We start from the raw sequence: 72,089 nt of genomic DNA on the forward strand, positions 1-72,089 counted from the left end.
TCGATCCTGAAAAGTCAAGATCGGCTCAACCCTAGTGTTAACCCTTTAAGTGCTTCACAGGAATTAAAACAAAATAAAGGTGAAAAATATACATTTTCAATACTATATTCATGTGACCCTAAAATTTGCACATTCACAAGTGTTTAAAACTTTTCTATGGGAGATTTTGTACATTACTATTGAAGCTGGTCATTGACCAGCCGCAAGAGTAATATTACTATGACAGGCCTGGGAGCCTTCAGTAGGCTCCCAGCTGTCATAGGAACAGGTTGGTTCCTGCCGTGCAACTTCAGAAGTATGGAGCCGGGGGATAATTGGTTACTTTGGGAGTCTTTGAAACAATGCCCACGATCAGAGTGGACTAAGATTGCAGGCATTAGCTCTGCGCCTCCGCTGTACATTACAGCGGAGACCCAGTTGCTATGGGAGGCTGCCATCGTCGTTACATACCTGGCATCCGCCAAAATAGCACAGCGGATGCTGAGGAGAGATAGCGCTGCCGGGACTAGTACTGGAGCCTGCAGCATCGCTGAAACGCTGAGGGACCTGTCACATAGTCACATACTCATCTACCTGGTGATCGCTTATGGGGCTTGCTGTGCCTAACTCTTGATCAGATCAGAGTATCCGCTGTTTTATACAGCTACTCTGATCTGACCAGGAGTTATAATTAGAGATGAGCGAGTAGGTATTCGATCGAATATTACGGTATTTGAAATACTCGTACTCGATCGAGTACCACTGGCTATTCGAATGGAAAAGTTCGATGCAGAACCAGCATTGATTGGCTGAATGCTATACAGTTGGCCAATCAACGCTGGTTCTTCTCCTACCTTTAGAAGTCTCCTCCCTGCGCAGCTTCCCCGCGGTGTCTTCCGGCTCTTCATTCACTCTGTCAAGCATCGGGCCTGGGCAAAGCCAACTGCGCATGCCTGCACTACATTTTCTTGTAGTGCGGGCATGCGCAGTCGGCTCTGCCCAGGCCCGATGCCTGGCAGAGTGAATGAAGAGCCAGAAGATGCCACGGGGACGCTGCACAGAGAAGACTACTCGGAGGATCCAGCCCGACCCTCACTCGTGGACTTGGTAAGTGTAATTTGATCGAATGTTGCCTACCCCTGAAACGAGCATTTTCCCCCCATAGACTATAATAGGATTTGATATTCAATTCGAGTAGTCGAATATTGAGGGGCTACTCGAAACGAATATCGAATATCTCATCTCTAGTTATAATAACAAGTATATGATCATATTATATTATTTATCATATATTATTTTTTCAGTGTAGAGCTGTGAAGTGAGACATTACATGTGCCATGGTCAATGGATGGCAATAATTTCACACTACGACTTAAGGAATATTTTAGAGTCATGTAAGGACAGCACTAAATTGATGAGAACAGAATGTAACATTGTTCTGGGTAATTGGCCTCCATAGTATCCTGTGATTCCATTAATAGCTGTGGGACTAATAAAGGAATGCCGGTAAAATCTCAGAAGAACACAGCCACTGTGAACAGGGCGACGGAGAGGATGTTATTAAAAGTCTTCATTATTACCATGTTTACCAATCGTCCCCTCGGGATTAATTAGATGAAGCAATCGATGCGGGATCTGAATAATATTACGCTATACTATAACGATGAGATGGATTCTCTGAATGTAATTCCTACAGGAAAAGAATAGAAATTCATGATCTGTGGATGTAAAAAGGATCAAAGCTAATAAAGTCTATTCTTTCTATTGTATCCATTATGCTACTTTTCAGTTTTTGTGTACTGTAAGAGGATGAAAACTGCCCTGGCCATGCCATGGACACACAAGCACATGGCTCAATGTATTATTTTAGCTATTATACCACGTGTCCACCACATGACAAGGACAGATAAGGATGAACGATCCTATTCCATTGATATTCAGATGTTAACGTGACTCAACAAAACTTAACAGGGTTATCCATTTTTTTTTTATATTACTGGTCTATCCTTAGGATTGGTCATCAATAATAGATCTAGGAGAGTCCGACATCCTGAAAGCCTGTAGATCAGCTGGTCCAGGACCGCATGGCTCTCGCTAATGTTTACATACCAGAAGCCAACTTGCTCACTCTCCATACAATGTGTAGCCCCATACAGTGGAGCCCAATTGAAATGTGTGGTACAGAGCTGCAGTACCTAAAACTGCCACTAAACTTTGCACACGATTACCGGTAATTGTAGAGTTCCGGTCTTCGTCGTTCAGGTCCACACAGTGATATGAAAAACAGAGACCCTGCCCGCTTAAAAAGCAGCTACCCGGTGACCCCTAAGACTATAATGGGGTCTGCCAGTTTAATACTGAAACCGGCGAAAAGTCCTCTTTGGAAGACTTTTATCTCCGCCGAATTTAGGCAAAATCTGCGGTGGAGTCTCCAACCTGATGTGAATCCAGCCTTAGCCGCTCATAGTTGTGTCCCCCCAACAGATCTAATATTGATGACCTATTCTAAGGATAGGCCATCAATATTAGAAAGTGGATCATCCCTTTTAACTTCACATTTAACATTCCATGACATTGAATTAAATGGTATGTAAAGTGTTAATGAGGTTCTCCAGACTTGGAGCAGCCAATGAGGCAACCAGGGGAGGTGTAATAAAAAATGGAGCCTTGATGCCAAAAGTTTTGTTCCTCATGGACCAATGAGGTCAATCAGTGGGCTCAACTGTCTCTGAAGAGACTGGAGAAGTTTTCATTGAGTTTTTGTTGCATATGCCTGATTTTTTTTTTCTTCTTATACCAGCCAAAATGAACATGCTGAGTTATGTAGAGACTATAATAAAATAGTTGTCCAGGAAAAACTGTTTCTTTTCCTGGAGACTGGGGAAGGCAATAAAAAAAGAAAAAAAAAAAAAAAAACACTCCAGGGTCTTAGGTCAATGTCCATTCCTGTTGTGCCCCATGGCTTGTTCTGGCTGAAGGGCTCACCGATCATGTATGGTGATGACTTAGGCCAATGTCCATTCCAAGGGTTGCCAAGGGTCTTAGGCCAATGTCTGTTCCTGTCGTGCCCCAGGCATTGTTCAGGCGGAAGTCCTCATCGCACATGATCGCTGAGGCCAACCAGTGACCTAAGGAAAGAATCCGGCATGTCACACATGATGTATGTTAGTGACGTTCCGGGTCCTTTCCTTAGGCCACTTATAGACTTCAGAGATCACCTGCAGTGAGAACGTTCGCCAGAACAAGCCTAGGGGTGCCACGAAACAGGACGCCTTGGGACACTGGAGCACCAAGGATGGGTGAGTATTTTTTTCCCTGGCCTCCAGGGAAAAAACTGTTTTTCCTGGACAACCCCTTTAAAGTTCCTGCATTCATGGTCATATTTACCGCCAGCTGATCAAGATAGATGGTCACCATTGTGATGATTAGAGAAACATTTTTAATTACTTAAATTTTCAAAAATAAAAAATTTCAAAAAATTTAATTTTTAACCCTTTCCCAACATCTTCCATACTAGTATGGCGGATGTTAGGTATGTAAATCTACAGCAGGGACCCAACGCTAATGACCGTGATCAGTTCCCGCATTGATCACAGGAATTAAAGAGGTTGTCCAAGATTAAATTAAATCCCTACTCTAACCTAAACACCCCACCCCTTGCCTACTTTCTAAATAACATAATTTATCAAAAATGTACAGTATATTTAACCACATTTTATGATATTGAGGCGAATACGGCCTCAAAATCCTGACCAAAAATCTCTGTGTGAACTTACCCTCACAGAAAGGGAAATTACGCTAGGTTCACACCTGTGTATCTGTTTCTGCCCAGGGATCTACTCATGGATCTCCTGAATGGAAACCTAATCCACTTAAGAAAGCGGTTACTCTTGGAAACCCACAGATCACATAAACTATAAAGGGGCCCTCTGAGTTTCCGCCCAGTTTCCACCCAAAAAGGGAGACTTTTCTGTCCGCATTTTTAAAGCGGAATGGAGAACGGAATTCCCGAGCGGAGACCCAGCACTAGCGTGAACCTATCCTTAAGCTTTACATACTTATTTCTGAAATCAATGAACGTATGGACCTTCTGTGTTCTGCAGAGATACACAAGTTTGTAGTCACTGACAGCTCTGGCTTATAGATGTGTCTACTTAGTGTGAGCCCCACTTTCCCCCTTTGAAGTAAGTCCATAAATAAGTCTTCTTGAGCAAAGACAATAATTTATTTAGATATGCAACAGAGCTGTTCCAGAGAAGGTGAGAGGTACAAGTGGTGCGAACTTCAGACGGAACAGAGATGGATGCAGCCCCGAACTGAGCTTGCACTTGGTTTATATACTATTGTTAAACAAAGAAACACCAATAGACATCAGTATTACACCATTAGCAAGTGTTACATATTTACTAGAGATGAGCGAGTAGGAACGGAAAATGGAAAAGTTTGATGCAGAACCAGCATTGATTGGCCGAATGCTATACAGTCGGCCAATCAACGCTGGTACTTTTCTTACCTTTAGAAGTCTTCTCCGTGCAGCTTCGCCGCGGCGTCTTCCAGCTCTTCATTCACTCTGCCAGGCATCGGCCCGCTTGTAGTGCGGGCATGCGCAGTCGGCTCTGCCCAGGCCCGATGCCTGGCAGAGTGAATGAAGAGCCGGAAGACGCCACGGGGACGCTGCACAGAGAAGACTGCTCGGAGGATCCAGCCCGACCCTAACTCGTGGACTTGGTAAGTATAATTTGATCGAATGTTGCCTACCCCTGAAACGAGCATTTTCCCCCCATAGACCATAATAGGGTTCGATATTCGATTCGAGTAGTCGAATATTGAGGGGCTACTCAAAACGAATATCGAACCTTGAACATTTTACTGTTCGCTCATCTCTAAGATTTACATATCTCCCAAGGACATAGTGGAGATTATATAACCAATGGTTTGTAGCTGGTATGCAATATAGAGGACATAATGGGCCTCACTACTGGTCATAGATGTGCTTATAGTTGACATATATTTTCCCCAAGGATTAGTTAGACTTATATTAACCCTTAAGTACAATCATGATGTTTATCATACACCACTATTATACACATATCATGATGATAGACACCATCATAGTACTTTAGGGTTAAATACCTAAATCTCAATGCCTGAGCAATACCGATTACCCCTTGGCCCATTTTATTACTTGAACTTAATCAATACTGATAGTTATCTATTGGCACTCCACACTCTACACTGACACATTTCATGGTTTACTACTTAATATTTCTCAAAGGAATGCGTTAACTCTTTGAGCAACCTTAACTTTTATTGAGGTAGAAGGATAAAATGGCTGACTAGTAACAATATGACAGATTATAATATGGTAGATTATAATAAGGCCTTACGTTCTTACAATGTCACCCAAAATAATGACTTAGGGCAAATGCAACACTTAAAATGTACACTTATTCAGCACACATAATTTACTATGACCTCTTGTCCATGGACAAGGTCCTGATGACATGAAGTTCTGTAATGTTTGACTAGCCCAGTAGGGGTTATAGCCATTCAAGGTTGATTTTTGTGTTCTAACTTTTCTTGGTTATATAGAGTTAGGTCTTTTTTTCAGCTTCAGTTTCTACATCTGATCATTGTCTCCCCTTCTAGTAAGCCAGTACAAAAGTGGTTCTGCTGGTCTCTTACCCCCCAAGTCCTCCATTTGGGTGATGCGCTGACCATTCTCTCTGGCTGGCTCCAGTACTTTGTTGGTGTGCAGAGATTTAGTTGATCACTGTGGTCAACTACTGGCCTTAGCATTCATATGTTGGGTACTGGAGATTAGAGATGAGCGAGTAGTTAAATACTCGATATTCGATATACATTTCGAGTAGCCCCTCAATATTCAACTACTCGAATCGAATATCGAATCCTATTATACTCATAATAATGCTCATTTCAGGGATAGGCAACATTCGATTAAACTGAACTTACCAAGTCCACGAGTGAGGGTCGGGCTGGATTCTCCAAGAAGTCTTCTCTGCGCAGCGTCCCCGCGTTGTCATCCAGCAATGAATTCACTCTACTAGGCATTGGGCCTGGGCAGAGACGACTGCGCCCGCCCGCACTACAAGAAAATGGACGCTTACAGGCAAAGCGGCCATTTTCTTGTAGCGCAGCCATGCGCAGTCAGCTCTGCCCAGGCCCGATGCCTAGCAGAGTGAATTCAGAGCCGGAAGACGCTGCAGGGACACTGCGAGGAGAAGACTTCTAAAGGTAGGAGAAGAACCAGCATTGATTAGCCAACTGTATAGCATTCGGCCAATCAATGCTGGTTCTGCATCAAATTTTTACATTCAAATAACGAGCGGTACTCGATCGAGTACGAGTATTTTGAATATCGTAGTATTTGATCAAATACCTACTCGATCGAATACTACTTGCTCATCTCTACTGGAGATGTATCATCAGTGATGTTACTGGTACCCAACGTGTAAATCGCTGAGGCCTAAAATATCTAATAAAAAATAATTTGCCATTTTAAAATAGAAAAAAAATAAAATTTTACATTTGTATTCATTTTACGTCGTCAATGTAACCTCTCTAAAATAGTTCACTAAACTTCTTCTTCAAAGTTTCTTTAATCTCCCGATTCCTAAGGCTATAAATGATTGGATTACACATTGGGGTTAGGACGGAGTAGATGACAGCCATCACACGATCATAGTTCACCGATCTAGTGTTCGTCAGTCTAACATACATAAAACCTACACTGCCGAAGAACAACAGGACAACAGTAAGGTGGGCACCGCATGTAGAAAAGGCCTTTTTCCTGCCTTCTGCTGTCTTTATCTTTAGAACAGTAGACATGATTTTGAAGTAGGACATGATAATGCATGCAAAGGCCAAGAAGAGAAGGAACGAGTTGATGGCAAAGTCAACCGTGACGTTGAGTGATGTGTCGGAACATGCCAAGTTTATTAGTGGAGTAAAGTCACAGAAGATATGTTCTACCTCATTGGAATGACAAAAGGAAAGGCGAGACAACAATATGATTTGAGTCAAGGGTCCAAAGAAGCCTATGATCCAACAACATGCTGCTAACTGAAAACAGCAACCAACAGTCATTATGGAAGGATATCTTAAAGGGTTACAAATGGCAATGTAGCGGTCATAAGCCATGGCTGTAAGAAGATACGTTTCTGTGATACCCAAACAATGAAGAAAGTAGATTTGGAGAAGACATCCAACGTATGAAATCATCTTCTCATTCAGTAGGTTTGTCAACATCTTCGGAATAGTGACTCCGGTGTACCAAATTTCCAGGAAGGAAAGTATTGCAACAAAGATGTAGAGGGGAACATGGAGGTGATGCTGAGAGCAGATTAGGGTGATAACTAGAACATTACCACTAAGGGTGAAGATGTAGATAATGCTCAGAACGGCGAATAGCAATGTCTGAGCTCCATTGAGGTCAGGGAAGCCTATGATAATGAATTGCGTGACGAGAGACTGATTAAGAAAGGTCGACATTCTGCTATTTCAATAGGAAAGTCTCTCACTTGCAACGTTTGTTCTGGAAATATAAATTGTAATGCCTAAGACACTTACTGTTTAAACAAATGGAATGGATTATAATTTTATGTACAGTGATGTGCAAAAGTTTTAGACATGCATAGAAAATAATGCTGCAAAGTAAGAATGCTTGCAATAATAGAAGTGACTGAGGCTAGGTTCACACTTGTGCCGGGCTCTCCGTCATTTGGGTCCGCTCGGGAACCGAGCCCCTTCGCTAAAAAAGCAGTTACATAGACTCTACTGGGGTCTGCTGGTTGTCCGTCAGGTTTCCACCATTTATTTATACTGAAACCGGTGGAGAGAAAAGTCCTCCGTGCAGGATTTTTCTCTCTGCCGATTTTCGGGAAAATCTGTGACGATCTCCTATGGACATTCCGACGCAAATGTAAACCTAGCCTTAAAAAAGGAGAGCTCTAAATCACATCAATATTTTGTAGATTTCCATTGGAAGAGGAGTCCGGGAAGTGATGATCTGGCTCCCACAGAGCCCTGATCTTAACATCCAGTCTGTCTGGGATTACATAAAGAGAGAGAAGGATTGGAGTAAGCCTACAGCTAGAGAAGATCTGTGCTTGGTTCTCCAAGATGGTGGGAACAACTTCCGCATTCCCTCAAAAACTGTTTGCAAGTGTATCTAGAACAATAGATGAAAGGCAAGGGGCATAGGTCACACCAAATTTTTATTTCATTTAGATTTCTCTTCTATTCATTAACATATTAATTGTGTTAATTAACAAAAACAATTAACACTTTTTTAAAACTTTTTTTTAAATTTACTTTGCAGAATTTTTTCATGCCTGCTTAAATCTTTTGCTTGCACAGTACTGTATACGTATCACTACAAATACAGAGAAAATAAAGAACCTAAAATATAATAACAAATAAATTGTGGGGAAGGTAGCTCGGTAAAATCAGTGGTGCGGACCCAACCAGTCACAGACAGGGACACAAATCTTGCAGCAAAGTGGTCTATTTAAAAAAAAAACCATCAAAGTAAATAAACCTTTACGTCAGGCACAAAAATAAAGTACAGCCTTAACTTCAGGAAAAACAAAATCCTGCTCGTCTGAGTGCTAACTAAACAGAAAATACTAACTGTACGTGTGGCTTACTACCAGCCACACGAATCAACCCAAAAAAAACACTGTACCGTATGAGTAGGTTCTTAGGACAGACCCAGGCACTCCCTCTCACTCCAAGGATCTGCCCTGAAGTGCAGACTCTGCAGCTTTTATGACCCAGTAATGAGCCTAGTACCCACAGCTGAATTTGTAACTAGTAGAGATGAGGAAACACTATTCGAAACAGCCGTTTCGAATAGCACGCTCCCATAGGAATGAATGGAAGAGGCCGGCACGCAGACTTTGCCGGCGGCCGGCTACGTCTATTCATTTCTATGGGAGTGTGCTATTCAAAACGGCTGTTTCGAATAGTGTTTCCTCATCTCTAGTGACTAGTGTTTTGACACTTTAACTGGTCCAGGCAGACAAATATCATACATGGATGTCACCCTTATATGTATAGATGCCCTATAGCACTAGCAGAGAAAATAAAAAATAAAGCAGCTTTTTTTTGTTTTTTTATTTTTATTGTTCAGAAAACTGAACATACAAGAACCCTCATGCTTGATCACTAGCATGGGGCAGAGGGCAGCACCATGAGAATTTGTCAGCCCTGGGGCCTGTTAGCTTTATGTGGATCCCAGTTGGACACTACTGCCATTCAAGGTTGTGCAAGGACAGGTTTCACAGGACATAGAGCTCCATCACCTGACAGAGACCTTATGTCCCCTTGACTTCTGTTGAAATAGTATACAGGGGCATATTGTACACTAAGAAATCCTACCGAAGAACACATAACACATTTGCACTTGAATTTTAAATAGGTTCAGCCAAGCATATTGCACAAAAAAAAAAAATTCCATCGAACAAAGGGAAGGAGAAAAAAAATAATTTCAATGAGGAAAAGAAAAACTTACCTTTAAGATAACAATTTTTTAAGGATAAGATGGTGTTGAGGATATACATAAGCTCATATAGGCAGTAACCTATAACATCCTTGAAACTGGAGTTTTATTTTATACAATAAAAATAAAAAATAATTGTAAATAAAGATGAATATAGGGAGGATTTTTTCACTTTTCCGTAGAAGTAATTATGTAAGAAGTTACAGTATATACTAAGACGCAAAAATAATGAGGAACAGAACTGGGCGATGCTTATATATTACTAGAACAATCATTACCAGGAATGAGCCATTTGGGATTTACATTGTGTTGGTGTCATTTAATGATCATACAGGAGACATTGGCCACATGGGTACGAGGATCCCATGGCGAGGCCTAGAACTTAATTAAGAAGGAGTCATGTAAATAATCTTATTGTATATGCATTTGAATACCTACTCAATAGAGATGAGCGAACAGTAAAATGTTTGAGGTTCGATATTCGTTTCGAGTAGCCCCTTAATATTCGACTACTCGAATCGAATATCGAATCCTAATATAGTCTATGGGGGGAAAATGCTCGTTTCAGGGGTAGGCAACGTTCGATCAAATTATACATACCAAGTCCACGAGTGAGGGTCGGGCTGGATCCTCCGAGAAGTCTTCTCCGTGCAGTGTCCCCGTGGCATCTTCCGGTTCTGAATTCACTCTGCCAGGCATCGGGCCTGGGCAGAGCCGACTGTGCAGTCGGCTCTGCCCAGGCCCGATGCCTGGCAGAGTGAATTCAGAGCCGGAAGACGCTGCGGGGAAGCTGCACGGAGAAGACTTCTAAAGGTAGGAGAAGAACCAGCGTTAATTGGCCAACTGTATAGCATTCGGCCAATCAATGCTGATTCTGCATCAAACTTTTCCATTCGAATAGCGAGTGGTACTCGATCGAGTACGAGTATTTCGAATACCGTAGTATTCGATCGAATACTACTCGCTCATCTCTACTACTTACCAATACTGATTATATACTGTATAAGATACAGTATAGTGCTTGTGTTTCATCAACCTTTGCCTAGTTCCAGACTTTATTTTTTTTAAATTTTTTTTATAAAGGAGGAGGGGTACAAATTAAAAGGCCGAGTTGTCAAAACTGTTATTAAAATAAAAACACACTCACCTTAACAATCTACTTCCCGATCCCCTCACTAGTCTCTATTTCCTATTCCGTCTTGATATACAGAAAGTAACTGCTCAGCCAATCACCGATTGTGGCCAATAAATGGATACTTCCTGTGTGTCGAGAGGAAACAGGAAGTAGAGAACCTCGAGGATCCCAGAAAGCATTGGAAAATTAAATGTGAGAAGAGTATCATTTCTTTTACATTTTATAAAGGTTCTCATTCATTTTTAATGTTTATACAAAGATGATATCCCATTTTCCGCAAATATATCTTATATTTTGCAAAACAAAAAGTTCAACAATTTTCCGATAAAATTTTTGTTCAACTTTATGACAGTTTTCAAGATCTTTTATAGCCGTCATGCAAAACAGTATAGGATACCTGTGAATTTGGAGACTTCTGCCGAGCCAAGTAGTTAAAAATACTGCTGGATAGTACAATCAGGGGGAAGAGGAACCCTGACCTGATTCTGATATTAGCAGCTATTTTTGGTCCATGTTGGTGTGTCTCGGTTGAATGCTGAGGCCCAGTCACAGGCCTCAGAAGTGGCTCTAGCAGCTGATGTAAAGAAAATGTCAGAAGAGCCCACAGGGAGAAGAGCCAATGCCATGGAAGAAGACTGGAAACCCAGGAAAGGTGAGTATCTGTATTTTTTATTTTCTCTGCATCTTCCCCGAGCCTCATGGATAGCAAACCCAAAAGTTTTATTTGACTATAACCCCGAAATTTGGGTCATGTTCAGTTCGGTTCAAACTGGTTTTCTCATCTCTACTTATGAATACCATTTAAAGTACATTCCTATATTGCCCAACCCATGTTCTTCATTCACTCAATGACCTAAGACTAACATCCTCTATTATCAGAACCTCCCATACTCATATACAAGACTTCTCTCAAGTTGCACCACTTCTCTGGAATGCTCTACCCTGGATAATCAGATTAAATCCCAATTTCTACATCTTTAAGTGCAATCTAAAGACACAACCATAATTCTTAATCTAAACCACAATTACAATCCCCTCTGTTCACTCTCCCACATTACCCTACAGGATATGATGTTGTATTTGACAGCCACCATTTGCACATTAAAGGACACGACTGGTGACGGTTATACAGTTTTATGTTTGTGTAATGACAGTCACCTCTATTACAGGATTGTCTGACCCCCTGTATAACCAATGCCGCCCCTGCTACCTCTTGTGTCACCCCCTCTACCTCATAGATTGTAAGTTTTTGCAAGCAGGGCCCTCAGTCCCATTGTATGAATTGACTATTACTCTGTAATGTCTCTTTTTTGTCTGTACTTGAGCCCTACAATTTGTAAAGTGCTGTGGAATATGTTGGCGCTATATAAATACAACTTAATTAATATTGTTATTATTATTACTATTATTAATAGGTAACATAAAAAATCATTGGGCTAGGTGAAGGAGAGGATTTGCTGAGCTCTTCCACCACTCCTGATCTCCTGACCACTCCTCCTGAAAATATATGGCCGGATGATAAGCATTACCGTTACCTCTTGTCACTAGGGTTGTGCTATTATCCACTTTCTTGCTTTCCATTCCATATTGACAAAATTAGAAAGAAATATCTATAGATGGGCACTGCATGGGCACTCCCGTTCATATTATACATCATATGGGCAGCCTATGTGCCGGTCACATTACATAAAGGGGCATGATCAACATATTTCTTGCCCAAGATGTAAAGGAGGCATCATGTTAAGATTTTTTTCTACACACTCAAAGGGATGTGTCTCCTAGAAGATTACCTAAATGGGTAGTCAAGTATGATCATACAGATATGAGACAACGGTAGAGCCATGTAGAGACATGTCTAGGGTTAACACTATATAAAGACACCTCCGCCATCTCTTGAAAAATTACTTTTAATCCCTATGAAAATACACAAGGAATATGCACTATTAAGCTCCTCTTGGCCACATACCGCCCATCACTGCCTTGTTCTTTCCCTAATACTGCACAAGAAGATAATCGTATGTTGGAGGACCAGAAGAGAGACCAGAATATCTGGTATGTGACAAATGCTCATTTACTGGAATTCAGCTTAATGTTAAAGGCCACCTTAGGGGAACAGAGATGACGTTAGAGAACAAGCCAACAGACAACCTCTCTGACAGATCCACCTCTAAAACGAACAGAGCAGTCTACTGCGGTTGAGCTGAGCTTGAAATTTCAGGATCGTTTTTAAAATCCGATTTCCGATCATTTTTCCATCTGATCCCGATCCAAATTCCGATCCTAATGTAAGTCAATGGGATTTTTTAATGATTGAAAATCGGATTTTAAAAAACCATCCTATTCACTACACAGTGTGGAGTTCAAAAATTGAAGGCTTCAATTTTTGGACTCCACGCTGCATAGTGATTAAAAAAATCCACCCCAGTTGTCCGGTTACCTGCACAGAACCGCTGCCGCCTCCCGTCCCGATGTGTACGCCGCTCCCCGGAGCTCCGGGCCATTGTTCTCTGTCCACTTCTCTCCTTACGCATTCAGACGCTGGCAGAGCGCCGTACACGCCCCCGCCTCACTAGTGAATTACTCACGTCTCCCCGCCCTGTACCCACCCACACTCTCCTAAGCTGGAGCAAGCCCCGCCTACTCCCATCATCAGTAACACTAGCCTAAGGAGGTGGGGGCACGCACGGTGCTCTTCCAGCGTATGAATGAGAGAGGAGAGGACAGAGAACAACGGCCCGGAGCTCCAGGGAGTGGCAGCTGTTCTGTGCAGGTGACTAGGGTTGAGCGATCGGGTTGGAATTCTGTTCCCGATCTTTTTTAGGCAGGATCGAAATTTACTCGATCGCCGATTGGGATCCGATCTTTTCTGATCCCTCAACCCTACAGTCTACAGAGTAACAGCAGTTGAGCATTAAAAAAATAAATTTTAAAAAAAATAGGATCATATGTTTTGTTCTTCATAGATACAATTCAATGAAAAATTAGCCATAGTTTTAACTTTCACAATGAACTAGTTCCTGGTCCAAGGAGGGAAACGTTCAAAAGTTTGCTACAAGGCCAGTGGCGTAACTACCGTGGTAGCAGCAGTAGCAGCTGCCACAGGGCCTGGGGCATTAGGGGCCCGGTGGCAGCCGCTACTGCTGCGTTTTTTTTTTTTTAATAGGCCGTTACCGGCTGGAGTTACTCCAGCCGCTAACGGGCCCTATATACTTACCGATCCTGGCAGGGGCCGGGATCGGTAAGTGACACTGCGGGCCCCACAAGCACTATTATACTCGGGGGGTCTTTTCGGACCCCCAAGTATAATGATCGGAAGTGCAGGAGAGGTAACTGAACATAAGAAACTGTGTTACTTACCTCTCCAGGCTCTGCGCAGGCTTCGGCCTACTTGTGTGACGTCTCAGACGTCACATGATCGGGGCCTGCGTCCTCATGCGTTGCGACGCAGGCTCCCGGTCACATGACGTCCCTGACGTCATTGTAGATGGCCGCCAGCGGGGAGTCGGGAGACAGGTAAGTTACAGTGTTTTTTTTTTAATGTTGTTCTTCCCCTGGGTCTCCGATTATTATACTCTGGGGTCTGAAAAGACCCCCGAGTATAATAATTGTTAATGGGTGTCCACAACGGGGCATAATAGTGTGTGTAGGGGCCACAATGGGGGATAATACTGTGTGCAGGGGCCACTATGGGGTATAATAATGTGTGCAGGGGCCACTATGGGGTATAATACTGTGTGCAGGGGCCACTATGAGGCATAATACTGTGTGCAGGGGCCACTATGGGACATAATACTGTGTACAGGGGCCACTATGGGGCATAATACTGTGTGCAGGGGCCACTATGGGGTATAATAATGTGTGCAGGGGCCACTATGGGGTATAATACTGTGTGCAGGGGCCACTATGGGGTATAATAATGTGTGCAGGGGCCACTATGGGGTATAATAATGTGTGCAGGGGCCACTATGGGGTATAATAATGTGTGCAGGGGCCACTATGGGGTATAATAATGTGTGCAGGGGCCACTATGGAGTGTAATAGTGTGCGTAGGAATGCGGGAGGTGGGGTCGTGCGGGGTTTTCGGCATTGGTCGGGGTTTTCGATGTCAGCCGGGGGGGGCCCATGTCAAAGGTTCGCCACAGGGCCCCGCCATTCCTAGTTACGCTACTGTACAAGGCCTAGCCTTTCACACCACTGACCCTAATTCTACTAAGTTATATTCATGCTACCAGTATGAATCTTCGAGATCTCAAATCTAACATATCACATTTCCCTAGGTTTTCATTAAAGAACAGTATTTGACACATACCTGTAAGATCTCACTGTCCCCCTTGATCACATTTGGTCGGTGCTATAACTTATACAACGTCTCCAGAACTTTAGCCAGTTTAAATAAATATAACTTAAGAAATACAATTATTACAGAACAGAACGTTCCAAACAGGTGTATGAGAGATATTACTAGTAAATAATCAGTGAAAATGCATATTTTATGGCATCGAGCTACAGAAAAGTTCAGAATTTCTCAATGTCATAGTGTTTCTCCCATGTTAACTGTCCACATTATTATTATTATTTATTTATATAGCACCATTAATTCCTTGGTGCTTTACATTTGGGGGTTACATACAATACACAGAATATACAGGTAGATATAATACTAACAATGACCGACTGGCACAGTGGGGTAGAGGGCCCTGCCCGCGAGGGCTTACAATCTATGGGTCCACATTAAGTATATTGTCAGTTATGTATTTAGGGAATGGTCTACTGTACATTCCCAGAGCACAAGATTCTCAAAAATATTAATTAGGAGCAATGATATAGAATAATATTATTGTCCAGATTAATGAATAGACCATGGAGAACTTTGGTCTTCTTAAAGCAACTAATAGTGCCCGTAAACGTAAGAGAACAGTTGACCAAACCAGTCAATTTTGGAAGGAGAGGCCTACTAATCTATCTTATTTGTAAGGCAGTGCCTTAAATGCATTATCTGTTTGAGACTCCTTCAAAAACAAACAAAAAACCCCCCCAAAAAACATTCATGTATTATACAAGCTGAAGTTCTTTGGAGTTTCTTCTTTCCCAACACAAAGTTGACAGCTCTGGAACATGTTCTGCTCACCTGCCACTTTGTAGATGCAGCTTGAATGAAGGAAATGTTCTAATCATATGGGCGATTATTCTGGATACTCAACTGCAAAGTCCATTGTATTTCTTTCTCCGGAACCTCTCTTTTCTAGATATTTCTTATTCGTCCGTCATCCAATCTCAAATACTCTACATTTCCTTGACTGGAAGCGATATAATAACACATGGAGGCTGTATAACCCAACTCTACTATTTCATGTTTCGGCCATGCATAGAGTTCATATTGCTGACTGCTAGAGAGGAGCGAATAGTGAAATATTCGATTCGAATCGACCCTCAATATTCGACTATTCGAATGAATATGGAATCCCATTATAGTCTATAGGGAAAAAAGGTTCGTTTAAGGGGAAACCAATATTCAACTAAGGACGGTCACCAAGTCCACGATCACACCTCAGGAAATGATGCCAACACCTCTGCAATGCAACTGGGAGAGCAGGGGAAGCATGTCTGGGGGGCATCTAACACACCAAAGACCCTCTATTACCCCAACATCACAGCCTAACAACTACACACTTTCCAGACTCAATACAACCTCTATGAAAAGTGGAAAAATACCTGGAAAGCTTCTTTCCTCCCCAATTGTATGGACAGAAACCCAAATTTTATGCTAATGAAACCTTACCAAGCACCCCTTTCAATCACGTGGCCCATGACAACCACAGAAGGCAAGGGGGAAATCAAACAGCCCCCACCCTTAACTGTCATTGTGGATGTGATGTGGTGAGACATCAAAAAAATTACTTTTCTGGCCCTTCACGTGGGCCCTTCCAAATTAAGTTAGAGGGCCTTAAGCTGAGCCATACAAAAATTTATTTTCAGGCTCTTGGGATGAGCCCTCCCAAACTTAGCTTCAGGCACTTGGGGTGAGGTTAGCCTTGTACCAGCAGAGTATTAGGCCCTTAAATTGAGTTGAGCCTTGTAGCAGCAGAGTTTTAGGCCCTTTGGGTGACCCCTAAAAATTAGATTTCAGGCCCTTGGGGGGAGCCCTAAAACATTAATGGGGTTTTTTAAGTATTAAATTACGGTGAAGGTGGTGGTGTTGGAGGAGGATGAGTAAATTGTGTGCTGGCAGCACTAAAACCTGCACCCCACTTAAAGGTGTATTCCCACGTCGCATACTCACCAGTCTTCACTGCTGTAAAATCTTCTTTCTTCCTGGTTTCTTGCATCATTTGGTGGGCGGAGTGTCACATGCAACCTGCCATTTAGCTCCACCCCCAAATTAGTATGTAGCTCCGCCCACCCATATTAGACTACGAAGTACAAAAAAAACCTGTTTCGCCACGGAGACCAGAAGACGCTCACGGGCGGACACTGACTGCCCAATTTCCATCTCCTGTCAGGGTTTCTCGGGCAGAAGACAGAAATCCACAAAGCGGAGACCGGATGCAGGTGTGAACCGCCCTAACGTACGAGACCAACTTCGCAATATTCAATGTCTCTAGGGAAATCTTTTTGTGTGTTGTACACGGTCCTCATTCCAATGCTAAATCCTATTATTTACACTCTGAGAAACCAAGATGTAAGAAAAGCTGAAAAAAACGTAGAAACTTTCGTACTTTAACCCCTTAAGGACCAATCCTCGTTTTTCAAAACCGATGTGTCACTTGATATGGCAAGAACTTGGAGCCTTCAACTGACACAAGTGATAGAGATTGTTTTTTTGTTTTTTTTGGTGAAACATTGCACTTCAGGTTAGTGCTAAACACTAGAAATGAGCGAGTACTATTCAAAACGCAGTTTCAAATAGCACGCTCCCGTAGGAATAAATGGAAGCGGCCGGCACACAGACATCTATTCATTCCTATTGGTGCGTGCTATTCGAAACTGGAGTTTGCAATAGTACTCGCTCATCTCTACTAAACACTAATCAATATTTTGTATTAAAAAAAAAAAAAAAAAAAAAAAAATTGATGGAAATTTGGGTGGGAAAAAAAACACGCAATTTTCAAAATGTAAACTGCTCTGCTTTTCAAACATAGTTATACCACTCAAATACATTAATAAATATTACCCACCATATCTCTGCATCATCTTTTAATCATCCTTTAATTTATTTTGGACGTTAGAAGGCTTACAAGTGTAACAGCGATTTTTCCAGATTTACAAGAAAATTTTCCAAATGAATTTTTTAAGGACTTCAATTCTGAAGAGGATTATAAAAGGTATATATACTGTATATATATATCTAAGAACCCCCCCCCATAAATCACCGCATTTTCCAAACTGCACCTCACGAATTATTCAAAATTACATTTGGGATGTTTATTAACCTTTTAAGCATTTCACAGTAATGAAAACAATATGGATGTGAAATTTAGACATTTAATTTTTTTTTCACTAATACATTCATTTAGCCCTAAAATTAAAACATTTACAAAGGTTTAAAGGGTTATGCAATTTCTGGAGAGTACAGATATACCCTACAGTTGGTATTTGGGTGATCGGCAGGGAAGGAGTGACACTGGATGTTTGAAAAGCAGATTTTGCTGGAATAGTTTTCAGGTGCCAGGTCTCATTTGCAGAACCCCTAGAGTACCAATACAATGGAAACCACCAAAAAGTGACTTATTTTGGAACCTACACCCATCACAGAATTCATCAAGGGGTATAGTGAACATTTTGACCCCACAGCCGTTTCACAAATTTTACTAACATTGGGATGTGCAAATAAAACAAAAAAAATAAAAATCCTAAAACGTCACTTTATCCCCAAAGTTTTTATTTTCACAAAGGGTTAAAAGGAGAAAAAGCCCCCCACAGTTTGTTAAAAAATTCCCAATGAACACTGCAATACCCCATATGTGGCTGTAATCTGCTGTATGGGAACATGGCAGGGCTTGGAATGGAAGGAGCGCTATTTTGACACTGGATGGACATTTGCAGAGCCCCATTACAGTACATTTCTATGCATCACTGTCAACTTTTCATGGCGGTATTTGCGGCATTCATAACTGTGATAAAATAACGTGTTAACACATTTTGCCTCAATTCTGTGCAGTTCCACTTCTGTCCCTTGCAGGCACTGATCCTACTTCTGCTAGACTGAAGAAATAAGAGCTTTGTATACATTTGTCTACATGTACAATGGCTTTGGATTAAACCCACAACCACTTGTCATACAGCACTGGACATGTAATGGGCCTGGTCTTATAAGATTAAATGTAACTTTTTTTTAATTTGTTTGCGCTATTGTGTTGAGGGTGGGGGTTGTGGTGACCATTTTTGTATTATTCTTTATTATCCTATCTAACTTACTTTTATCTATAAAACAGGCTGTAACATTCTCCCTAGCAACCCTCTAACTGGGCTGCTACCAGGGAGAGTCTGTACACATTTGTATTGTGAATATGCAGATCTAAAGCATTTACCAAAGGGGAGATGGTCACTTCAAATGGCTATATCTCTTGTTTTGTACCACCTAGAAAAATGGGTCTGTTATCATAAGAAAGCTGAGATTCTAAGTGCCCCTTCACACGGAGTATACGCTCGCTGATTCGGAACATGTGACACATTCCAAATCAGCAGCGTTGCTTTCTATGGGAGCCGGCATACGTGCGCTCCCCATAGAAATGAATGGGCTGCTTTTTTCCTTATTGCTTTCAATGTGATATGCGCGTATCACATTGAAAGTAATAGAGAAAAAAGCAACTAACAAACACTAATAAAAAGTGAAATAGCGCAAATGTAGTCAAAAATATCAAAGTCTTTATTAAATAACAATCACTAGGTAAAAGTATGGAAGAGGACAAATACTACCAGACAAGGAGAACCCAACAAAGGCAGGGATGTAACATTATATATAAGGGTAAGTATATGAAAATAAATCAGTATAAATATAATTGTCTACAAAGGCTGTACAGCAAGTGTCATATCGGCATTAGTATAAGCCCAGGGTGAAGAAGTATATACACGTCACATAAAGGTGTCTATCTATCTATCTATCTATCTATCTATCTATCTATCTATCTATCTATCTATCTATCTATCCATAAAGTAGTCCGCCTATATAGTCCTTTGATAGGATTTATTGAAGGTATGTTTCCCATAGTGACGTGCCTGAAATCGGTCTTTAAGATCCTGTGTGTGTAGTTCAAATGAGTCATCGGTGGAACAGATCTTTCTCACCCGAAGGAACTGACCAACAGGAATAGAGGAGATAGTTTGTTTGGGCCCTAATACTGAAGTACTAGATATAACAGAACCTGAGATATCACTAGTTAAAGAGGACCTTTCATCAGATTGGGCACAGGCAGTTCTATATACTGCTGGAAAGCTGACAGTGCGCTGAACTCAGTGCACTGTCGGCTTTCCCGATCCGTGCCATGGGTAAAGCACTATCAGTCCTGGTACCGTAGCGCTTTACAGTCAGAAGGGAGTTTCTGACACTTTGCCAGGGACGCCCTTCTGCCCAGCAGCGCCTATTGCGCTGTACTGTGGAGCGGGAGGAACGCCCCCTCCCTCTGCTGATAACACCCGTTCCTCCCCGCTCACACAGTACAGCGCAATAGGCGCTGCTGGGCAGAAGGGCGTCCCTGGCAAAGTGTCAGAAACTCCCTTCTGACTGTAAAGCGCTACGGTCCCGGGACCGATAGCGCTTTACCAGGGTCACAGATCGGGAAAGCCGATAGTGCGCTGAATTCAGCGCACTGCCAGCTTTCCAGCAGTATATAGAACTGCCTGTGCCCCAATCGGTGAAAGGTCCTCTTTAAAAACTCAGTTGGGAATTTGAACTTACTATGTTACCGTTAGAGATGAACGAACACTATTCCAAACAGCCGTTTTGAATAGCACGCTCACATAGAAATGAATGGAAACGGCCCCCGTAGGCCAGCTACATCCATTCAATTCTATGGGAGCGTGCTATTCAAAACGGCTGTTTGGAATAGTGTTCGTTCATCTCTAGTTACCGTACATGCCGCGTATAAAATGACATGCCCGAGCATTAGCAATAAGAGTATTGCTAATGGGAACTTTACAGCCTGTTTTCTATTAAAAGAAAGTTAGATAGGTTGATAAAGTATATTACAAAAATGTTCACCCCACAGTATCAAAAAATAAATACCATATATACTCGAGTATAAGCCAACCAGAATATAAGCCAAGGCCCCTAATTTTACCACAAAAAAACAGGGAAAACTTATTGACTCGAGTATAAGCCGAGGGGGGAAATGCAGCAGCTAATGGAAAATTTCAAAAACTAAAATGGTCGGAGTTTTTGGGTGCAGTAGTTGCTGGGAAAGGGGAGGGGGTGTTTTGGTTGTCTGTCTGCCCCTTCCCTGAGCTTGAGGACTGGGTTTTTTCTTCCCCCACTTGGAATTCAGCCTGGCTGTATATAGGGGATCTGCAGTGCTCCTATTAACCCCTTCCCGACGGAACAGGAGCACTGCAGATCCCCTATATTCAGTAGACCGGGCACTGTCAGACACAGGAATACCTAATGTGTATGTGTGTCACAGTCATTTTCTACTTTTATATGTATTCTAGGGAAAGAAGGGTTATTTTTTTGTTATATTTTTTTTTTAAAGCTTTTTTTTTTTTTTCACTATTTTATGGGAGATTCTATACATTACTATTGCGGCTGGTCATAGACCCCCCTCCTCCCAAAAAAAAAAATAATAATATATATATTTTTTTTTTTTTTTGCTTGACTCGAGTATAAGCCAAGGGGGGCTTTTTCAGCCCAAAAACTGTGCTGGAAAATTTGGCTTATACTCGAGTATATATGGTTACACTTTAATCCCCCTTCATCCTCTCCCACATTTGGCCTAAACTCATTATAGACACAGCTAGTATATAAAACAAAGACATTTTTTCTTCAACTATGGTAACAAATTTGCGTAGTCAATGAATCATTGGATCTACCATAAAGGGTATAAAAAAAAAAAAAAAAAAAGTGAACTAGGTATTACATTTATTTTCACAGACAAAAATTTTACCAAAAATGTTAATGGGGTAAGGATTTACAGACATAAAGAGGCACGCAGACAGAACAGGGACTTCATTCATCTGCATGGTATCTTCGCTGATGTCTAAAGAGAAGTGGCCTCTGGGAAAACTTCTTTTTGCATTTTTCGCAAGTGAATGGCTTCTCCCCGGTGTGTTTCCGTCTATGTAACACAAGATGGGTGCTATGTTTAAAAGCCCTCCCGCATTCTTCGCACTGATAGGGTCTTTCTCCGGTATGGGTCCTCTGGTGGGTGATGAGGTGAGAACTCGTTGTGAACCCCTTTCCACACTCCATACACCCATAAGGTTTTACCCCCGTATGTGTTCTTTTGTGTGTAATGAGGGCAGAACTTTGGGCAAAGCCTTTTCCACATTGGCCACAGATATAGGGTTTCTCCCCGGTGTGGACTCTCTGGTGGACGATTAGGTAATTACTGATGCTGAACGTTTTGTCACATTCCGGACATTTATAGGGTTTGTACCCGGAGTGAAGTCTCTGATGTTTATGCAAAGCGGACGAATCGCTGAAGCTTTTATCACAGTCGGAACAGGAAAAGGGACGTTTCACGGCATGAATTCTTTCATGTCTCCTTAGAAGACACCTTTGTGTGAAACACTTATCACATTTCATACAGACGAAGCATGATATACCTGTATGTAATCTTTGGTGTTGGGCCAGGGTCGATTTGTGCTTATACTTCTTGCCACATTCACTACAACAATATAGCCCGCCGACCATTGGCATTATTTTCTCATCACTGAACTTGACTCGTATACCTTTCTTCCTCTTCAGCTCCCTTATTTCGTCATCGAAAAACATGGAGTATTCTATTTCGACACGATCTCGAAAGTTGTACCGTCGCTTGGTGCCAAAACCGTCCTCTTTTAATGGAACGTAAGGATCTTCTTCCAAGACCTCGGCTAAATGCATACCTTCTACCGCCAATCCGTCACGTGTAAACAACGTCGTATACAGCTCATCCGCTGGGTAGCTGGAGGCATCTACAAAAGGTATATACTGTGAGAACTTAAGTCAACTGAACAGTAAGCTAGTCAAAATATAGATATTTCAAGAAATTGGGGACATTGTGAGACTGAGGTCCTGTTGCCTGTGGCAGCAGTCTAAGCATCAAAAACAGTCAAGTACAATGCAGGTGCCTCTTGTTTATATTGTATTATCACTTATTAAAGGGATCCTATCATTGGATTCCCTTTTTTTCTGCCTAACACGTAAGAATAGCCTTAAGAAAGACTATTCTTCTCCTACCTTTAGATGTCTTCTCCAAGCCGCCGTTCGGTAGAAATTCCCGTTTTCTTCTGTATGCAAAAGAGTTCTCTCGCAGCACTGGGGGCGGTCCCCAGCGCTCAAACAACACTGGGGGTGTCCCCAATGCTGCGAGAGAAATCTCCAGCGCCGCCTCTATTTTCTACTGGAACGACCTCTCCCGATGAGGCCCGATGGCAGAACCAACTGAGCATGCCTTGAAGTTTGAAACTCAGGAAGAAGACACAGGGAAAGGCCGTTCCAGAAGAAGATAGAGGCGGCGCTGGAGATTTCTCTCGCAGTATTGGAAATGCCTTCAGTGCCGTTTGAGCATTGGGGACCGCCCCCAGTGCTGCGAGAGAACTCACAGAAGAAAACTGGAATGTCTACTGAACGGCGGCGTGGAGAAGACATCTAAAGGTAGGAGAAGAACAGCCTTAATAAAGGTGTTACGTAGGTGTTAGGCAGCAAATAACGGGAATCCAATGATTGGATCCCTTTAAAGAGGACCTTTCACCATTTTTCACACAGGCAGTGTTATATACTGCTGGAAAGCTGACAGTGCGCTGAGTTCAGTGCACTGTCGGCTTTCCCGATCTGTGCCCGGTGTGAAGAGCTTACGGTCCGGTACCGTAGTTCTTCTATGGTCAGAAGGGCGTTTCTGACTGTTAGCCAGAGACGTACTTCTGCCTCGCGGCGCCAATCGCGCTGTACTGTGGAGCGGGGAGGAAGTAGTAGTACTCGCAGTACTCGTCCATAGACGAGCATTATCAGGGAGGGAGGGGGGAGTTCCTCCCCGCTCCACAGCACAGCGCGATTGGCGCCGCGAGGCAGAAGGACGTCCCTGGCTAACTGTCAGAAACGCCCTTCTGACCATAGAAGAGCTACAGTACCGGGACCTCTAGCGCTTTACCCGGGGCACAGATCGGGAAAGCCGACAGTGCACTGAACTCCGCGCACTGTCAGCTTTCCAGCAGTATATAGAACTGCCTGTGTGAAAAATGGTGAAAGGTCCTCTTTAAACAACGCAGCACTAACAGAACGGTTTGTGCTTCAGTAACCAAAAGAGAGAGCAAAGATATATAAAAAAAAAAAAAAACGTTTACCCAGTTTTTTGACATGTCCTCTCAAGTTTGTTATTGATGGGTCTTCTCCTTGCTCAAGGCAGGTTATTAATTTGGGTTTTCTGTACCGATACCCTGAAAAAATTACAAATTTGTTTAATTTAACAAATAAACTTGATAGCTTTTTAAAAAAAAAAAAAAAAGAAAAAAACTAAGTAAATCATAGAATTCTTGTAGCCTCATGTAACACAACTCTGGTAGGCACCAACTATTGGTGGGGGAAAAATACAATGCATGATCCAGGCTGTATATAACTCTTGTGCCATCGTGCACAGAAGTGTAAAGCACCATCTTTAAAATAAATGACGCTTGTGAAAATGTTGCGCCCTGTCATTTAACACAGGCCGGGGGCAAACAATTTGGGCAATTTCAGACGAGTTGGAAGTTCAATCGTGTCTGCAGTGATCGGCAATACAATATGTTGGAAGAGAATTTTTGTTTCACACGTTATACCCAGTTTTTGCAAGGCATAGCTGTGTGTCAGTCTCAAAGACGTATTTCCATCTCAGACATCTACTGCCCAGGAACTGCCCTAAACGTCTCATAGGTTCGGTTCACATCTGTATTCGGGCCATTCCGTTCCCCACTCTACATGCAAAAAGAGGAGAGAAAAATTTTCTCTCCGCATTTTTTTTTTTTTTTTTAATGTAGATTGTGAGCCCCACATAGAGCTCACAATGTACATTTTTCCTTATCAGTATGTCTTTGGAATATGGGATGGAAATCCATGCAAACACGGGGAGAACATATAAACTCCTTGCAAATGGTTTTTTGCCCTTGGTGGGATTTGAACACCAGGACTCCAGCGCTACAAGGCTGCAGTGGTAACCACTGAGCCACCGTGTGGCCCCATTTCTCTCCGCATTTATTGTGTGAAAACCACACGGACCTCATTATGTTCTATGGGGTCCGTGGGTTACCTAAAGTAATTGCTTTTTTTATACTGATTAGGTTTCGGTTCGTGGCGTCCCCAAGCAGATCTCCCATGTGCAGATATGAACTGGACCATAGATGAGGGGGACCTGCATCTATCTACACAACATGGGGTCACCTCAACTCCATCCAATCCAATGGCTCCTGCATCTAGGCAGCATACAAGATGGTTGACCATGTAGACAAATTTCTCTATTTACTTCTATGGCAAACCAAAACTGTCAAGTTCTAATTCCCATAGAAGTGAAAGGGCTGCTCATATGAGGACACATCTTATGGAAATAAAGCAGAAATGTCTAGGATAAGAAAACCACTGAACAGAAGTTACCGCGTGCTGTACAGTAGACTTAGCAACACAACTTTTGGGCTTAGTAATATTCTACTAGGGTCAAGAGATGATTGAAATCGGATAAGCCACAAAAGCCTGATACAGGTCCCACCTCCGGGATCATCATCCATGGCTAGAGCAGGGGTTTTCTAAGGTCCATCCTCAACAGTGGAAGTCCACCGCATCCAGATGGAGAATTAATCAAAGGGAGGCCATGGATGTGTAAGCGCGCTCTACAGGTTCTGTGACTCCCAAAGTATTCAATGGTCATTTCTCCAGTCATCCTTCTCTGCTTCACTAGCCAGGATGGGACACTAGGAAGTCAGGCCATTTACACAGAGCAATGGTACTCCTCAAGCATCACCGTGTTCTGTCTAGCAAGGCCCTAGTAGAAAAAGACTGAAAAGCCCTTTGTTAAAAGGGATTCAATCATCAAAAAGCAATTTTTTTGTCCCTAACACGTAGGAATAGCCTTAAGAAAGGCTATTCTTCTCCTGCCTCTAGAAGTCTTCTCCGCGCCGCCGTTCGGTAGAAAACCCGGCTTTCCTCTGCATGCAAATGAGTTTTCTTGTAGCACTGGGGGCGGTCCCCAGAGCTCTCACAGCACTGGGAGCATCCTAAATGCTGCGAGAGAACTCTCCAGTGCCACCTCCATCTGGAACGGCCTCTCCCTGCGTCTTCTTCCGGAGCTGGCTTCAATCTTCTAGGCATGCGCAGTCAGCTCTGCTGTCAGGTCTCGGGCAGAGCCGACTGCGCATGCCCGCAGCAATTTTCCTGTTGCCATTTACACAGTAAACTAGTGTAAGTGGACATTTTCTTGTGGTAAGCGGCCGCAAGAAAATGGCTGCTGGAACGCGCACTCGACTCTGCCAGAGGGCCTTTGGCAGGGCCAACTGCGTATGCCTAGAATTAAGCCAGCGCCGGAAGACGATGCAGGGAGAGGCTGTTCCAGGCGAAGATAGAGGCGGAGCTGGAGTTTTCTCTTGCGGCATTGGAGACGCCCCCAGTGCTGTTTGAGCGCTGGGGACACCCCCAGTGCTGCGAAAGAACTCATTTGCATGCTGAAGAAAACCGGGAATTTTACTGAACGGCGGCGTGGAGAAGACATCCAAAGGTATGAGAAGAATAACCTTTCTTAAGGCTATTCCTACGTGTTAGGAACAAAAAAAAAATTGCATTTTAATGATAGGATCCCTTTAAACTCTTGGAAAACTGCTTTACCTATCTATTCAGGGTTAGATGAAAAGGCAAAAAGAGATATCCAAACACATGGAACTTGCCTAAAGCGCGGAAGGTTTGGAAATTATCCATCATGACTTGCTGATAGAGTTCCTTCTGTCCTTCTTCTAAATATTTCCATTCTTCCCTCGAAAAATACACGGCAATATCTTCAAACTTTGCCGTCAAAGTCTTGAACACAAAATTAAAACTTTATGCAAACTGGTTGGTATAATAATAAATAACTGCTTAGTAACAGTAGACGTGCCCCATTTAACACTGCATAATTTCCAGGCGTTCATTTGTTAGAAGGGCATTGATTTCCTATACTGTCATATGAATAAGAAAACATAAAAAAAGCATATAACCTGTGGAGATTTCTTCTTTGTCCGGGCCTTCCTTATCTGAGGTTTCTTCTTTAATTTCTTCATTTTCTCTCTCCTGCAACTGGATACCCTGTAGAGTCCCGACATCATATACAGGCGTCATTTATACATCATACAGACACAGTAGCAGAAAACAAGAACAATACATTAGGCCGCATCAGCAGGAAGAACTGTACATCCCCTGCTGATAAAGTGACCAAATAGGCCTGCCCATAACAATGCCAATATGGCTATAATAAAAATATAGTAAGCAAACCCGGTCATCCCGATATACCAATACAGATGTATCGGCCGTGAAGAATCATTCATTGCATTTCAATCGCACCCACAAGTGTTCAAGTCCCAGTATGGAGGAACTAAGTGCAAATGTAAAAAAAAAATATGAAACAAAAAAAATTTAATAAAAAACATAAAAAGTAGAGATGAGCGAGTAGGTATTTGATAGAATACTACGGTATTCGAACTATTCGTACTCATTCGAATACTACTCGCTATTCGCAGTAAAGATTTGATTCAGAACCAGCGTTGATTGGCCGAATTCTATACAGTGTATAGCTTTCGGCAAATCAACGCTGGTTCTGCAGCAGGTTCGTCTTTGCTAGTCGGGAGAGCTGGCAGCTTGCTGTTACGAGGGAGCTTACTTTTTATCAGCGCAACTGCAAACGCTGTGCAGTTAAAGTGCAAGGACCCCATAGACTATAATAGGGTCCATGTGCTTTAACTGCACAGCGCTCCTCCTAAACACTCTCCTCCTGCTATTCGTGGACTTGGTGACTCTCCTTTAGTCAAATAGTGGTTTCCCCTGAAGCGAGCATTTTTTCCCACAGACTATAATGGGATTCAATATTCAATTCGAGTAGTCGAATATTGAGGCTCTACTCGAAACGAATCTCGAATATTTCACTGTTCGCTCGTCTCTAATAAAAAGCCCTTTAAAGGGGTATTCCCACGTCGCATACTCACCAGTCTTCGTTGCTGTAAATTCTTCTTTCTTCCTGCTTTGTTGTGTCATTGGTGGGCGGGGTCACATATGCAAAGCCCGCGGCGAGATGCCGCTGGTCCTGCGTGCACGCTCATAGAGCAGTCTAGCCTTCACAATGTAATATAGACCCGGCATCCGCCTCTCTCTATTACAGCAGATGCCGGGTCTGTATTCGCATTGTGAAGGCTAGACTGGTCTATGAGCGTGCACGCAGGGCCAGCGGCATCTCGCCGCTTGGCTTTGCATATGGGAATACAGACCCGGCATCCGCTGTAATAGAGAGACGAATGCCGGGGAGTGTAGACGCCGGCACAGATGCCTACAACATCGCTATGCTCCTGCCCTGCATGAAGCCAGCAGCGGCAGGAGCGATGCTGTTATTCCGCTCCCCCCCCTCCCCCCCCCCGGAATAGCAGCATCGCTCCTGCCGCTGCTGGCTTCATGCAGGGCAGGAGCATAGCGATGTTGCTGGCTTCACCTGTGCTGGCATCTAACCGTCCCCGGCATCCGCCTCTCTATTACAGCCGATGTCGGGTCTGTATTAGAGGACCCTTCCCCCCAAAGGGTAAACTACCCCCCCTCCAGGCTCGCTCCCGTGCACTTAGCCCCTCCTCCCTCCCCCCTCAGAGCAGCAGCTACATCACTTGACTTATGACCATGTGTTTGCCACCAGATCTCCACACAGATCATGCAGACAGGAAAGTAGTTCCCAATCTACTTTCCTGTCCGCATGATTTGCGCGGGCAGCGCACGGCCAACACACGGACCCCATTACAGTCTATGGGGTCTGTGTGCTTTCACTGCACAGCGCCTGCAATTGCGTTGGGTATTCCGTTCCAGCGGTCCCCATGCGGACTCGACCGGACGGATTAGGGTAAGATTGGGGGGGGGGGGGGGGGGGGATCAGATTTCTGAACATTAATTTAGTACTGCTTCACCTTCTAAGCTTTCCCCGTATAGTGACCCCATGCCAGCTAAGAATGCGGGCAGCAGTTTTGTGCACAGCCAAATGGGCAGGAGTACGGCTGTGCAGGGAAAACAGAGAAGAGTTAAATCAGTACTACAACCTATTCCTTGTCAAAATAAGGAAGACCAGACCTTCGACCCCTTATCATTAGGGATAGGAATACTCCTTTAATGGGAGTCTATCAACATTTCTGACAGATGAAAGCTGCAAGCAGATGAAACAAACCTACTGTGTGCTTGGGCCTGTACTATAAATTGCATGATCAGCAAATCCAAGTTTAGGCCCGGTTCACATCTGTGTTTGGGCCGTTCTGTTCCCCTCTATGCATGAAAAATGAGTAGAAAAAAAAATCTTGCAAACAGCACTTTTCTCTCCGGATTTTTCGTGCAGAAACTGAGCAGAAACCCCATGGCTCCATTATAGTCTATGGGGTCCGCGGGTTTCTTAAGTTTATGCAGATTAGGTTTCCACTTGGGGAGGGTCTCCAAGTGAACTCCCCAAACAGAAACCCATGCGCAGATGTGATCTGGGCCTTAGTCTCTCTGGCACAGAGGTGGTCAGTTTCTGTGCAGTATTCTGGGCTATTTGCACTGAATTTACTTCTAAATTCACAGCTACATCAGAGATTCCTTCAGGAGCATCTGTTGCAGAATCCATTCAGAATGGCGGACAATAAAAGGACGCCAGAATGGAAGTCCAAAGAACTCGATTATAGACCACGAGATATTCTGGGATTCTTGGAGTCCGTCATTACAAAGATGTGGGGGCTTTTATAATGGAGGAGAAGAACGACAACGCGGATCTGAATGTAGCCTAACACACATAAGACATATATACCTTTGCACCTTCCAATCTGCATATTTTGCATTAAATGGGTTTGTGCAGGAGCTTAGGATTTTTGATCCTGATGAGCTATAAATGGTCATCAGAACCAGATCGGTCAGAGTCCATCACCTTAACCTTGAACTGAATGGGAGAAGGGCTGCAGTTCCAGGTGCCGCTATAAAGCCGTGTTCACATGGAGGAATTTGCCGTGGATTTGGGAGCAGATTTTGCCCCCAAATCCAGGGCAGATTCTTTTCAATGGGAGGCAGAGATCACAGCAGGATGTGGAAAAAAGAAGCGCCCGGCTCCATCTTGCCACGGCTTGAGACTTCATGCTGAATAGGCCCACTCATCCGGGCCTAATCAGCAGACGGATGTCGCAACGGAATGCCAATGCACTGCAGCTAGACATGGCGAAAATTGAAGAGGAATTCCTCTTCATTTTCCACCATGTGAACATACCCTTAGGGGGCATTCACATGGAGTAACGCCAGGTGTGTATCACAGCCGTACACGCCGGCGTTACGGCAGACTGCCAAACACTTCCCATTCACTTCAATGTGAGCGCTCGTAACAGCGGCGTTTACAAGCGTTCCCATTGAAGTGAATGGGAAGTGTTCGGCAATCTGCCGTAACGCCGGCGTGTACGGCTGTGATACACGCCCGACGTTACTCCGTGTGAATGCACCCTTACTTTTTACAGAGCTTCTGGTCCGTACACAGTCTAGCAGCGGTGCCTGGACTGCAGCCTCACTCCCAGTCACTTGAGCTGCTGTCAGCGGTCTCATCAGTTGATCAGATCAGAGTTCGGATGCTGACTGATAGGTTATCAGAATCAAAACTCTTACAATCCAGGACAACTCCTTTGTGGGTGTAAAAGAAAAAAAATGGGGTGAGAGCAGGGCATTGGTAAGGAACCAGTGTAATGTCTGTAACATTACACCGGTGCACTGATAGATCTCAGTGTTTACATGAGACTTATGGCTTTACGCGTGAAATCCCAGCTCGAGAAAAGAAAAGGAGACCAGGAGCGGACAATGGAGAGCGGGGACGTCTATTCTAGCGAATTCCCATCCCAGAACAATACACGCTGCGGTTTATGGAAATCACACTGGAGGTTTCCCTATAGTATAATGGAAGCAGAAAATTCGCAGAGGAAACCTCTGCAGTAGAGATGAGCGAAGACCGTTCCGAACAGCACGCTCTCATAGAAATGAATGGAAGCACCTGGCACGCAGACTTTGCCGGCGGCCGGCCACTTAACCCCCCGCATGCCGGCCGCTTCCATTCATTTCTATGGGAGCGTGCTGTTCGGAACGGCTGATCCGAACAGTGTTCGCTCATCTCTACTATGAAGACTTTCTAAGAAAAGAGCTGCGGAAAAACCGTGATGTATTCCCGTTACGGTTTTTCCCGTATCATTTTTAGGCTGCGGTATGCTACATGGGGCCTTAGCCTTAGGGCTAGTTCACACAGGGCTATTTGGGCCGAATTTTGATGCTCAAAAACCCGCCTCCCAAGGGGCCACACGGTGGCTCAGTGGTTAGCACTGCAGCCTTGCAGCGCTGGTGTCCTGGTGTTCAAATCCCACCAAGGGCAAAAAACCATCTGCAAGGAGTTTGTATGTTCTCCCCGTGTTTGAATGGATTTCCATCCCATATTCCAAAGACATACTGATAGGGAAAAATGTACATTGTGAACTGTATGTGGGGCTCACAATCTACATTTAAAAGAAAAAAAAACAAACGCCTGCCATTGAATTCAATGGGAGCCGGTCATGTCCTTATTCTGCGAGCGGTATTTTACCGTTCATGTAGAAAAGAAGCGACATGCCCTATCTTCAGGCAGAGTCCGCGGCTGATTTGCCTCTCAACACCTCCCTCCTGACCAGGCCCATTCGTTTGGGCCTAATCCGGAGCGGAAAAACGCAACGGATGGAAACGGCAACAATTGCGGCTAGCCGTATTTTGGTCCGGTTTCTGACGCGGCTACCCCGACAATTTTACTCTGTGTGAACTAGCCCTTAAAGGGTTTGTTTCATTATGACAAGCTGTCTGCATGGCTTATGGTTATCCCAATACATGGCCATCATGTCATGTGAGATTTCTCCTGATATCTGTGGCAACAACAGTCAGGGGGGGGGGAGGGGCAGAGACCCTTCATGTACAAGGATCATATATATACATATATATATATATATATATATATATACACACATTGTTTTCTTGCTTGGCTTCTCTGTAACAAGGATACAAGCCATATATCATACTACATCACATCCTCCATATAATAACAAGCTACGAATAAGAGGATGCTACATCCAGCGCAATAGCCCATACAATACACTCACAGCTTCAAGGGTTAAACGTCGGTCAGTGATCCAGCCTGGTTCGTTCCCGGCAGTGAGAGGGTTACTGCGCCCGGTACACGGCGGAGGTCCCGGCACAGACAGCAGAGGACGCCATCCTCACACTCACCGACCAAACTACAGCACTCACACGTCCATCTTCTCTGCGCCAGCGCAAACAGGAAGTGACGTCACGCCGTCCCCCACCTTCCTCCAAGCCAATGCGAAAGCGGAGACGCGATTGGCTGTTGCTAGGACACCGGGCCGCGTCTGTGGTAGTCCCAGTGCTATGAATGGATCCATGTAGTGTAATGAGTAGAGGACATGAGGGCGGCGATACAAACAGGAAGTAGTGGTGTGTACACAGGGTTAGCCATAGAGTACTACCGTGGTAACTGGCTTGTTAAAGGGCAAGGGGACATTACACTGTACAGACTACAAAGGGCACTTTACTGAGGCCACACTGTGGGGGCACAAAGGGATGTGCTGGGAAATGGGCAGCACCAAAATGGCATGGGAGGCACGGCTTTTAATACCAAAATGGCCACATCCTTTGACTTGGGAGGTATGACATTCTTAAAGGAATTGTCCAGGGAGTTTACATACTTCCCAACGTCTGAAAAACCGAAAAAGGGACAAAACGTGCGGCGAGTTTAGCTCCACCCACTTTTATGTTGACTCCACCCATTCTCATTCATTTTTCATGTGCTCCCACACAGTATAATCCTCCTACAGTCACCTGTAAGTTATATTCCCACCCTCCATCCCTGTCCCCAGATTCATGTCCCCTCCATCTCTGCCCGTAGTTTCATATCCTCCATCTCTGCCCCCAGATTCATGTCCCCCCATCTCTGCCCCCAGATTCATGTCCCCCCATCTCTGCCCCCAGATTCATGTCCCCCCATCTCTGCCCCCAGATTCATGTCCCCCCATCTCTGCCCCCAGATTCATGTCCCCTCCATCTCTGCCCCCAGATTCATGTCCCCTCCATCTCTGCCCCCAGATTCATGTCCCACATCTCTGCCCCCAAATTCATGTCCCCACATCTCTGCCCCAGATTCATGTCCCCCCATCTCTGCCTCCAATTTCATGTCCCCCATCTCTGCCCATAGTGTCATGTCCCCCCATCTCTGCCCCCAGATTCATGTCCCCCATCTCTGCCCCCTGATTCATGTCCCCCCTCTCTGCCCCCAATTTCATGTCCCCCATCTCTGCCCGTAGTTTCATGTCCTCCATCTCTGCCCCCAGATTCATGTCCTCCATCTCTGCCCCCAGATTTATGTCCCCCATCTCTGCCCCCTGATTCATGTCCCCCCTCTCTGCCCCCTGATTCATGTCCCCCTCTCTGCCCCCAGATTCATGTCCTCCATCTCTGCCCCCAGATTCATGTCCCCCATCTCTGCCCCCAGATTCTTGTCCCCCATCTCTGCCTCCAATTTCATGTCCCCCATCTCTGCCCATAGTGTCATGTCCCCCCATCTCTGCCCCCAGATTCATGTCCCCCATCTCTGCCCCCTGATTCATGTCCCCCCTCTCTGCCCCCAATTTCATGTCCCCCATCTCTGCCCATAGTGTCATGTCCCCCCATCTCTGCCCCCAGATTCATGTCCCCCATCTCTGCCCCCTGATTCATGTCCCCCCTCTCTGCCCCCAATTTCATGTCCCCCATCTCTGCCCGTAGTTTCATGTCCTCCATCTCTGCCCCCAGATTCATGTCCCCCCATCTCTGCCCCCAGATTCATGTACCCCCATCTCTGCCCCCAGATTCATGTCCCCCCATCTCTGCCCACAGATTCTTGTCCCCCATCTCTGCCTCCAATTTCATGTCCCCCATCTCTGCCCATAGTGTCATGTCCCCCATCTCTGCCCCCTGATTCATGTCCCCCCTCTCTGCCCCCAATTTCATGTCCCCCATCTCTGCCCGTAGTTTCATGTCCTCCATCTCTGCCCCCAGATTCATGTCCCCCATCTCTGCCCCCTGATTCATGTCCCCCCTCTCTGCCCCCTGATTCATGTCCCCCTCTCTGCCCCCAGATTCATGTCCTCCATCTCTGCCCCCAGATTCATGTCCCCCATCTCTGCCCCCGATTCATGTCCCCCCATCTCTGCCCCCAGATTCATGTCCTCCATCTCTGCCCCCAGATTCATGTCCCCCATCTCTGCCCCCGATTCATGTCCCCCCATCTCTGCCCCCAGATTCATGTCCCCCCATCTCTGCCCCCAGATTCATGTCCCCCATCTCTGCCCCCTGATTCATGTCCCCCCTCTCTGCCCCCAATTTCATGTCCCCCATCTCTGCCCGTAGTGTCATGTCCCCCCATCTCTGCCCCCAGATTCATGTCCCCCATCTCTGCCCCCTGATTCATGTCCCCCCTCTCTGCCCCCAATTTCATGTCCCCCATCTCTGCCCGTAGTTTCATGTCCTCCATCTCTGCCCCCAGATTCATGTCCCCCCATCTCTGCCCCCAGATTCATGTCCCCCCATCTCTGCCCCCAGATTCATGTCCCCCATCTCTGCCCACAGATTCTTGTCCCCCATCTCTGCCTCCAATTTCATGTCCCCCATCTCTGCCCATAGTGTCATGTCCCCCCATCTCTGCCCCCAGATTCATGTCCCCCATCTCTGCCCCCTGATTCATGTCCCCCCTCTCTGCCCCCAATTTCATGTCCCCATCTCTGCCCATAGTTTCATGTCCTCCATCTCTGCCCCCAGATTCATGTCCCCCATCTCTGCCCCCTGATTCATGTCCCCCCTCTCTGCCCCCTGATTCATGTCCCCCTCTCTGCCCCCAGATTCATGTCCTCCATCTCTGCCCCCAGATTCATGTCCCCCATCTCTGCCCCCGATTCATGTCCCCCCATCTCTGCCCCCAGATTCATGTCCCCCCATCTCTGCCCCCAGATTCATGTCCCCCCATCTCTGCCCACAGATTCTTGTCCCCCATCTCTGCCTCCAATTTCATGTCCCCCATATCTGCCCATAGTGTCATGTCCCCCCATCTCTGCCCCAGATTCATGTCCCCCTCTCTGCCCCCAATTTCATGTCCCCCATCTCTGCCCATAGTTTCATGTCCTCCATCTCTGCCCCCAGATTCATGTCCCCACATCTCTGCCCCCAGATTCATGTCCCCCCTCTCTGCCCCCTGATTCATGTCCCCCCTCTCTGCCCCCAAATTCATGTCCTCCATCTCTGCCCCCAGATTCATGTCCCCCATCTCTGCCCCCTGATTCATGTCCCCCCTCTCTGCCCCCAGTTTCATGTCCCCCATCTCTGCCCCCAGATTCATGTCCCCCCATCTCTGCCCCCAGTTTCATGTCCCCCCATCTCTGCTTCCAGTTTCATGTCCCCCCATCTCTGCCCACAGTTTCATGTCCCCCATCTCTGCCCCCAGATTCATGTCCCCCCATCTCTTCCCCCAGTTTCATGTCCCCCCATCTCTACCCCCAGATTCATGTCCCCCCATCTCTGCCCCCAGATTCATGTCCCCCCCATCTCTGCCCCCAGATTCATGTCCCCCCCATCTCTGCCCCCAGATTCATGTCCCTCCATATCTGCCCCCAGATTCATGTCCCCTCCATCTCTGCCCCCAGATTCATGTCCCACATCTCTGCCCCAGATTCATGTCCCCTCCATCTCTGCCCCCAGATTCTTGTCCCCCATCTCTGCCTCCAATTTCATGTCCCCCATCTCTGCCCATAGTGTCATGTCCCCCCATCTCTGCCCCCAGATTCATGTCCCCATCTCTGCCCCCTGATTCATGTCCCCCCTCTCTGCCCCCAATTTCATGTCCCCCATCTCTGCCCGTAGTTTCATGTCCTCCATCTCTGCCCCCAGATTCATGTCCTCCATCTCTGCCCCCAGATTCATGTCCCCCATCTCTGCCCCCTGATTCATGTCCCCCCTCTCTGCCCCCTGATTCATGTCCCCCTGTCTGCCCCCAGATTCATGTCCTCCATCTCTGCCCCCAGATTCATGTCCCCCATCTCTGCCCCCAGATTCTTGTCCCCCATCTCTGCCTCCAATTTCATGTCCCCCATCTCTGCAAATAGTGTCATGTCCCCCCATCTCTGCCCCCAGATTCATGTCCCCCATCTCTGCCCCCTGATTCATGTCCCCCCTCTCTGCCCCCAATTTCATGTCCCCCATCTCTGCCCGTAGTTTCATGTCCTCCATCTCTGCCCCCAGATTCATGTCCCCCATCTCTGCCCCCTGATTCATGTCCCCCCTCTCTGCCCCCTGATTCATGTCCCCCTCTCTGCCCCCAGATTCATGTCCTCCATCTCTGCCCCCAGATTCATGTCCCCCATCTCTGCCCCTAGATTCATGTCCCCATCTCTGCCCCCAGATTCATGTCCCCCCATCTCTGCCCCCAGATTCATGTCCCCCCCCATCTCTGCCCACAGATTCTTGTCCCCCATCTCTGCCTCCAATTTCATGTCCCCCATATCTGCCCATAGTGTCATGTCCCCCCATCTCTGCCCCCAGATTCATGTCCCCCATCTCTGCCCCCTGATTCATGTCCCCCCTCTCTGCCCCCAATTTCATGTCCCCCATCTCTGCCCGTAGTTTCATGTCCTCCATCTCTGCCCCCAGATTCATGTCCCCCCATCTCTGCCCCCAGATTCATGTCCCCCCATCTCTGCCCACAGATTCTTGTCCCCCATCTCTGCCTCCAATTTCATGTCCCCCATCTCTGCCCATAGTGTCATGTCCCCCCATCTCTGCCCCCAGATTCATGTCCCCCATCTCTGCCCCCTGATTCATGTCCCCCTCTCTGCCCCCAATTTCATGTCCCCCATCTCTGCCCGTAGTTTCATGTCCTCCATCTCTGCCCCCAGATTCATGTCCCCCATCTCTTCCTCCTGATTCATGTCCCCCCTCTCTGCCCCCTGATTCATGTCCCCCTCTCTGCCCCCAGATTCATGTCCTCCATCTCTGCCCCCAGATTCATGTCCCCTATCTCTGCCCCCGATTCATGTCCCCCCATCTCTGCCCCCAGATTCATGTCCCCTCATCTCTGCCCCCAGATTCATGTCCCCCCATCTCTGCCCACAGATTCTTGTCCCCCATCTCTGCCTCCAATTTCATGTCCCCCATATCTGCCCATAGTGTCATGTCCCCCCATCTCTGCCCCAGATTCATGTCCCCCTCTCTGCCCCCAATTTCATGTCCCCCATCTCTGCCCGTAGTTTCATGTCCTCCATCTCTGCCCCCAGATTCATGTCCCCACATCTCTGCCCCCAGATTCATGTCCCCCCTCTCTGCCCCCTGATTCATGTCCCCCCTCTCTGCCCCCAGATTCATGTCCTCCATCTCTGCCCCCAGATTCATGTCCCCCATCTCTGCCCCCTGATTCATGTCCCCCCTCTCTGCCCCCAGTTTCATGTCCCCCATCTCTGCCCCCAGATTCATGTCCCCCCATCTCTGCCCCCAGTTTCATGTCCCCCCATCTCTGCCTCCAGTTTCATGTCCCTCCATCTCTGCCCACAGTTTCATGTCCCCCATCTCTGCCCCCAGATTCATGTCCCCCCATCTCTTCCCCCAGTTTCATGTCCCCCCATCTCTGCCCCCAGTTTCATGCCCCCCTTCTCTGTGGGGGGACCGCGGGACAGGACACCGAATCTGTGAATGTCCTGCGGAATCTGGGACGGTTGGGAGGTATGGGAGAGGAGCGAAAGATCTGACGTTGAATCAGGGAAAATATTTTTATATGTTTGTGTATATAGTTTTTTTTGTTTGTTTGTTTGTTTTTTCATTGTGACGCCTTGGACAACTTTTGCTATTTGACTTGTCCCCTGATATTGACCAGAGTGTGCAACGTTCCACTTCTTGGATCCCCAGGGATCGGCTGTTGCTTCTAGTTGATCATTTTCACTACAAGCAGGTCTCCTAATATGTGTTCAGGTTATTGTTGTATACAATGGCGCCATGGTGATACCAAGGGGACACCAAGGACACAGGGAAATCACTAAATATGTACCAGGAATTGCCCAATCGGCGATAACTCCCATTGGCTAATCAATTTTGATTGAAACAAAGTGTTATTACATTTTACAGGATAGAAGGCCTCTGGTAATGATTGGTGCTGTAGCTGGCGCTGGCATGGTAGCACTTACATGGACACTGTTACCGGTTGGTGCCCTTGATAAATTTTAAACGGTTTAATTTTCCAAATTGAGATAATCTGTTCAGGGTTTCCATTGTACTGGCACCTCAGGGGCACTGCAAATGCAAAACCTACTTCTGTAAAATCTGGTCTCCAAATAGTTCAACTTTGCATCCAAGTGGGGCATGGTGCACAACAAATTGTGCACATTCTCCTTTAACCCCTTGTAAATATGAAAAATATATGGCTAAATATGTTTTATTGGGGGAAAAAAAAATATTTTTCAATGGTAATATATTTTGCAAAACACCTGTAGGGTCACAATATTCACTGTACCCCTTTATAAATTACTTGGAGAGTTTACAAAATGGGGTCATTTGTTGGGGGACTTTGACTGTTCTGCCACCTCAGGGAATCTGCCAGCAAAATCTGCCCTCGATCGAGGTATTCCATCAGATACTATGGTATTCAAAATATTCGATTACAATCGAATACCACAAGGTTTTCACTGTTGATATTCAATATACTTTCCCTGGTGCTATTTTTGCACCAATAGCAGTGCGGGGGAGGTGGGAAAGGAAGTAGGAAAACCTAAGCATCGAAAAAAAAAGTAAAAAGTCATTGGCTGGCTAAATCAGGTGACCTCCGATTTATAAGAATAGTGTCTGTGAGATTCGTTTCAGGTGCGATTTGGATGTAGATAGGGAGAGACGTCTGCTCAGGGTTAGCTTGGAATTAGCTTCTGTTAGGGTGCATATACGCTGACTGATTCTGAACGTTAAAACACGTTCAGATTCAGCGGCGTATAAAGCAGATCCCATTCATTTCAATGGGAGCCGGCATACGAGCACTCCCCATAGAAATGAATGGGCTTCTTTTTTCTCTACAAGCGCTCCCATTGAAGTGAATGGGAAGTGTTTAGAAGCGCTTGTGTGTACAGCTCAGATTGAGACGAGCGCTTACGCCGTGTGAAGGGGCCCATAGAGAAAAAAGCAGCCCATTCATTTCAATGGGGAGCACTCGTATGCCGGCTAACATTGAAATGAATGGGATCTGCTTTATACGCGCTGATTCTGAACGTGTTTTAATGTTCAGAATCAGTCAGCGTATCCGAAGTGTGAATGCACCCTAAGGCTCTATTCACACAGAGTAACGCCAGGCGTCATTTGTGTGTAATTTGTGTGTCTTTTACGGCCATCATAAAACGTTTACATAGAGTTCTATAGGAAAAGACGTCCGTAATTTACGGCCGTCATTTACAGCCGTCATTACAGTAAATTACAGACGTCTTTTCCTATAGAACTCTATGTAAACGTTTTATGACGGCCGTAAAAGACACACAAATTACACACAAATGACGCCTGGCATTACTCTGTGTGAATAGAGCCTTAGGCAGGAAATATCACACCAACAGCTCTTATAAGAGCTACAGTTAGGGCCAGAAATATTTGGACAGTGACAAGTTTTGTTATTTTAGCTGTTTACTAAAACATGTTCAGAAATACAATTATATATATAATATGGGCTGAAAGTGCACACTCCCAGCTGCAATATGAGAGTTTCCATATCCAAATCGGAGAAAGGGTTTAGGAATCATAGCTCTGTAATGCATAGCCTCCTCTTTTTCAAGGGACCAAAAGTAATTGGACAATGGACTCTAAGGGTGAGTTCACATGGAGTAAACGCACCACGCAATGTGGCGCGTTTACGGGGCGTGTACGCCGCGTTTTTTAGCGTTGCGCGCAAACGCAGCGTTAACGCGGCGTTTGCGCGCAACGCTAAAAAACGCGGCGTACACGCCCCGTAAACGCGCCACATTGTGTGGCGCGTTTACTCCGTGTGAACTCACCCTAAGGGCTGCAATTAACTCTGAAGGCGTCTCCCTCGTAAACCTGTAATCAATGAAGTAGTTAAAAGGTCTGGGGTTGATTCCAGGTGTGTGGTTTTGCATTTGGAAGCTGTTGCTGTGACCAGACAACATGCGGTCAAAGGAACTCTCAATTGAGGTGAAGCAGAACATCCTGAGGCTGAAAAAAAAAGAAAAAATCCATCAGAGAGATAGCAGACATGCTTGGAGTAGCAAAATCAACAGTCGGCTACATTCTAAGAAAAAAGGAATTGACTGATGAGCTTGGGAACTCAAAAAGGCCTGGGCGTCCACGGATGACAACAGTGGTGGATGATCGCCGCATACTTTCTTTGGTCAAGAAGAACCCGTTCACAACATCAACTGAAGTCCAGAACACTCTCAGTGAAGTAGGTGTATCTGCCTCTAAGTCAACAGTAAAGAGAAGACTCCATGAAATTAAATACAAAGGGTTCACATCTAGATGCAAACCATTCATCAATTCCAAAAATAGACAGGCCAGAGTTAAAGGGATTCTACCACTAAAACACTTTTTTTTCTAGTTACCACGTCGGAATAGCCTTTAAAAAGGCTATTCGTCTCTTACCTGTGGAAGTGCTCTCCGCCGCGCCGTTCGTTCAAAATACCGGTTTGTACCGGTATGCTAATGAGTTCTCTCGCAGCGATGGGGGCGTCCCCATCGCAGGAGCAGCGATGGGGGCGTCCCCATTGCAGCTCAAAAACTGACCACAGCGCCGCCTCTCTGGTCTTCGGTGTCCTCCCCTTGCTTCTTCAGCGTACTGTCGGACGCCTGCGCAGTACGCTCTGTTCGACGAAGATTGCCGAACGTACTGCGCATGCGCGAAATTGCGATCCCAGCCATAGTGCGGGCATCGAACTTTCGCGCATGCGCAGTACGTTCGGCAATCTTCGCCGAACAGAGAGCATACTGCGCAGGCGTCCGACAGACGCTGAAGAGGCAAGGGGAGGACACCGAAGACCAGAGAGGCGGCGCTGCGGTCAGTTTTCGAGCTGCAATGGGGACGCCCCCATCGCTGCTCCTGCGATGGGGACGCCCCCATCGCTGCGAGAGAACTCATTAGCATACCGGTACAAACCGGTATTTTGAACGAACGGCGCGGCGGAGAGCACTTCCACAGGTAAGAGACGAATAGCCTTTTTAAAGGCTATTCCGACGTGGTAACTAGAAAAAAAAGTGTTTTAGTGGTAGAATCCCTTTAAATTTGCTGAAAAACACCTCAAGAAGCCAGCTCAGTTCTGGAAAAGTATTCTATGGACAGATGAGACAAAGATCAACCTGTACCAGAATGATGGGGAGAAAAAAGTTTGGAGAAGAAAGGGAACGGCACATGATCCAAGGCACACCACATCCTCTGTAAAACATGGTGGAGGCAACGTGATGGCATGGGCATGCATGGCTTTCAATGGCACTGGGTCACTTGTGTTTATTGATGACATAACAGCAGACAAGAGTAGCCGGATGAATTCTGAAGTGTACCGGGATATACTTTCAGCCCAGATTCAGCCAAATGCTGCCAAGTTGATCGGACGACGCTTCATAGTACAGATGGACATTGACCCCAAGCATACAGCCAAAGCTACCCAGGAGTTCATGAGGGCAAAAAAGTGGAACATTCTGCAATGGCCAAGTCAATCACCAGATCTTAACCCAATTGAGCATGCATTTCACTTGCTCAAATCCAGACTTAAGGCGGAAAGACCCACAAACAAGCAAGACCTGAAGGCTGCGGCTGTAAAGGCCTGGCAAAGCATTAAGAAGGAGGAAACCCAGCGTTTGGTGATGTCCATGGGTTCCAGACTTAAGGCAGTGATTGCCTCCAAAGGATTCGCAACAAAATATTGAAAATAAAAATATTTTGTTTGGGTTATGTTTATTTGTCCAATTACTTTTGAGCTCCTAAAATGTGGAGTGTTTGTAAAGAAATGTGTACAATTCCTACATTTTCTATCAGATATTTTTGTTCAACCCTTCAAATTAAACGTTACAATCTGCACTTGAATTCTGTTGTAGAGGTTTCATTTCAAAACCAATGTGGTGGCATGCAGAGCCCAACTCGCGAAAATTGTGTCACTGTCCAAATATTTCTGGCCCTAACTGTACACTGCTTGAAGAGTGTATATACACCTCTAGTATATACACTCATCCTGCAGATAATTTTTACAAAAGCCCTTTTAAGGGCTCCAATTCCCTCCCACTGGTATACAATATACCTGTCCCGTATGGGTGTGAAGCAAGGTGTATACTTGCCATCCGGTATATACCGTACTTGCTATACGCTCTAAATATATACCGTCCGTGTATTCTTGCAAAACAGTACGCTTGTATACATCCATTCGTGCGCCCAATATACCTATCCCATACGAGACAAAATGCTGTTTGCAGCCTGTAATCATGGAGATACAGTCCTATGAAAAAGTTTGGGCACCCCTATTAATCTTAATCATTTTTAGTTCTAAATATTTTGGTATTTGCAACAGCCATTTCCGTTTGATATATCTAATAACTGATGGACACAGTAATATTTCAGGATTGAAATGAGGTTTATTGTACTAACAGAAAATGTGCAATATGCATTAAACCAAAATTTGACCGGTGCAAAAGTATGGGCACCTCAACAGAAAAGTGACATTAATATTTAGTACATCCTCCTTTTGCAAAGATAACAGCCTCTAGTCGCTTCCTGTAGCTTTTAATCAGTTCCTGGATCCTGGATAAAGGTATTTTGGACAAACAATTCAAGTTCAGTTAAGTTAGATGGTCGCCGAGCATGGACAGCCCGCTTCAAATCATCCCACAGATGTTCAATGATATTCAGGTCTGGGGACTGGGATGGCCATTCCAGAACATTGTAATTGTTCCTCTGCATGAATGCCTGAGTTGATTTGGAGCAGTGTTTTGGATCATTGTCTTGCTAAAATATCCATCCCCGGCGTAACTTCAACTTCGTCACTGATTCTTGAACATTATTCTCAAGAATTTGCTGATACTGAGTGGAATCCATGCGACCCTCAACTTTAACAAGATTCCCGGTGCCGGCATTGGCCACACAGCCCCAAAGCATGATGGAACCTCCACCAAATTTTACAGTGGGTAGCAAGTGTTTTTCTTGGAATGCTGTTTCTTTTTGGACGCCATGCATAACGCCTTTTTTTTATAACCAAACAACTCAATCTTTGTTTCCAAAATGAAGTTGGCTTCTCCAAATGTGCTTTTTCATACCTCAGGCAACTCTATTTGTGGCGTACGTGCAAAAACGGCTTCTTTCTCATCACTCTCCCATACAGCTTCTCCTTGTGCAAAGTGCGCTGTATTGTTACCGATGCACAGTGACACCATCTGCAGCAAGATGATGCTGCAGCTCTTTGGAGGTGGTCTGTGGATTGTCCTTGACTGTTCTCACCATTCTTCTTCTCTGCCTTTCTGATATTTTTCTTGGCCTGCCACTTCTGGGCTTAACAAGAACTGTCCCTGTGGTCTTCCATTTCCTTACTATGTTCCTCACAGTGGAAACTGACAGGTTAAATCTCTGAAACAACGTTTTGTATCCTTCCCCTGAACAACTATGTTGAACAATCTTTGTTTTCAGATCATTTGAGAGCGGGCTGTCCATGTTCGGCGACCATCAAACTTAACTGAACTTGAATTGTTTTGTAGAAAGAAATGGCCCAAAATACCTTCATCCAGGATCCAGGAACTGATTAAAAGCTACAGGAAGCGACTAGAGGCTGTTATCTTTGCAAAAGGAGGATGTACTAAATATTAATGTCACTTTTCTGTTGAGGTGCCCATATTTTTGCACCGGTCAAATTTTGGTTTAATGCATATTGCGCATTTTCTGTTAGTACTATAAACCTCATTTCAATCCTGAAATATTACTGCGTCCATCAGTTATTAGATATATCAAACTGAAATGGCTGTTGCAAACACCAAAATATTTAGAACTAAAAATGATTAAGATTAATAGGGGTGCCCAAACTTTTTCATAGGACTGTATTTAGGTCTGTAAAATAACAATAATAAGATATTTTCAGTTGAGACATAAAACGACGCTCAGTCATTGGAATATGTAAGATTTATTATGCACTGGAATAAACCAGGGTAAGGCCCATTTTCCTCTTCACTTCCATATCTTGAATTCAGTAGCACAATTTACTTATACTTTAGGATTTATCTTCATTTACTACAACCAAAAAGAGAAGAGTGTTACAATCATTGCTAAATAGAATAGATTGTTATTATGTGCCTTTTTACTGTGGATTTATTATTTTTGTATTTTTTTTATAGTTGCATGCAACACTTTCCTTGTGGTGATTAGACTTAGGGTTCACACGTAGTTTTCTTGGTCCAGATTTTGACACGGGAAGCCGCGTCAGAATCCGGACCAAAATGGGCCTGCAACTGTCGCGGCTTCCGACAGCCGCGACTTTCCACTCCGGATTAGGCCCAAATGAATGAGTCTAGTCCGGAGGGATTGTCTTGACTCGGACGCCGCAGTGGAATCCGTGTTAAGATAGGGGAGGTCGCTTCTTTTTTAAATTCAATGGGAGGCGTTTTTTTAACCCGGATTTTGATGTGGATTCCAAAAAACTACGTGTGACCTAGCCCTTAGGTTTCTTAGGCTGAATCCTGTGCCCCAAACACTGTAAATGGGTTGCCGTTATCTTTAGTTATTCCTATCAAAATATCAGTATTTTTGAGTGAATGTTTTACTAAGTTTTGGGGGATGTCGGTTAGAAAATCATTATCCAAAACTGGAGCACAAAAATTCAGATGCAGTTACAATTTCCTTATCAACCAATTGTTTGGCATCTACTGTTTGTAAACAGGCTATAGCGGCATCATCATCCTCTATAGGACAATTGAGGAGTTTTACTAGTTGTATGGAAAACCTCCTCAACCTTTCTTGGCCTTTCACGAGAAATGAATGCCCAGTTTGGTGTCGGTGTTCCACTTAAAAAAACAACTATTTTAAAATAAGAATGACTTACTGGACTTATCACGGAAGCAGCTCCTGCATTACGTTCAAAAATTGTCATATTCTTTGGATTTCCACCAAAAGCTGCAATATTTTCATGAACCCATTGAAGAGCCAGCCTTTGGTTAAACAAACCAGCATTTCCTGGAGCTTTTGGATTTCCTGGAAAACCTAAGAAACCCAGTGCTCCAAGTCTGTAGTTGATTGACACTACGATCACTTCCTCAGAAGCTGCCAGCACACTTCCAGCATATGTATCTAAAGAATAGGGGGGGCGGAGCCTGACCGCAGAACAAGACGGCCGCCTAAGAGAAGAGCTCCCGTCACCTCGCCTGGTTGCCGGAGGATTACTTAGCCCACAGGAGCCAAAATGGTCAAACCTCCAAGGGATAAGGTAGGGGAAAGACCGGAGACCCCAAAATCTAAAAAGAGCATAGGGGCTCTTGAAAAATTCGTTCGCAAAAAGACTATGCAGTCTCCGGCGCGCACTCACAATATGACGCCCTCGCCTTCCTCCTCAGTGGAGTTAAGGGACATAGAGGACTCAGATCAGGAAGATCTTCCTAACGATATGGAGACTTCTGATTTAATAGACTCCTCGCCTATCTCTAAAGCCTACCTAAAAAAGATTTTATCACAATCCCTGGCACAAGCTATCTCCCCAGTGATGAAGGAGTTAGGAGAGATAAAAGCTGAAATGTCCCACATGGGCTCCCGTCTAGATGTAGTTGAAAACAACCAGTCCGCCATCTTATCTTTCTGCAACGCTACAGAATCATGCTGCAGGCAGCAACTAAATGCCCTAAATATTGCTTTGGAGAGGATTGAAGACCAAGAAAATAGAGGGAGGAGGAAAAATATCAGGTTCAAAGGAATACCAGAGTCCATTTCACATCAAGAACTACCTGCAGCTGCCACAAAAATCTTTACCACACTTTTGGGTGATGAGCAGGCTGCTTCTATCTCCATAGAGCGTATTCATAGAGCTCTACGTCCAGCTCCTTCCTCTGCAGAACCCCCTCGGGACGTTATCTGTGCCTTATTATGCTACACAGACACCGCAGCAGTGCTTAGAGCTGCCAGATCCTGTAAGGACCTATCTCTAGATGGGGAATCCATATTTCTCTATCAAGACCTGTTGCCCTCTACTCTTTATAAGCGGCGCATTCTCCGGCCTTTAACTTCTTACCTAAAGGAGAAAAAGATCCTCTTTCGCTGGCTTTTTCCATTCGGATTACAGTTTCAACATGATGGCAAACGCTGCACTATTAGAGTCCCTGACGACCTTCCAGCAGCCTGGGACGTGCTCAGAATTGACCCCATATCGATATCTTCTTGGCTTTCGGTCACTGACCAGCATCTGGACTTCCCGAAGCTCCCATCAATCGAACCATGGATAAAGGTGTCCAAAAGCAAATCGACAAAATCCAAGAGACTACCATTATGAGCTCTCAGAGCTGCTTTTTGCTTCTAAATGAGTAGATATGCATATACAGGACTTTTTCTTATGTGATTAGTCGATAATTATAGGAATATACTGTTCTCCCCTTATCACTCTCTCTTTATCTCCCTCCCTCTCTACCCCTCTACTCCCCCTACTCTTACTTTTTCTACTTACTTACCCGGCTTATCTCTTATTCTCCTACCCCCCGCCCCTCTCTTTCCTTCACCATCTCCATTTTCTTACAGTATTTTGTCTCCTGTAATTTGTTTGATCAGGTGTATATTTAGCTACGGCACACCAGGCGTTGACATTGATCAGGAAGACCATGCATGAGACGTGGTCTTTGCCCCACTCCGTCCACCACCCCACCCCTAAATGCTCCCATTCGAGTGTTTACCTTGTTTTGGTTCAGTTGTTATCTGAAGTTTTGTTTATTAACCTGTTCGTTTATAGGTCTACAGACTTTATATTTGAGTGCGAATACTTTTCTGGCTTTCTGGTACTCCAACTAATCCCACTCCATCTCAAACAATATGGCGTCACTTAAGTTCACGTCTTGGAATGTTTATGGCCTAAACATTCCTCAAAAACGGTCCCAATTATTTACACTTCTGAGACGTCTTAAATCTGACATCTGCTTCTTGCAGGAAACTCACTTTAAGTCTTCCCACATACCTAAATTGCCCACGCACCATTTCAAACATTGGTTTCATAGCTGTTATTTTAAAGCTTCCAGAGGGGTCTCTATTGCTATTGCTAAAACTGTCCCTTTTGAACCAATAGTTATTTGTGCTGATCCCGAAGGACGTTATATATTTGTCAAAGGTAAAATTGGCAATCAAGTAGTGTCATTAGGCAATCTTTATGCGCCTAATGTCAAACAGCCCAGCTGGATTTTGCAGATTCTCTCCAGATTTAAAGATTTCGCTGAAGGAATGAAAATAATTGGAGGCGATCTAAATATTGCGCTTAACCCAAATATTGACTCATCATCCCCTCATACTGCCCATTCTCTAGCTAGTCTTAATAAGGCCCTAGGGGACGTAGATGTTATAGATTCTTGGAGAATATTTCACCCTTCATCCAAAGACTTCACTTATACTTCTAATGTGCCTTCCTCTTCACACTGCCTGGATTACTTGTTTTTATCCAAAAACTGTGTAACTGCTCTAACTGCCGTTGAAATCGGTTCTCTTACAATTTCAGATCACGCACCTGTCTCCATGTCCCTAACCCTTCAGAGCCTTCCAGTAAAAGCTTGGACCTGGAAGCTTAATGAGACCTTGCTGGACGAACCTCGCCACGTAGCTGCACTTGCTTCCAAGCTCCATCGTTTCTTCGCTGAGAACCCTGCCTCTGATACATCCCACGCCATAACTTGGGAAACGCATAAAGCGTTTATAAGAGGTGAGTTAATAGCACTTGGGGCGAGAGTCAAGAGAAAAAGGATGGCTCATTTGAATAGCCTTCTAGCGAAAATTTATGCCCTTGAATGTGTGCAAAAGCGTTCTAGAGCTTTGGCATTACAATCTGAATTGTCCGATCTTAGAAACCAACTACGTAACCACCTAAATATTAATTATGCTAAGAGCTACCAGTATTCGAAATTTAAATATTATGCACACGGGGACAGAGGAAACAAAATTATGACACAAATGATTAAAAAACGAAAAGACTCGGCTTTTATCTCTAATATAACCCCTGACAACGGGCCCCCAGTCACGTCTACAGAAGAAATTGCCTCTCAGTTTCAAAAATTCTACCAAAACTTATACAATCTATCCCCAGCCTTAGACCCTACTTGTCCAGAGTCTATTTCTCAAATGGACGAATTCCTAACTGGTCTAAAATTGCCCTCATTGTCTAGGGAACAGGCCCTCTCGCTTCTCCAACCTATCTCCTCCCAAGAGGTGCAGAAAGTATTATCCTCGCTCCCACTGGGCAAATGTCCAGGCCCAGACGGACTCCCCGTGGTCTATTATAAAAAGTTTGAACAAATATTGCTCCCCCATTTGACTAACTGGTGTGAAGAACTTAGACAGGGAGGCTCCCTTCCACCACAGGCCCTAGAAGCCACTATTACTATTTTACCAAAGGAAGGAAAGGACCTTAGAAAATGCGGTAGCTATAGGCCTATATCTTTATTGAACATTGATGTGAAGCTATGGGCGAAAGTATTATCATCTCGTCTCCAGCTTCTCCTCCCTTCACTAATACACCCGGAACAGTGTTGCTTTGTTCCAGGCAGGGAAGGCAACCAAAACTCTTGCAGAGTGATAAAATTACTCCAATATGCCATAAAAAGAAATCTGCCATTAGTCCTTCTCGGCACAGACGCCGAGAAGGCATTCGACAGAATAAATTGGACTTACATGTATCGCGTCCTTGCTAGACTAGGGATTCCCTCGGAATTCATATCGGCTGTCTCATCTTTATATTCTTCCCCCAGTGCCAGAATAAGGGTGAATGGTACTTTATCAGACCCATTTACTATTATGAATGGCACGAGACAAGGGTGCCCTCTCTCACCCACCCTCTTTATTTTAGTAATGGAAACTTTACTTCAAGCTATTAGGGACCACCCGGAAATTAAAGGGTTCAAGATAGGAGATGACACACATTATAGCGCTGCATTTGCAGACGACCTACTACTATTCGTTTCCGACCCGATCAATACCTTCCCACATATTCTCTCCCTATTGGATAAATTTAGCCAACTCTCCAATTTTAAGATAAATTATTCTAAATCAGAAGCGATGAACATCACTCTCTCTACCCCTGAACTTAGAGTCCTTCAACGTAATTCGCCATTTACCTGGCAACCAGACAAAATAAAATATCTAGGTGTCCAAATAACTAAAGACCCCAACTCACTATTCTTGGCCAATTATGTCACCCTACTACATTCCATAAAAACCTATTTAGAATCTCTGTCCACTCCCTTTGTTTCCTGGATGGGAAGGAAAAATCTGCTTCGCACCTATATACTACCTAAATTTCTCTATGTTATGCAGATGGTCCCTATTTCTATTCCGGCCTACTATTTCAAGAAAATTAGAGTCTTATTTACTTCCTTCCTTTGGGGCGTCAGGAAAGCTAGAATTTCCTATAATCATCTGATTCGCCCAAAGAAAATAGGAGGCTTTGGCCTACCGGATTTAATGACTTACCATAAAGCTATTCTTTTGAAAAGATGGTTACGTCTTCATTCTAGTGGCTCTGGGGCTTTAGATGTTTCGCTGGAACTCTGTTCTCTTGGCTCTCGTCTCCGGTCTGGGCTCTGGGGCCTTACCCCGCCCTCGGAAATTCCGTACCAAATTTCGGCAGCTGTGGCGAGGGCGTTCAGTGAGGTCCACAGGTCTTCTCAACTAGTGAGCCACCCTCCTATCTTGCTACCAGGGGACCTAACACCCTTTCTGATCCGACCAAATGCGAGAGAGGTGTCCGAGGTATGGAAACTTGTTAAAAATCATACTTTGGAAACGCTTCTAAACTGGGTCTCAATTCCGCCATCCTTACTTACACAAGCACACACCTTCCTTCAGCTTTCCGACCTTCAGCACACGCATTCCTCACTTAGACGATTATTCCCAAACGTGCCCAGGCCCTCCTGGTTTGAATCTTTGCTCACACAAAACCGATCCCCGAAAGGGCTTATCTCGCTTCTTTACAATTTTCTAATGACAACGTCCTATGTTGCTAAACCCGCATATATTGGGAGATGGGAAAAGGACCTACAGTGCACATTTTCAGAACCTGAAATAGCTAATATTCATAATAAATCACATGGATTTTCCCCGTGCATTAAGGTCCAAGAAAACTCCTTTAAAATTCTCACTAGGTGGTATAATGCCCCGGCTGATCTAAAGATGAAGCGTCTAAGGGGGGATGATGTTTGCTGGAGGTGTGGTGAGAGCGGAGGCACCTTAGGCCATATGTTTTGGTTTTGTAATAATATTACTTCATTTTGGTCGCAAGTTGAAAACACGATCATTCAAATTACCCATAATAGAGGCTTTAAACTTTCACCAACCTCGGTATTATTGTGGCTACCAGATGTTTCATGGACCCCTTCCAAAAACAACTTACCTACTCTATTGGTTCAGGCGGCGAAACTATTGATTCCTTTGCATTGGTTGGATAAGGATCCTCCCACACTCGCAGAATGGTTAACTAAAATAGATGAATTAGCGAGACTAGAGGAACTGCGCAGTTGGGAATTAAGAAAACATCAGTCCTTTGTTGACCTTTGGCGTCCCTGGTTTGAGTTTAGGAACTCCCGGAATCCTTAGATTCTCTCTTCTCAACATCACAATATACCAGAAAGTCCCAGTATCTCTTTACATATAAACATCAGACCTTACCGGTTCTTACCCATTCCCTCACATTCCCACTCAGCCCCCCTCCTCCCCCCCCCCCCGACCCCTCCATACCAATGTTCTTTATACCAATGTTCTTTGTATTTTTTGTAACCATTCCATTTCTCATCAAGCTGATTACATTCTCCAAGCTTGTTATTTACATTCTTTATTTTTGCTGTGCTTAACAATATGTTGCTTTCTGTATTGCTTTGTCTAAACTGCATTTCATCACTTAATAAAATGAGAATTTGAAAGAAAGAAAGAATAGGTACCAGAATTAAGCCCTCCTCCATCGATGAACACCATGACGTGTGCTGGTTTACACATGGTTTGTGGAACCCATAAATTCAGATTCAGACAGTCCTCACTCATTTCATTTTCGACATTCCCCATATCTGTCTCAGATATCTCACTGGAGAAACCTTTACTCTGGTAGCAAGAGTTTCTATAGGTGGTGGCTTCATAAATGCCTTGCCATGGTGCTTCTCCATATGGTATTCCAAGATAGGCTTTGACAGCACAAGCTTTCACAGACTGTTTTATTCCCCTCACTCTTCCTTGCTTAATTTCCACAATTGTGTCATCTTCTGTCATAATATATACAACAAGTATAGTTAGAACCACGAAACAGGTTTTGTAAATGTAGAACCTCATATTTTTGTGCTCTAGGTCTGGAATTTTAAAAACATAATATATTAATGTTTGTGAAGGACGCATCACTTTATTTAACACAGAAGCACTTTACATATAAAGTATTTATTTTCTTGTTTCTAAACATTGCATGACTATACACATATTCACGTTACACGACTATACACATTACAGACATTACATGACTATACACCTATACACGTTACACGACTATACACATTACAGACATTACATGACTACTGTATACACATACAGTGTTGGTCAAAAGTATTGGCACCCCTGCAATTCTGTCAGATAATACTCATTTTCTTCCAGAAAATTATTGCAATCACAAATTCTTTGGTATTATTATTTTCATTTAATTTTTCTTCAATGGAAAATCACAAAAAGAATTGTCAAAAAGCCAAATTGGATATAATTCCACTGCAAACATAAAAAGGGGGTGGACAAAAGTATTGGCACTGTTTGAAAAATCATGTGATGCGTCTCTAATTTGTGTAATTAACAGCACCTGTTACTTACCTGAGGCACCTAACAGGTGGTGGCAATAACTAAATCACACTTGCAGCCAGTTGAAATGGATTAAAGTTGACTCAACCTCTGTCCTGTGTCCTTGTGTGTACTACATTGAGCATGGAGAAAAGAAAGAAGACCAAAGAACTGCCTGAGGACTTGAGAAGCAAAATTGTGAGGAAGCATGAGCAATCTCAAGGCTACAAGTCCATCTCCAAAGACCTGAATGTTCCTGTGTCTACCGTGCACAGTGTCATCAAGAAGTTTAAAGCCCATGGCACTGTGGCTAACCCCCCTAGATGTGGACGGAAAAGAAAAAGTGATGAGAGATTTCAACACAAGATTGTGCGGATGGTGGATAAAGAACCTCGACTAACATCCAAACAAGTTCAAGCTGCCCTGCAGTCGGAGGGTACAACAGTGTCAACCCGTACTATCCACCGGCGTCTGAATGAAAAGGGACTTTATTGTAGGAGACCCAGGAAGACCCCACTTCTTACCCAGAGACATAAAAAAGCCAGGCTGGAGTTTGCCAAAACTTACCTGAGAAAGCCAAAAACGTTTTAGAAGAATGTTCTCTGGTCAGATGAGACAAAAGTAGGAAAAGGCATCAACATAGAGTTTACAGGGGAAAAAAAGAGGCCTTCAAAGAAAAGAACACGATCCCTACAGTCAAACATAGCGGAGGTTCCCTGATGTTTTGGGGTTGCTTTGCTGCCTCTGGCACTGGACTGCTTGACCGTGTGCATGGCATTATGAAGTCTAAAGACTACCAACACATTGTGCAGCATAATGTAGGGCCAGTGTGAGAAAGCTGGGTCTCCCTCAGAGGTCATGGGTCTTCCAGCAGGACAATGACAAGGACACACTTCAGGTCAGCACTAGAAAATGGTTTGCGAGAACGCACTGGAGACTTGTAAAGTGGCAGCAATGAGTCCAGACCTGAATCCCATAGAACACCTGTGGAGAGATCTAAAAATGGCAGTTTGGAGAAGGCCCCCTTCACATCTCAGGGACCTGGATGCGGGTGCCAATACTGGATGAGGGTGCCAATAACTTTTAACTTTTGTCTGGCCCATTTTTGGAGTTTTGTGTAAAATGATCAATGATTTGACTTTTTTTTCATTCTCTTTTGTGTTTTTTCATTGCAAGCAAAATAAATGAAGATATTAATACCAAAGAGTTTGTGCTTGCAATCATTTTCTGGAAGAACACGGGGATTATCTGACAGAATTGCAGGGGTGTCAATATTTTTGGCCAAAACTGTATGCTGGTGCTGTCTTGAAGCGGTGGTCTCTCTCTCTCTCTCTCTCTCTCTCTCTCTCTCTCTCATATTTGGTGGCACTGCCCTATCTTGACCCCATTCTGGACTATGGTCGAGGCTATCATACAAGCCGTCTCTGGAGTGCCTTTCAAACTCACGCCTTCACAGATTGCTCTTGGTCTACCTGACCAATACCTGCAGCCCTCCAGAGGTGACCTTGTAAACTCCTATGCTCTCTACATTGCTAATACCACTCAAATGGTTGCAACCGGTTCCTCCTACTAAACTGGAATGGTTTACAAAAATCAATGAAATCTGCAGGTTTGAAGAGTTGACGGGTTGGTGCTTGCATAAATGGGACAAGTTCTTTAAAACCTGGTCCTCTTGGTTGAACTTCCTACAAACTTCTGCTGACCCGAGGAGCGGGGGGTGTCCCAGGACATGAGTGGCTCTCGCTGCTCTGATGTGATTTGATCCGTTCTGACTTGATTTGTTTGCTGTGATTTAACTTACCCTACATTAATTTAACTCAGGTTTTATTTATATCTGCTTAACTTCATTTAACTTTATCTTTTATAATTAATTGAAAATAAGTGTTAATTTTTCACGGTCGTCATGTACTCTAGGGACAAAAATAGAATATGGCGTATATGTTGTTGATCAAGTACAAATGTAGAAGTAATGGTCATGTGCAGGGGTGTAACTACCGAGGTTGAAGGGGGAGCAGCTTTCAAAGGGCCCAGGATGTTAGGGGCCCAGCGACAGCCGCTACTGCTGCGTTTTTTTTTTTTTTTTTTCTTAATAGGTTTTTACCGGCTGGAGTTACTCCAGTTGGTAATGAGCCCTATTTATATACCGATCCTGACAGGGGCTGGGATTGGTAAGTGATGCCGTGGGCCCCACAAACAGATCCCCGAGTATAATGATTAGAGGCCCGGGAGCTGTAAGAGAACATAAAAAACACTGTTACTTACCTCTCAGCGCTCCAGACAGGCTTCGGGCCTACTTCTCTGACATCCCTGACGTAAGTGGCAGTGTTTTTTATGTTGGTATCCCCTCTCAGTCTCCGAATATTATACTCTGGGCCTGAAAAAATGCCCGAGTATAATAATTGTTCATGGGTGTTCACAATGGGGCATAATAGTGTGTGCAGGGGACACTATGGGGGATAATACTGTGTGCAGAGGCCACTATGGGGTATAATATTATCTACAGGGGCCACTATGGGGCATAATAGTATGTGCAGGGGCCACTATGGGGCATAATAGTTTGTGCAGGGACCACTATGGGGCATAATACTGTGTGCAGGGTCCACTATAGGGCATAATACTGTGTGCAGGGGCCACTATGGCGCATAACAGTGTGTACAGGGGCCACTATGGGGCATAATAGTATGTGCAGGGGCCACTATGGGGCATAATAGTTTGTGCAGGGGCCACTATGGGGCATAATACTGTGTGCAAGGGACACTGTGGGCATAATATTGTGTGCAGGGGCCACTATGGGGCATAATAGTATGTGCAGGGGCCACTATGAGGCATAATACTGTGTGCAGGGTCCACTATAGGGCATAATAGAGCACACAGGAATGCGGGGGGAGGCGGGTTGGTCGTGGTCTTTGGCGTCAGTCGGGGGTTGGGTGAGGGTTGGGAGAAGGGCCCATGTCAAAAGCTACAGGGCTTCGCCATTCCTAGTTATGCCACTGGTCATGTGAATAGCTCCCATTCACTGACATTGAATGTAATACTGTTGTGTTAAAAAAAAAAATGGACATCACATGGTCATTCAAGCAGGACTTTTCTCTGCGTTTTTTGGGTGGAAACCCAGTGGACCTCATAATAGTCCATGGGGTACTTGGGGTTTCTATAGGTAACCGCCTTGTAAGTGAATTGGGATTCCGTTATTTGGGTCAGTTTTTTAGTCAATTTCAGGAAAGAGGGACACACTCACCATATGGCAGGTATACAGTATACTATCTATCTATCTATCTATCTATCTATCTATCTATCTATCTATCCATCTCCTATCTATCTATCTATCTATCTATCTATCTATCTATCTATCCATCTCCTATCTATCTATCTATCTATCTATCTATCTATCTATCTATCTATCTCCTATCTATCTATCTATCTATCTATCTATCTATCTATCTATCTATCGCCTACCTATCTCTTCTATCTATCTATCTATCTATCTATCTATCTATCTATCTATCTATCTATCTATCTATCATCTATCTATCCATCTCCTATCTATCTATCTATCTATCTATCTATCTATCTATCTATCTATCTATCTATCTATCATCTATCTATCTATCTATCTCCTATCTATCTATCTATCTCCTATCTATCTATCTATCTATCTATCTATCTATCTATCTATCTATCTCCTATCTATTTATCTATCTATCTATCTATCTCCTATCGATCTATCTATCTATCTATCTATCTATCTATCTATCTATCTATCTATTTTTTTTTCAGATACTGCCAGCACATGAAAGATAATAAAAAGGAAAAAGAAAATGATGCCAGACCTCAGAGACCAGACAAATAAAGAATCCAGGCAACTCTCCAAAGTAATGGTGAAAAGGAGTGGTGTGCCTTATTCACCCACAGCAATGTTTCAGCTCTAAACACTAGAACATTTTTCACGTAGTGTCATGGTGTGCAAGCCTACCAAACTTATATATATATGCATTTACAGTATATGTATATATATATTATATATACCGTATATACCGTATATAAGCCGACCCCCCTAATTTTACCACAAAAAGCTGGGAAAACTTATTGCCTCGAGTATAAGCCGAGGGGGGGGGGGGGGGGGATGCAGCAGCTACTGGAAAATTTCAAAAATTAAAATGGTTTTTGGGTGCAGTAGTTGCTGGGTGCTGGGGAAGGGGAGGGGGTGTTTTGGTTGTCTGTCTGTCCCTTCCCTGAGCTTGAGGACTGGGTTTTTCTCCCCCACTTGGAATTCAGTCTGGCTGAATATAGGGAATCTGCGGCGCTCCTATTAACCCCTTCCTGACGGAAGAGGAAGTCAGCAGATCCCCTATATTCAGTAGACCGAGCACTGTCAGACACAGGGATACCGAATGTGTTTGTGTGTCACAGTAATTTTCTACTTTTATATGTATTCTAGGGAAAGGAGGGATTTACAACTTTTATTTATTTTACTTTTTTATAATATTTTCAAAATCTTCTTTTCTTTTCTTCACTATTCTATGGGAGATTCTATACATTACTATCGCGGCTGGTCATAGACCCCCCCCCTCCCAAAACCCCCCCCAAAAAACGAGGGGGCTTTTTCAGCACAAAAACTGTGCTTAAAAGTTCGGCTTATACTCGAGTATATACATATATATGTGACAAAATTATCACTATATAAAATTTCACTAATAAATATGAGAATCCATAACATATCACACCACATAACATCACACCATAGTGAATATCACATTAGAAGCTCTGAATAAATACAATTTATATAAATCATTTTCATACATAGTGTGCAAAATATATAAACTAGAGTTAAATATATCACTAAAAATTCATATAGTGTAGGTACAACATTAATAAAAAGCAATTACTTACCTTAGGGGGATCTAGATTATAACAGAGAACCATATGCTGATCCTAACCCTCACCTCAGTGACTCTGCTGCTCTACTGCTTTTGCCTAAAGGCTATGTCTAATATAGTAGTGCCAAGTATTTACTGAGCATGCTCGAAATAGATCACATTCATCATCATTAGAGATGAGCGAGTAGTATTCCATCGAATACCTAGCTGCCATAGGAATGCGTGTAAATGGCCGATCACCAACGGGTTAAGCGCAGTGAATATTCGATGCGCTTAACCCGTTGGTGATCGGCCGCTTACACGCATTCCTATGGCAGCGAGGTATTCCATCGAATACTACTTGCTCATCTCTAGTCATCATGCTTCATACATGTACTCAGCAAGCCATAGTACTAGAGGAAAATACCCTACATGTGGGTGTAAACTGATGTTTGGGCACATGGCAGTGCACAGAAGGGAAGGAGCGACACATTTGAAGAGTAGATTTTGCTGGAATAGTTTTCAGGTGCCATGTCTCATTTGCAGAGCCCCCAGAGTAGCAATACAATGGAGACCCTCCAATAGTGACCCCATTTTGGAAACTACCTCCCTCACAGAATTTAACATTGTCTTTGGTGAGCATTTTGACCCCACAGCCGTTTTCCAGATTGTATTAACATTGGGATGTGTAAATGAAGTTTACATTTTCTAAAGGGGTTAAGAGAGAAAAAGCACCCCACCAGATGATCATCTCGAGGGCCCAGGTTGTGATACATAAAGAGCACCACAACATGTAAGGATAAAGCATCCTTACATTAAAGTATTCTTAGCATAGGTCATGAATACCAGATCAGTGTGGATCTGACATTTGGCACCCCTACCAATCAGCTGTTTGAAGAGACAACATTGAATTGGACTGATCAGAACAGACCATGTGATTGATGAATGTTACGTCACTGGCGTGTGAAACAGAAGCGACACTCATCAAAGCACCACTGACAGCTGATTGGTGGGGGTCCTTGGTGTCAGACTCCCACCAATCAATTAGTGTTTTTCCCTTATGAATCGCTGCCTCCATTGCATGTTTGTCAGTATGCAACTGAGCACTTGGATGCAACAAGGGCGCCGCCATTGCTACAAAGAGCTAATTTGGTCATTGACAAAAATATCAATATCTCGAGAACAGAGGCAGCGATTCACAAGTGGAAAACACTTTGATTACCTGGTAACGGAGTCCAGACGCTGGTGTGAATCCAGCATAACCTATCTATCTGCAGGGCTGTGGTGATTTGCTGTTCTGATGATACTAATCTATCTATCTGCAGGGCTGGGGTGATACACTAGGTTCTGATGATACTAACCTATTGATATGCAGGGCTGAGGTGATATGCTGGTTCTGATGATAGTAACCTATGTATCTGCAGGGCTGGGGTGATATGTTAGGTTCAGATGACACTAACCTATCTGCAGGGCTGGAGTGATATGCTGGCTCTGGTGACAGTAACCTATCTGTGGAGCTAAGGTAGTATGCTGGTTCTGGTGACAGTAACCTATCTATCTGTAGGGCTGGGGTGATATGCTGGTTCTGGTGACACTAACCTATCTATCTGCAGGACTGGAGTGATATGCTGGTTCTGGTGACACTAACCTATCTATCTGCAGGGCTGGGGTGATATGCTGGTTCTGGTGACACTAACCTATCTATCTGCAGGGCTGGGGTGATATGCTGGTTCTGGTGACACTAACCTATCTGTCTGCAGGGCTGGGGTGATATGCTGGTTCTGGTGACACTAACCTATCTGTCTGCAGGGCTGGGGTGATATGCTGGTTCTGGTGACACTAACCTATCTATCTGCAGGGCTGGGGTGATATGCTGGTTCTGGTGACACTAATCTATCTGTCTGCAGGGCTGGGGTGATATGCTGGGTCTGGTGACCCTAACCTATCTATCTGCAGGGCTGGGGTGATATTCTGGTTCTGGTGACACTAATCTATCTGTCTGCAGGGCTGGGGTGATATGCTGGGTCTGGTGACCCTAACCTATCTATCTGCAGGGCTGGGGTGATATGCTGGTTCTGGTGACACTAACCTATCTGTCTGCAGGGCTGGGGTGATATGCTGGGGTCTGGTGACCCTAACCTATCTATCTGCAGGGCTGGGTTCTGGTAATAGGCTCCCTTAAAGCATGAAGTCATATATAGCTCAACAGAAAAAGAGACCGTGTCATGTGACACAGTAAGAAAAGTCTTGTTATCCTTCTTAACCCCTTCCCTCCAATGGCATTTTTTGATTTTCGTTTTTCATTTTTGACTCTCCCCCCCCCCCTTCAAACCCCATAACTTTTTTATTTCTCCGCTCTCAGAGCCATATGAGGTCTTAATGTTTGTGGGACAAATTTTTCTTCATGATGCCATTTAGTATTCTGTACAATGTACTGGGAAGCTGGAAAAAAATTCAGAATGGGGTGGATTTGAAGAAAAAGCGCATTTGTGCGACTTTCAAGAAAATCATCCAGGCCCTTCTTGACGTTTTCAGCCATAGATATCCTTTAGTAGAGAATTCTATAGTCTCACCGCTCTTACTGTATAGAAGCACCAACCTTTTTTTCTTAGGTGTAAAGAGATCTCTCTGTACTGCCCATTTATATACTTGTACAATGTCATAAGGTCACCCCTAACCCCAAGTTTGATAAACTGTTTTTGCATTGTAATCCACCAATTTTCTTAATTACCTTGGATCTCCTCTATTCCCATTGAAGTTCAGCTATGATACTCTTATATATGTTATTCTATGCCATTCTTATATACAGGTGCATATGTGGCCAAACTAGTGATTTGTATAGAGGCAAAACTGTGCCCTTGTCATGCACAGCAGTTCATCTGAGGCATTGCATGGTTTTATTTGCCTTGGCAGCAGCTTCCTGGCACTGATTGCTATAATTAAGTTTACTTTCAATGAATATCCCCAGGTCTTTTTCAGCAGTAATCTTACATAGTATAAGACATAGTTGTAAAACTTGTTTCCCATGGTCTGTGTACATAACTTTGCATTTATCCACATTAAAACTCATTTTACATTTCCTTGCCCAAGCTTCCAGCTTCCGAAATCTCTCTGAAAAATGACTCTCTCCTCTATGTTGACTACTTTACAGCACCCTATGCAAATATTGAGATGGTCCTTTGTAAATCCTCTACCAGGTCAGAAATATAATGCTAAAAGGTAGAGGACCCACTACTTACCCCTGTAGCACCCCATATGGTGACTGTGACCCAGCCAGAGTACGTACCTTTAATAACCAACCTCTGTTTCCTATCCATGAGCCCCATATATTTTCCTCCTAGTCCCAGTATTTTCATGTTATGTACCAACCTTTTATGTGGTTCACTGGATGTGCACAGGGGCCCAGGTGCCTTAGGGGGGTCATAAGGGGGGACATCAGTATTGAGATTGCAGCTTCCTTCTGGCCCATAAGCCAAGATGACCCACAGATGACCCTAACCACATTAAGGTTCCTTAAACTCCTTAGCACCCATAACCATCACTTCCAAGAACTCAGTGTAGGGATGAGGTAGGGGGCCCTGGACAAAAGATTGCACCGGGACCACAAGACTATAGTTACACTACTTATCCTGTTCATTGCCATGATGATGAAAGCAGGAAAGATGTGTTTATGCTTTCAGCCTGAAAAACCACTCTAAAGTTCTTGCCACTAGGTGTCTCCTTTCTAACTAATTTGCTGTTCACACTTCCGTGAAGGGTGTGGTCTGGGAAGACAAGCATGTCCCAGTCAGGCAGCTAAAGGGTGTTGGGTAAAGCACCACACCAGGGAGGTCAGCTGATTAATCAAGGCCTGATATTAGTCTGTGTGTGAGGACTAGGAGGGTGGCACCACACAGACAGAGCTGATCTGTCTAGACCAAATCTACAGAGCAGGTACTGTGCCACCCATTGTTGTTGCCAAGGTGGGAGACTGGGAGCTGCAACACTCAGGAGGGGCCAGGGCTGGTATCACTGGTGATCATATCTGATGTGGCCGGCTTGCAGGGTGTCCCTGGGTCCCAAATGTGCACAAAATCCCCTTTTTGATGTCCCCGATTACCCGCCCCCTCTGATATCCGACAATGACAACAGACAACCAGGCTTTGGGGGTAATCGTTGCTCTTTTTACTAGCAGGACAAAGTAATACAGATGTACATATGGGGGAATTCTTCACATACAATACAGCAATCTTTGTAGGCAGTGTCCAATTAAGCAGGTGATGGAGCAGGAATGTTTTGGATAGATTAATTAATAGTTGCTTGAGTAGTAAACTTGTATATACTTGTAAAGATGGCCTGTATCCAGGGGGTTAGTCCTCAACAACTGGGTACACGTATGTAGAAGAGCAAATACAATTTTTCTTAGCAGCGGGAGATTCTCGATTTCTGCCAGGCTAGCTATGGGCTTCTTAAATATAGATTTGTCCCAAAGACTTACTTGGATAGAGAAATACGTGTGAGGTCCCAGATGTATGGATAAAACAGGTCCGTAAGCTTAGTGCTTGTAAGATTGGAGCTTCAGAGGAAAACACTCTCTGAAAAAGATCTCGAGTACAGAGGGGGAGACATCTTTGCTTGCAGGGCTGTGGGAGCTGGTGGCCATTTCTCCATGTGCTCAGTCTGCTAGCTGACTACACAAAAGGCAGACAGAAGGTCCCCCACCCCCCTCGAGGGGGCTGTAACTCGACTCCTCCTCCAGGCCAAATCAAGGGAGCTTGATTGGTCCTGAAGGTCACCTGATTATAATGGACGCACCTTCACACTGACAACTCAAATTACAATGGCAACGTATAGGCAGGTGTAGTACACACAAACATCCACAAGATGGCGCATTAATAGACCCCCTGTGTGCTGGCTCTGGAAAAATAGAAATGAAGGAATGAAGGGGCAATAAACGCTTTACCTTATATGCAAATGTCCATATCATCTCGGTCTGCAAGGACTATAAAAGGGAATTGGACTAGCAGTACCGGGACATTACATACACCCCCACTAAGAAAAGAGCCGTCCTCGGTGACTAACTAGCGCGGAGGAACCTAGAGAGACGGGATGCACATAGGTAGTAGGGTTAGATACCTGAGAAACAATAAACAGAATAATGGCAACCAACAATGTGACATGACTTATGTAAAAGAACAATACCCCGTGATTATATGCAAAACTAAAACATAATAAACAGTAGAAACATAATGCCAATAGGTGGGTAGAGTCTCTTTCAGCAATAGGGCATTGTCCATGGAAAGGTTCAGGGTAGGCATTATGTGGCAAAATACAGTCCTCAGTAGTCCATAGGCTGTAGAGAGATATATAATGCAAGACAAGAACATAACAAAATGCTTGGGATTACCCAGGTACAGAGGCTTAAATGGTTGCTAACTAACTAATTAATAAGAACATAGGTATATGAAAGAGGCAAAGTATATATACATGAAAGGATATGGTTGCTCAGTCTCTATAGTGAGCTGGCGGAGTTCCCTTGGTGCTTCACTCTGATCGCCTCAGCACTTGGTCTTCTACTTGCGCAGGAACACTGGAAACTGGAACTCCATCTTGTGCCGGTTCAGGAGCAGCAATTGGAGCAGCAATTGGAGCAGCAACACTGGAGTCCGGAATTTCATCTTGTGCTGGTTCAGGAGTAGCAATTGGAGCAGCAACACTGGAGTCTGGAATTCCCTCTTGTGTTGGTTCAGGGGCAACAACTGTAACCGGGACATGAGTCGGGATAGGAACCGGAACAGGGACAAACTGGTAACAGCCTGGGATAAGAAATTGAGATCTGAAGATTGATTCATCTACAGAAGGCTGTCTTGGAGGAGTTGCCATCACAGGAACTGGTTGGTAGACAGTTGTAGCTTGTGGTGGTGCTGACATCATCAGTAAGTCCTCTCTGGTGCACAATTTGATACGGTTCCGATGCACTGTTTGTGGAGCCATGCCTGGTTTCTTTACTTCATAAACATCGGACTCTGAATAGGGAATTGCTGTAATGGTGTATGGCTCTGTTTCCCAAAGAGAATCAAGTTTTCCAGTTCTGTGGTACTTCTTTAACCATAGTTTGTCACCAATGTGTAAAGGTGTAGCATTAGCTCTTTGGTTGTATTTCTCTTCTTGTCGTCTGTGAGCTTCCTTCATGCGACAGTCGACTATCTCTTGCGCTTCTTGCATTCGGCGCTGATGTTCTAGAACCCAATCAGTCTTTGGCAGAGGGTTGATCACATCTGGTATCTGAATTCCTAAAGCACGATCTTTTGGAAGTTGACCTTGTCTTCCAAACATTAGGAAGTATGGTGAATAGCCTGTAGAACAGTGGGTAGTGTTATTGTAGATCTCCACTAATTCATCAAGTAGTTGAGGCCATTCTGCTTGTTTGGTGAAAGATGCTGTTCTCAGCATGTTGATGAAGATCTGGTTAACCTTCTTACAAAGTCCATTCCCTTGGGGATGGTAGGCAGTTGTTCTCAGCTTTTTGCAATCATGGAACTGGCATAGTTCTTGGAAAAGCTGTGACTCGAATGCAGGTCCTCTGTCAGTTAGGACTGCTTCAGGACACCCGTAGTGTCTCACATATTCTCGGTAGAATGTGGTGGCTGTGGTACGTGCGGTGAGGTCTTTAACTGGCACAACGACTACCCACTTGGAGTAGTGGTCCACCATGGTAAGGGCATATGAGTAGCCTGAACGAGTCGGGGCTAACTTCACATGGTCAAGAGCAACTAGTTTGTTTGGTCTCTGAGCATGGATGGGATGTTGTGGTGCTCTAGCATCCTTCTTACCAGTCTTAGTAAGGTTGCAGGTTGGACCTTCACTACACCAACTCTCAATGTCGGCACGCATTCCAATCCAATAGAAGCGTTGGCGTATGGTGGCTTCAGTTTTCTGCACTCCAAAGTGTCCAGATTGATCGTGGTAGGCATCAAGAATGATCTTGGCATCCCGCCTAGGAATGAGAATTTGGTGCAACCTCTCACCTGAAACAGGATCTAAGGTGTTGCGCAGAATCAAGCCTTTCTGGATGAAAAGTCTTTTGCGCTGCCTCCATAGGCGTTTGAGCTCAGTATCTGTATACCGTCTTTTGAGTCTGACAGGTATTCTTCCAGTGATTAGGTAATCATAGATTTCACCTATGACACGAGATTCTTTCTGGAGGGTTTGCCATCTAGATAGGACTTGAAGTGGGTCAGATTTCTCTTGAGGACCTTCTTGAGGACCTTCAGGCTGTGTAGCAGCAATGACGTTCTGCGTAGCAAACTTCTGATAGAAGGGAGGCATCTCAACATCTTCCCACATGTCTTCTTCAGGAGGTTCTTCTCCTATAGGCAAATGGGATAACGCACCAGCGTTTATGTTGGTCTTACCACTGCGGTATTTGAGGTCTAAATAATAGTTCGCCAAACTGGAAGCCCATCTCTATTCGAGGGCACCTAGCTGTGCTGTGTTTAGGTGAGCTAGAGGATTGTTGTCTGTGTAAACGGTAAATGGTGTAGCCGTAAGGTAGTCTTTGAATTTCTCTGTGACGGCCCTCACAACAGCAAGCAGCTCTAACTTGAATGAACTGTAATTGTGATCGTTCTTCTCAGCACCTCTCAAGCTTCGGCTGGCATAAGCGATGACTCTCTCTTTGTTGTCCTGGACTTGTGACAGTACAGCTCCTAGGCCTTGATAGCTGGCATCTGTATAGAGACGGAAAGGGTGGCTGTAGTCAGGATAAGCCAGGATTGGAGGAGAAGTCAACAAGGCTTTCAAAGTCTGGAATGCAGTTTCTTGTCTTTCAGACCAATCAATTAGGAGTCTTCTGTTTGAGTTTTCTTTAGGACAACCACGTAGCAATTCTGTCAGTGGTTCCGCTACCTGTGCAAAGTGAGGTATAAAGCGGCGGTAGTAGCCCGCGAATCCTAGAAAACTTCTGACTTCTTATACTGTCTTTGGAGTTTCCCAGTCTTTGACAGCAGAGATCTTGTCAGGGTCAGGCTGGATACCTTCAGCACTGACTACATGACCTAAGTAATTGACCTTTGGTTTTAGCAGGTGGCATTTTGAAGGTTTTATCTTCAGGCTGTGTTCAATAAGAACCTGGAACACTTCTGCTAGGTTGTTCAGATGGTCTTCATAACTGCAAGAATACACAACGACATCATCAAGATACAGCAAAACACTCTGGAAGTTGAGGTGGCCAAGACATCTCTCCATGAGTCGCTGGAATGTTGCACAACCCAAAAGGCATGCTATTAAACTCATAAAGTCCCATCGGGGTGGTAAAAGCTGTCTTTTCTCTATCCTCAGGAGCCATGGGTACCTGCCAGTAGCCACTGGTTAGGTCGAGAGTTGAGAAGTATGCAGCTGAACCAAGAGCAGTGAGGGATTCTTCGATCCGTGGAAGAGGATATGCATCTTTATGTGTGATGTTCAATCTTCTGTAGTCAACACAGAATCTGATGTTACCATCCTTCTTTCTTACCAAAATGATAGGTGCTGCCCAAGGACTTTGACTTTCTTGGATGACTTTGGTGTCTTTCATCTCCTTTATCAGCTTCTTTACTTGCTGGTAGTTAGCAGGAGGGATTGGATGGTATCTTTCCTTGATAGGAGGATGATCACCTGTGTTGATTTTATGCTGGATCAAAGAGGTTTTCCCAAAATCAAGTGGATGCTTGCTGAAAGCTTGGCTGTGCCGTTTTGCAACTTTGATGACACCATTGATGTGTTCCCTAGGGGTATTCGCATCCCCAATGTTGAGTTCATTCCACCAGAAGGTAGTAGGTTTGTGAGTACCTCCGGCAGGGACATGAATTGACTTTTGATAAGCAAGTGCTTCATCATCTAGGATGTCTTCTGAATCGAGCTGATACAGTTGAGCAACGGACTTAAACTTGTGCAATTCAATAGGTGCATCACTATAGGTTGACTAGCCGTACTGGTACTTTACCGTTGGAGACGGTGACGATGCTTCTGGCGGCTTTCACCAGTGGCTGTCCTTCAATCTGAATAGGATCAAGAAGAGCTTCGTAATCTTCGTTGTTAATGCCTGGACGAACTCGGCACCAGATGAGAGTCTCACTGTTAGGAGTCAGAGTAACGGGTCGGGCATCCTGGATACGGACACGACAGATTTCACCATTACGGTTAGCAAACTTCTGCTGGGCACCGAGCACTTTGATGGTACGTTGTACAGCTTGCCTGTAAGAAAGAGTAGCAGTACAGAGAGAAGCATGCAAAGCATCTAGCAATTCAGTGAATACATGACGCATAACATTCATGCCTAATACCACTGGTGTAGCCATTCCCTGAGACTCTGTAACAATTACACCTTGTCGTGGTAATTTACGATCACCAATACGAATGGTGGGTTCCCAGTAACCTAGTTGGGATATAGGATGACCATTACTTGCAATCAAACATAACTTAGCTTTGCCCACAGAATTGAGTATGTCAGAGTCCCAATATTTCTCAAAGGCTTGTTGCCCAATAGTTGTTACTTGTGACCCAGTGTCCACTAAAGCTTCTAATGGTACACCCTCAATCCAAATAGTTATGTACGGGCACTTGGAGACGAATCTGGATGTCCATGGCGATTGTCTCCCTGGGCCTTTGGATTCACCTCCCGAGGGGCGGCCCTTGGCCTCGGTGGTGTCCCGTTTAACTTAAAGCACTGGTATTTGTAATGCCCAACACGCTCACAGTAAGTACAATAAGGACGTTCACGTTGTGAAGACCTGTCCGGAGGAAGCCTATCAGGACTTGGGTGGCTAGAGTGAGGCTCTGCAGGCAATGTTCTAGATAAAGAGGGCTCACATGATGCAGATTGGCCTTTTAATTCCTTGAGGGCTTGGCAAAGAGATTCCACTACCTGAGCAAGAACATCGGTGGTAGAGGGCATAGTGGCAGGAGTAGGAGCCTGTACAGTCTGAGTTGCCTGCATGGGCACAATAGGAGGTAATGGAGATGCAGCGGAGATTCCACCAGCCAGGTCTGGGGAATATGTGGCAGAGTAATAATTAGCACAAGGTGAATCAGTTCCCACTATTCGTAAGGCCAAAGTCTTAAAGTCTAGAAAAGACATGGTTGGATTTTGGGCTGCTAGCATGCGGAGTTGACTCTGTATTAGTCGTGAGTCCACGCCTTCTATGAACCTGTCTGTAATAATGCTTTCTGCAGCAGTAGGATCAATGTGGTCAACTTGGCGCAGAGCCCTATATGCTGACTGGAGTGCTAGTGCATAGTCTCTGAGGGTCTCACCTGGTCTCTGCCGTCTGTCATAGAATTTAAGACGAACCTCAGTTGATGATTGGACTTCAAATTCTTTTCTCAGACGAGTGAGGATCTGGTCAACGGTGGTCTTTTCTGTCGGTGGCCAGGAACGAACTTCCTCAGCAGCTGGACCTTCAAGTTGTCCTAAGAGAAGCTGTACCTGCTGTGTGGGAGAAAGTGATACAAGTTCAAGAGTACGCAATATCTTTTCCTGAAACCCAGTAAGGGTATGAGGATCCCCTCTGTAACTTGGAAGACTGGAGGTTCCTATAAAGAAAGGCAAGCCTGTCGCTATAATAGGAGTTGGAGCAGAGATGGTAGCTGTCTCCTGAGGTGCAGGAGCACTGGAGGATGAGGTTGTAGTGTTATCTGCGCCAGACAGGTCATCTTGAGGCGATGTAGACATTTTTGCAAAGATTAGGATACTGTCTCTTTAAGTAAAATAATAAGGCTTCTGTCTCTTTTACGAAATGCAAATCTCAACAAATACAAAGTCACTTTATAAAATGCACTTATCAGTATCCCAGGAATGGCAGATAACAGCAGACAATGGCAGTTGAGGTTCTTGGCAGACGTGATGAACAGGAGCTGCAGGCAGGATGAAGATCACTTTGATCCTTGAAGAGATAAGGAGTCTCTGCAAAAGGATTGGGGGCAGGGAAGCTGGAGTCTTGTTACAGCTGGGATGGATTTGGATTCAGTGCTTTAGTAAAGATGGCGACACCCAGTTTTGGCACGTGGCGGAATTTTGGTGGGTGGAGTTTACTCCTGCTGAATTGCTCAAGTAGCTAGTCAATCCAAAATGATGGAATATACAGTCACACAGCATGGGATACAACAACACAGTCTCAATAAGGCTTCCACCCCCACTTTGTAGAAAGCACTGGTGATTTCGGTTAGTCTGGGAGCAGTAGTTCTACAGAGATAACATACAGTCTTTGAGGCAGGCACAGAGACACAATGCTTTCACCCCCACTTTGTAGAGAGTACTGGTGATTTCGGTTAGTCTGGGAGCAGTAGTTTTCGAGAAGAAACATACAGTTTTTTTAGGCAGGCACAGAGGCACAATCCTGTTCGTGACGCCACAAAAAGGAGAGAGTTGCAACACTCAGGAGGGCCAGGGCTGGTATCACGGGTAATATATCAGATGTGGCCGGCTTGCAGGGGGGTCCCTGGGTCCCGACTGTGCACAAAATCTCCTTTTTGATGTCCCCGACTACCCATCCCTGCTCTGATACCTGACAGTGACAACAGACAACCAGGCTTCGGGGGTAATCGTTGCTCTTTTTACTAGCAGGACAAAGTAATACAAATGTACATATGGAGGAATTCTTCACATACAATACAGCAATCTTTGTAGGCAGTGTCCAATTAAACAGGTGATGGAGCTTGGAGCAGGAATGCTTGGGATAGTTTAATTAATAGTTGCTGGGTAGTTAACTTGTATATACTTGTAAAGATGGCCTGTATCCAGGGGGTTAATCCTCAACAACTGAGTACACGTATGTAGAATAGCAAATACAATTTTTCTTATCAGCGGGAGACCCTCGGTTTCTGCCAGACTAGCTACGGGCTTCTTAAATATAGATTTGTCCCAAAGACTTACTTGGATAGAGAGGTACATGTAGACATCCCAGATGTATGGATAAAACAAGTCCATCAACTTTAGTGCTTGTAAGATTGGGGCTTCAGAGGAAAGCACTCTCTGAGAAGGATCTCGAGTACAGAGGGAGAGACATCTCTGTTTGCAGGGCTGTGAGAGCTGGTGGCCATTTTCAGCTCTCCATGTGCTCGCTCTGCTAGTTGTCTCTACACAAAAGGGCAGACAGAAGGTCCCCCACCCCCCTCGAGGGGGCTGTAACTCGACTCCTCCTCCAGGCCAAATCAAGGGAGCTTGATTGGTCCTGAAGATCACCTGATTATAATGGACACACCTTCACACTGACAACTCAAATTACAATGGCAAAGTATAGGCAGGTGTAGTTCACAAAAACATCCACAAGATGGCGCATTAATAGACCCCCTGTGTGCTGGCTCTGGAAATATATAGAGAAGGAATGAAGGGGAGGAAACGCTTTACCTTATATGCAAATGTCCATACCATCTCGGTCTGCACGGATTATTAAAGGGAATGAGACTAGCAGTACCGGGACATTACACATTTATCTGTTGAAACATTCCTTGACTTATCTGCTGAAAAGTCAAGTGATGTATCTGCTGCTCTCAGGGGGGAGGGAGGAGGGGCTAAGTGCAGGGGAGTGAGCCTGGAGGGGGGTGGGGGGGGGGTAGTTTACACTTTGGGGGGAAGGGGCAGCCAATACAGACCCGGCATCCCCTGTAATAGAGAGGCGGATGTCGAGGAGGGTTAGATGCCAGCACAGATGCCGGGGCCTGTGACATCGCTACGCTCCTGCCCTGCATGAAGCCAGCAGCGGCAGGAGCGATGCTGCTATTCCGCTCCTCCGGCCCCCCCTCCCCTCCGGAATAGTAGCATCGCTCCTGCCGCTGCTGGCTTCATGCAGGGCAGGAGCGTAGCGATGTTGCAGGCACCTGTGCCGGTGTCTACACTCCCCGTCATCCGCCTCTCTATTACAGCAGATGACGGGTCTGTATTGGTATTGTGAAGGCTGGGGAACTGACTGGTCTCACCATCTATGAGCGCGCACGCAGGGCCAGCGGCATAGAAGCGACGTCATCTCGCCGCTGGCTTTGCATATGTAACCCCGCCCACCAATGACGCAACAAAGCCGGAAGAAAGAAGATTTTACAGCAGCGAAGACTGGTGAGTATGCGACATGGGAATACCCCTTTAATACCAAAATGGCCACATCCTCTGACTTGGGAGGTATGACATTCTTAAAGGGATTCTACCACTAAAACACTTTTTTTTCTAGTTACCACGTCGGAATAGCCTTTAAAAAGGCTATTCGTCTCTTACCTGTAGAAGTGCTCTCCGCCGCGCCGTTCGTTCAAAATACCGGTTTGTACCGGTATGTTAATGAGTTCTCTCGCAGCGATGGGGGCGTCCCCATTGCAGCTCGAAAACTCACCGCAGCGCCGCCTCTCCGGTCTTCGGTGTCCTCCCCTTGCCTCTTCAGCGTCTGTCGGACGCCTGCGCAGTATGCTCTCTGTTCGGCGAAGATTGCCGAACGTACTGCGCATGCGCGAAAGTTCGGTGCCCGCACTATGGCTGGGATCGCAATTTCGCGCATGCGCAGTACGTTCGGCAATCTTCGTCGAACAGAGCGTACTGCGCAGGCGTCCGACAGTACGCTGAAGAAGCAAAGGGAGGACACCGAAGACCGGAGAGGCGGCGCTGCGGTGAGTTTTCGAGCTGCAATGGGGACGCCCCCATCGCTGCGAGAGAACTCATTAGCATACCGGTACAAACCGGTATTTTGAACGAACAGCGCGGCAGAGATCACTTCTACAGGTAAGAGACGAATAGCCTTTTTAAAGGCTATTCCGACGTGGTAACTAGAAAAAAAGTGTTTTAGTGGTAGAATCCCTTTAAAGGAATTGTCCAGGGAGTTTACATACTTCCCAACTTCTGAAGAACTGGAAAAGGGACAAAACGTGCGGCACACGCAGCGCTCTGTGGCAAGTTTGCTCCACCCACTTGTATGTTGACTCCATCCATTCTCATTCATTTTTCATGTGCCCCCACACAGTATAATTCTCCTACAATCACCTGTAAGTTATATTCCCCCCTCCATCTCTGCCCCAATGTCATGTCCCCCATCTCTGTCCCCAGTTTCATGTCCCCCATCTCTGCTCCCAGATTCATGTCCCCTCCATCTCTGCCCCCAGATTCATGTCCCCCCATCTCTGCCCACAGATTCATGTCCCCATCTCTGCCCATAGTTTCATGTCCCCTCATCTCTGCCCACAGATTCATGTCCCCCCTCTCTTCCCCTAATTTCATGTCCCCCATTTCTGCCCCCAGTTTCATGTCCCCCATCTCTGCCTCCGGACGCAGATCTGAGTTGAAACCGGGACATACCTCCCGCCGACTGGGACTGCGGGACAGGACACTGAATCTGTGAATGTCCTGCGGAATCCGGGATGGTTGGGAGGTATGGGAGAGGACCGAAAGATCTGGGGTTGAATCAGGGAAAATATTTTGATATGTTTGTGTATATAGTTTTTTTTTCATTGTGACGCCTTGGACAACTTCTGATATTTGACTTGTCCCCTGATATTGACCAGAGTGTGCAGCATTCCACTTCTTGGATCCCCAGGGATCGGCTGTTACCTCTAGTTGACCATTTTCACTACAAGCAGGTCTCCTAATATGTGTTCAGGTTATTGTTGTACACAATGGCGCCATGGTGATACCAAGGGGACACCAAGGACACAGGGAAATCACTAAATATGTACCAGGAATTGCCCAATCGGTGATAACTCCCATTAGCTAATCAATTTTGATTGACACAAGGCATTATTACAGTTTACAGGATAGAAGGCCTCCGGTAATGATTGGTGCTGTAGCTGGCGGTCCCACTTCCATGGACACCGTTACCCATACCTCCCAACCGTCCCGATTTCCGCTGGACATTCACGATTTCGGTGACGTGTCCCGCGGTCCCGGTTGGCGGAAGGTATGTATAGGTATGAACACATACGCGGCTAAAGCAAGGAGCTGTTAGAGCTCAGCTCCTTGCTTTGCCGCTGCACGCCGGCTATAGGCTGTGTAGACGCGATGTGATGACGTCACATCGAGTCTACAACTGTGTGCGAGAGAGAGGCGCGGAGAGAGTGGCGGGGGAGCGAGGACAAGGTAAGTGTAATGTGTACACTGAGGTGGAACGTGAAACTGGGGGCAGATGAAGGAGAGGACGGCATGACACTGGGGGCAGAGATGTGGGGACATGAATTTGGGGGCAGAGATGTGGGGACATGAATCTGGGGGCAGA

At 44.9% G+C, this 72,089-nt stretch overlaps 2 protein-coding genes and 1 pseudogene across 2 annotated transcripts; all 3 read right to left on the bottom strand.

Annotated features, from left to right (window-relative positions):
• Positions 1-6,561: 6,561 nt before the first annotated feature.
• LOC142212973 (olfactory receptor 6N2-like) lies at positions 6,562-7,491 on the bottom strand. The gene has a single exon (XM_075281109.1). The coding sequence runs from the start codon at positions 7,489-7,491 to the stop codon at positions 6,562-6,564; it is 930 nt and encodes a 309-aa protein (XP_075137210.1).
• Positions 7,492-21,677: 14,186 nt separating this feature from the next.
• On the bottom strand, positions 21,678-32,280 carry LOC142212974 (uncharacterized). The gene is made up of 5 exons (XM_075281110.1): positions 32,121-32,280; positions 26,979-27,066; positions 26,673-26,802; positions 24,114-24,206; positions 21,678-22,745 (listed from the first exon to the last, which is right to left on the bottom strand). Exons 2-5 carry the CDS (start codon positions 27,039-27,041, stop codon positions 21,796-21,798), a joined length of 1,236 nt encoding a protein of 411 aa, XP_075137211.1. The 5' UTR covers positions 27,042-27,066; positions 32,121-32,280; the 3' UTR covers positions 21,678-21,795.
• Positions 32,281-44,727: 12,447 nt separating this feature from the next.
• Positions 44,728-51,547, bottom strand: LOC142214555 (cholinesterase-like; annotated as a pseudogene).
• Between the last annotated feature and the right edge of the window lie 20,542 nt (positions 51,548-72,089).

This window comes from Leptodactylus fuscus, chromosome 7 (genome assembly GCF_031893055.1).
Source record: "Leptodactylus fuscus isolate aLepFus1 chromosome 7, aLepFus1.hap2, whole genome shotgun sequence".
In the NCBI taxonomy this organism is placed as follows: domain Eukaryota; kingdom Metazoa; phylum Chordata; class Amphibia; order Anura; family Leptodactylidae; genus Leptodactylus; species Leptodactylus fuscus.

Bases quoted from the DNA above. Each gene is read 5' to 3' on its own strand.
- LOC142212973 (XM_075281109.1), bottom strand. From the start codon at position 7,491: ATGTCGACCTTTCTTAATCAGTCTCTCGTCACGCAATTCATTATCATA.
- LOC142212974 (XM_075281110.1), bottom strand. From the start codon at position 27,041: ATGAAGAAATTAAAGAAGAAACCTCAGATAAGGAAGGCCCGGACAAAG. The intron at 26,803-26,978 runs GTTATATGCTTT...TTTGTGTTCAAG, and splicing joins CAAAGAAGAAATCTCCACAG to ACTTTGACGGCAAAGTTTGA. The intron at 22,746-24,113 runs GTAAACGTTTTT...TACCTTTTGTAG, and splicing joins AGGACATGTCAAAAAACTGG to ATGCCTCCAGCTACCCAGCG.